This window comes from Adiantum capillus-veneris, chromosome 9 (assembly GCF_014529385.1).
Source record: "Adiantum capillus-veneris isolate H3 chromosome 9, ASM1452938v2, whole genome shotgun sequence".
Taxonomy (NCBI): Eukaryota; Viridiplantae; Streptophyta; class Polypodiopsida; order Polypodiales; family Pteridaceae; genus Adiantum; species Adiantum capillus-veneris.
The window spans coordinates 93,580,709-93,652,797 of NC_140939.1; the positions used below are offsets into that span (position 1 = coordinate 93,580,709).

General features: G+C 42.6%; 1 protein-coding gene and 1 pseudogene across 1 annotated transcript; one reads left to right on the plus strand and one right to left on the minus strand.

The window, feature by feature from the left end:
- Positions 1-4,901: 4,901 nt before the first annotated feature.
- On the plus strand, positions 4,902-5,919 carry LOC147450821 (putative carboxylesterase 13; annotated as a pseudogene).
- A 3,116-nt stretch (positions 5,920-9,035) lies between these two features.
- On the minus strand, positions 9,036-49,412 carry LOC147450822 (uncharacterized). The gene is made up of 5 exons (XM_086520815.1): positions 49,102-49,412; positions 10,212-10,267; positions 9,895-10,017; positions 9,660-9,764; positions 9,036-9,583 (listed from the first exon to the last, which is right to left on the minus strand). The coding sequence occupies exons 1-5, from the start codon at positions 49,283-49,285 to the stop codon at positions 9,563-9,565; spliced, it is 489 nt and encodes a 162-aa protein (XP_086376941.1). The 5' UTR covers positions 49,286-49,412; the 3' UTR covers positions 9,036-9,562.
- Between the last annotated feature and the right edge of the window lie 22,677 nt (positions 49,413-72,089).

Below are 72,089 nucleotides of genomic sequence, written 5' to 3' on the forward strand. Positions count from 1 at the left end.
AGAAAGAAAAACCAACAGACATTGCCTTAGCTACTACATAGCCACGAGCATGAACCGTTAGTGAAGGATTGGTCCTATCTCGCTATGGCGGAGCGTGACCACCATAACCCTATCTAAAAACTATCTATAATCAATTATACCTAAAAGTATAAATCTTAGAGTGACCAACCTGTGCGCTTTTTTGCCCATGTTTCAGAAGCACAACCGCCAAGTTTTGTCTCTTTTAAGATTTATGACTAATAAAAAAAAAATTCTAGCGTTGGAAAGTTACCCGACTCATTGGGTCCACCCGTCCATAGAATGATACCGTCGGGATATCATTCTCCCACTTTCCACACCACACTCACCCTTCTTTTGTTATCTAATTACTACCACACAGTTTAAACATACATGTTCCTTTACTTTATTTATGATACTGGTTCGTTAAAACAGCCCTTCAAACAGTATTACAAACAATTGTCAAACAAGAAGTCGTCCAATTTTAAACCAACAACCCTTGGATTAGGTTCACTCAAGAATCTCTACTGGCGCTATTATGTCCGATCGGTATATACATTATTTATAAAAACCCTTGTCCTCATGAGCGTCCCATACCGCTCGACAAGTATTCGTTGTGCTAATCTAGATGTACTCCCGTCACAGAAACAACGGTGTCAATCTGGGCGTCATCCTCACGCCACGGCAAAACAAAACTGCAGTATCCAGCTGGGCTAATCTGGGTGTACTCCCCCCACAGCATCAGTGGTGCCATCCTGGGCATCATCTCACGCCTCGGCAACTGCCACATAATACCAGCACTAATAAGTAGAGAGACTTGAGAGAAACCATACCGAAGGTTTTGGACAAACATTCTTTCTTATAGCAACCAGTTTAAACAGACAATCTTTCCTACTTGTCAAACATATGATGAGTTTCTTGGGGTTAAGCCCCGTGGTTTCGGTCCGTGTTTTCTTTTCATAAGGTAAATAATATATTCCTATGGTCTCGCATATGCAATGATGCATAACTTGAAACTGCAATACTAACATGTACCATAGCTCCGATTGGTCCGATTGGTGGAGACATAGCATGTTCCGCAGGAGTTCCCCCATTACTTGTACCGGCTTCATGGTCATTAGCGCCTTGGGTTCGAACATGCTTTGGAGCCATTTTTTTGTACGACACTTAGAACTTTAAATTGGTCAATTTCCCTAGTAATCTCTTGTTTCCAAAAAGAGTCTGTAATTTGAACCCTCGTCAACTCGAATTCACACTTAGTGTTGTTGTTCTACATCTAATTTCTATACATCAAATATTTGATAATCTTAATTAATAAAAAATTAGGTGTGTAAATTACGAGTGAAAGTGTAGGAATGCATTACTTTTATGTGTGACATTTCTAATCCAATTCTAACTTCAATTCTATACTTCAACTAAATCAATTTTTAGTATTATTCAAAATTTTATTTAACCTAATTGACAATAACATTGTTGAATGAGAATTTCATCATGTATAATAAGAATATGATGAGTTCTCTTATGTATTAACTTTCAATTAACAATATATAAGTTAATAGTGAAGATGTTCTAACTAGAGAGAGTAGATATACTTAGAGAGATTAGAGTAAGAGAAAACATACACACACATCTTTTCTAAAGTTAATTGAATCTTACTATCCATTAGAAAGATTAGAGTAAAAGAGAACACACACACATACTTTTCTAAAGCTAATTGAATCTCACCAATCTATTAGAGAGATTAGAGTAAAGGATAGCACACACACACACATATCTTTCTTAAAGCTAATTGAATCTTACTAATCTATTAGAAAGATTAGAGTAAAAGAGAACACACACACGTACTTTTCTAAAGCTAGTTGAATCTCACCAATCTATTAGAGAGATTAGAGTAAAAGATAACACACACACACATACACATATCCTTCTTAAAGCTAATTGAATCTTACTGATCTATTAGAAGATTAGAGTAATAGATAGCACACACACACACATAACTAATTGAATCTTACTAATCTATTAGAGAGATTAGAATAAGAGATAGCACACATACACACATATTCTTCTTAAAACTAATTGAATCTTACTAATCTATTAGAGAGATTAGAGTAAGAGATAGCACACACACACACACACATAACCTTTTTAAAGCTAATTGAATCATACTAATCTATTAGAGATTAGAGTAATATATAGCACACACACACACATATATCTAATTGAATCTTACTAATCTATTAGAGAGATTAGAGTAAAAGATAGCACACACACACACACACACATATCTAATTGAATCTTACTAATCTATTAGAGAGATTAGAGTAGGAGATAGCACACATACACACATATCCTTCTTAAAACTAATTGAATGCTCAATTAATACACACCTTTTTAGTTCACTAGAGTTTTTGCTCTCTTAGTGGTTTGTGGACGCCTTCTCTCTAAGAGAAGTGACAGCACTTCGTGAGCGATATAGAGGCAATCTCTATGTCTAAAGTGTGAGCATGGATGCTCTATTTATACCAGAAAAAAAAAACGTCCAACTTTTTTTTCCCAAAAAAAAATAAAATTTAATATATATATATACATATATATTCCCCCCCCCCCCCCCCCCCCCCAAAAAAATCATACCCGCGTTTTTGGTACCCTTATGGTACCCATGAGCTTGACCACTTTGTCATTATCATCAAAAGATAAGGCCACACAAGCCCCCCCTCATTAAGATTAGTCAAGGGTAGCCTCTCCTTTTTCATGTGACAGTGTGTCCCACTTTGTTCCCTCTTATGTGATCCATGTGCCTTCATTTGTCATCCTTGTGTATTCTCTTGTCTTTATAATTATTTTATTTATTTCTTTAATGATAATTTACTTTACATTTTTAAGTTAAACTTTACAGTTTTATATTAACTTTACAGTAGTAAAAGAAAATTCTACAATCAATAAATAAGTCTTGCAATAAGTTAGTTAGTGATTCATATAGCTAAACATGTCAGAATTTTGTAGCGTAAATTTTAATTTTTAGGTTTTCTCAACCTACGATTCATAATTTGAACTCGAATATCTTAAATAAAGAGTGATGGTTCAAAAAAATACAAATGCGTAATAGAACTTGTGTTCAATTTGAAAGTAGAGACCTTACACACGCAAGCAATTTGTGCTTGTAGAGCATACTTTAAATTTTAAAAAAAACTATATTTTTCCCATCTGCATGTGGCAATGTCGCTTCCTCCTAGGCTTCGTGCTCGGTCCTGGCCCACTGACTCCTGTGCATCTTGTAGTGCCTTAGCCTGCTACCTGTCTCGTCGCATGCCACTTTCTCTCCCTGCTCGTCGTCTCGTCGCCCACCACCTACGAGATTTCTTGGGCCGCTTGAGTCTGGATGCTCTAAAATAAAGGCACCTCTTCTACATTCAATGTATAAACGATTTTTTCCAAAATCGTTGAGACATATCCCACCAAAAGTATGTCAACAAGTGCTAACTAAGTTAGTAGAGCAAGAGCCCCTTGTGTCTAAGGTCTTAGGTTCAAACCCCCTTAAGAGCTTGTATGACAGGTAGCCCTCAGGGGCTGTTCCCCTAGTCCATATGATGGGTTGGCTATCCTTGCCTGCAATTTCAGTCCATATGATGGGTTGGCTATCCCCGCCAGCAATTTCAAAGTTGTAGGTAATTCTAAAAAAACAAGTGATAAAATCACAAGGCCTGCCAGGCATGATAAAAATTTCTTTTTGACATCCAATTTTTCAAGCCCCCTTTCATATGCTTTGTGTAATGCAATCAACTTATAAAATTGGCCATATATAACGTTAACTTAAAGATATAAATACAAAAAATGACAGGCAATTTTGATATTGTTTTGATAGGCAAAATAGCCCTTGACAAAAAAAAGTAGGCGTCAATTTTAGGCCTTGATCTGAGGGTAGATCCCACTTTAAAATCACTACATCTCTAAGCTTTTTTAAAAAAAAACATAAAGCGTGCACGTAGAATAGAATTAAAAAAGCACCCTTAAGCTCTACACCCTAAGCTTTAGATCCCTATGCTCTACACCCCACTTTGAAAACTCTACATTTTTAAGCTCTAGAACCTTTTTTACAAATTTAAAACTATAGATCCGTAAGTTGTAAATCCCACTTCAAAAGCTTTAAAGTTCTAAGTCCTAAAACTCTAGCGTCTTGGGGTGACCCTCCCCCTACTTGTGGATCCATGTAACATTTTCACTTTCTTTACTTCAAAGTTTTACCTTCTAATTAAAAAAAAAACTCTAGGTCCTCATTGGCTCATCCAAGACCTTACTTTAAAAGTTCTACATCTTTAAGTTCTAACTTAGCTTTAAAATCTTTAAAAATAAAAATAAAAAATCTTTAAAGGTTAAAGCCCCAAATGATAAATTCCTTCGATCAAGTTTTAACTAACAAAAATGACAACTTTAGTCTATTACCTCAAGTTTCAAAGGGTGAACCAAATTCTCAAAATGAAAAGGTGAGTAACACAAATTTCAAAATGAAAAGGTGACTCTTGGGATTTGTGGAGCCTCTAAGGCTTTATCATTTAACATATATGGTTGTCAATGTTTCATGCTTCCAAAGGCATTGGGCAACCCAAAATCTTTTCCTTGATATATTAGAGTTCATTTGATATTTCAAAACTCAAGACATGACCATCATTAGATTTACACAATTCATTTCAATGAGTACCCACTATCTTATTTCAATCAATCAACATTTTTGACATGTCAAAAAATGCTTAAAAATACAACTTAACCTTTTTCCTATTTTAGTCAGCAAAAAAAGAAGTGATCTCTATAGCCTTTGCCCTTTGGGCGGGCCAAAAAGAGCACACCATTGACACGTTGCCCAACACCTTAGACACACTGAGCTTTCAGGCGCAGGTGCTTCCCAAAGAATGGCGGTTGAGCAGGAAGAGGAGCAGAAGCAGGAAAAGGAGCTGGCTGCATCAGTCCCCCCTTTCTTCTTCCTCTACAGAGATGGGTCTGTGCAGCGGTGCCCACCAGGCCCCCTGCCTCCGCCATCTCCCGAGCCCGGCCCCGACGGTGTTGCCTCCAAGGACCTAACCCTCGACACCGGCCTTGGCCTTTGGGCTCGCCTCTTTCTCCCTGCCTCACCCCCTCCTCCCCATAAGCTTCCCCTTGTCCTCTACTTCCATGGCGGTGGCTTTCTCTTTGGCGGCCCTGCATGGAACCATGGCTTCTGCGAGCATATGGCCAAGCGCTCTTCCTCCATTTGGGTGTCCGTTAGCTACCGACTTGCCCCTGAACATCGCCTCCCTGCCGCATTCGAAGATGGGTTCTTTACTCTGCGCTGGCTACATACGCAAGCCCTCCTTCAGATTGAGGACAAGGAGAATCTCATGGATGACTGGCTGGCACGCGCAGACTTCTCAAAGTGCTTCGTTGTTGGGGAAAGTGCGGGCGGGAACATCGCACATCATGTTGTGATGCAGGGGATGAACAAGCCCTTGTCGCCTGTTGTGTGGGAGCCAGCATTGCATATTGAAGGGCTCATTCTCATACATCCGGGGTTTACGCACGAGAAGAGGACAGGAGAGAAGATGGAATGTCCGCAAGATGCAATGTTGAATTGGGGTCTTGTCGATACATGTTTGGGATTAGCGGCACCTGCCGACGAGAATAAGGATCATCCATGCATAAACCCTCTCTCTGGATTTTCTTCCATGGAAGGAGGATTTGTGCTTCCTAGGACACTAGTCGCTTTAGCCGACATGGATGCTCTTCAAGTACATACAGGCACTCAGATATGCAGGTTGTGTCGTAGAAGTGGTGATGTCTCACGGTGTTGGCCATGTGTTTTTCACCGTGCAGCCTAGAACTAGAACTGACTCAGAGCAGGCTAGAACTGTCTTTGAGAGAATTTCGGCCTTCATCACTGAAGCACCTAGCTGATCAGGTACCCCAAGTTGCAGACGGATCCATGTCTCTATCACAATGTACATCTACCAACTTGATTATGATAGATTTACGAACACAGCTGGTATTGATTTGCTAGTGTGGTGTTTCATTTAAGGGTATATTTAAAATCAACATCGATCAGCAGCACAATGCTGTTATTTGGAGTATTTGCAATCTTTTATGTGACCTATTGAAGGTTTGAGTACCTTATTTAAATGGTAATTATCTGTTGGGACTTTTAACCTCCACTACAAGAGGTAAGTACCTCATGTCACAGTTGTCATTGATTCGTCATTAAGGCGCTAAACCTTCTTTGTCTCATTATTCATTTGAATGATTAGGGCGGATCAAAGTTCGATTAGATGAATGATTCCTTCTCAATTGAATGTCAGGGCGGTAGCATCCACGCAAAGCTCCAGAGGAACAGTGGTACAATGATGCAGTGTGCAGTGTTCACTAATTGATGGCCTTCTATGGGACTCGAAACGATGTGGAAGAAAAAAATGCCCTCTGTCATCGGCTTGCTTGTAAACACTACATCAAAGTTATCGGAGGCAATAGCAAGAACTCATATGGTCTACGCACCAAATATTTCCAGAGTTATGCAAAGCCCAATTCGAGATTAGAATGGTAGGGTTTGTCAGAAACATTTTTATTGACCCAAGAAAATTAGGGCACACTTAAAACTCTTGTCTTTAGGCCAAAATTTGAATCATTTGTCAGTATGTATACTAAATCTTGTAAAATTTTGGCAGTTTTCTTCCAGGCAAGGTGGGAATCTAATCAGGAATTTACGCGGTTAAAAAGAATATTTATAAGCTGTAGCTTACTTTTGACCCTTCCTATTTTTTATAGAATCCTTGGAGCTTTACTATCCACGGGAACACTACCCGGTGGGTAGCTTTCTATAAGGAGCCTGTATTCATCCTATCAGCTTTGGATGTGCATGTTGAAACATGGTAGGTGAATTCAGATTTCTCTGATGTAATTGACAGAGGTGCGCTTCGGCCTCACACTTCCCCAAGAAGGTATCACTTGGAAAGCCTTGAAGAAACCTATGTATATAGCCTAGTCTGTCCTACAGATACATCCACACAACCTCTAGATGAACAAATAGTACAACGGTGCGGTAATCAATAGTTGATGGCCTTATATAAGACTTCATCAATTGGTTGAAGGGCAGTGCACTATATTTCATTGAAAGCATTCTTCACAAAAACAACCCTTCGAGTGGGTTGGTACCGGTAAGTTGTAGGAAAACTATCAGGAGGACTAACTTTTTGTTGTGATTAGTGAAGGATGTGTCAGTTTATGTTGCAAACATTAGCATTCTAAGTTAGGGAGAACTGCATGCTATGAGAGGCTCAAGTATTCAATATTTTATTAATTCATTATTATAGAGCCAATGTCCCTTTTTGGCAGCCCAAAGGGCAATGGCCTAAAGATGCCTTATCTTTTTCCTGGCTGAAAACAGGAGATATTTTTTGTGGACCATCTTTAAAAAAAACTTAACGCACCGTGATTGGTAAAGAGTTAGATGGATGGGCTGGTAAATCTTAAGCTTAGGTGGAAGAGCAAAGGCACTCTCTCTCTCTCTCTCTCTCTCTCTCTCTAGGCTCGCTTTCTATCTCGTTGCTCATTGCCCTTTCGAACATGGTTGAGTCGGGGGAGTAACCGTGCTTTTGCAATTAGAGGTACCGACAAGCTGATGAGATTCGTCTACATAGTCTCTCTCTCTCTCTCTCTCTCTCTCTCTCTCTCTCTCTCTCTCTGTGGATAGTTTCCTATGATGTTAAACCAATCTTCTTAATCTTCTTCTCTTCTTTCTCTCATGTTTTGCAAGTAGCTCAAGGAGAGAAATTAACTACCCTAAAGTCCTTGGCAAGGCCTTCAACTTTGTCGTGCCATCTTACAAAGTAAGGCCATTGCCTTGGAGAACCGAGTGGGGTCCAAGATGCACCTAGAGTTTCTAAGCTTTGGCCACTGTCACATTAGATGAAGTAAGCCCCAAATTGTGATTAGTTGCCTTCATAAACCTGTCAAAAAAACTAAATCAACAAAGCAAGTGCTTAGATTGAATTTGAAAAAAGGTTTCGATATGCGGTGACCAAAAGTACTCTCTCTCTCTCTCTCTCTCGGGATAGTTTCCCACGACGTTAAAAATCTCTTCTTTTTCTTCTTTTTCTTCTCTTCTCTTCGCCTCGCTCTCGAAGTCCACGTGCTAAACCAACATAAACCAACCCTCTTTTCCTTTCAGATATGGCTATTTTTGTGATAACATTTTCCCTTTTGAGCCATCAGGGTTCTAAGAATCTAGTTTTCCTTTTTTGCTTTTGATGTATGCCTTCCATGACAGAATACATGAAGTGGAATGTAAAATCAGAAGTACTTATTTTGTCATCTTCTATTTCTTTCTTTCTTGCATGCGTGAACTCCCTCCCCTTAAATGTCGTTGCGTAGGTTACATGGAACAAAACACAAGTGAAGGAGAGGGTGAGAGATTCCATGAAGAGCCAATTACAGTCACCTTTCTATGATTCTCTCTTTCAATCCTATATGTTCTGCCAATAATCCAATTTCCTCTTTGCTAATTCCTGGGCCTTGTTCATTCTCTCCTTATTCCATAAAAAGAATTATAATACCACAAGCCTGGTTTGCAAAAATACCATTTTCCTAACCGAAGAACAAGTGCACACTCTAAAACTCTTTCTGTTTCCAAGTCAAAATTTGAAACAATTGTCCGCATTTATGCTGCTACTAGTAAATTTTTGCCACTTTTCTTCCAGGCAAGGTCAAAATCTAACCAGCATTTTGCAATTTTAGCCAGTTTTTAGCCAATGCTGACCACAAGCAATCTTTTTTATCAACAATGCACCTCTATTGAGAGCTTTACTTAAAATGAAATGGTTCTCCCTTGTTGATGCCTTTTCTCATTTCCTTTCTCGTAAACCCCTACAAAATTTGCATAGCTTAGATCAAGCCTTGCATAGTATGTAGACCTGCATACAAGAATTGAAACCTGTTTCCCAATCTACGCCAGCTAAATCTCATAGTGGTTTTCTTTGTGCCCAAGTTTCTTGCACCTGTCATTGGCCGTGGCAGAACACCGATGCCCAATAGAGACCACTTTAACTTGTGATGATATGATTCTTACACTACCCTGCATATCAAAAGCAAGGTATTGAACATTGAATTTTCCCAACATTGATGACATCTCCATCCAAAACTTCCTAATTTGAAGCATGTGCAAGACACTGCATTAAGCAAAGTGCATTGTGAGCGCACAGCACACAAGATGATGCTGAGTCAAAGGTAGCATGTCTTTGACAAAAATCGAAAGGCTGAATTGGGTATTGATCTTTCCTATGGGTAACTCTCTATTTGCTTTGCAGCTTAGACACCGCTACTCTCTGAGCAGCTTGTTCAAAGGGCATTGCAGCTAGCATATTGTACTACAAAATGCCACATGCCCTCCTGTTTCGTACATATTTACGCAGACATTATCCATCTTGAACCTTGTTGAATGACAAGGAAATGCTCAGAAGGACTTGTCAGAAACGGTTTCTTGGTCGGGTTGACACATTTTTTTCTGTTGTATGTACTACTAAGTCGCTTGTAATCATTGGGAGCCACCAAGTCAGGAATGAAGCTTCTGACCCTGCATTTCATCATGCCAAAAGCATAAGAGAATCAGTTAGTAAAAGTGGCTTGCAAAGCAGGAGGGTAAAACCAACCTGCATTTCCATATCCATTGACATGTCTGCTCCCACAGAGAAATTCAAGTCCCTAACAACCTGCCTTGCAACCGCCACTGATCCTTGCTCCATTGAATTTGGACCCTGCATACAAGTGAATAGTTTTTTTTACACTTGGGCTCAAAATTTTCCACTGACAAACTTCGTATACGGTTGGTACTTCACTCCTAAACAAGATCGTCGAAATCGTACTGTTGAGATAAGAAGACCAGACCTCTGTAAGAAGTCCAGGCAAAGAATCTTGATCGACCAATTTGTCAATCGAACTCTGGATGGTTGGCTCTATGTCTTCCAAAGCCCTTTTGGCTGCATCTTTTCTTTGGAGAGCTATGGAGACCTATGGACAAAGATGTCAGCCATAGAGCCCACTCTAATATCCAAAAATTTTATGAAAGAGCTTTTCAATGAGTACGCCTAGAGAGAGGACACTACAGTGTCTACCTCATCAGATTAAAACTCTAAATAAAAATAGTTGGCTGCCGGTGAGCTTTTTGTAGATATCAACACACACACCATTGTGGATGTACCTACAGGTAAATATCGAACATTCTGAATAGCTGTTTCCTCACAGGACTCATCCCTGGCGCCTGCATCGGACAAGTGATAACAATACATTAGTATGGCTTCAAAAATTTAAGAATTCAAAGCACCCTGCATTGCTTCCTCATTACATTACTTGCAACCCTCAATGAAAGTTATTTAACAAATGAAGGGGCTGCTGTTCAGTTGTTTCCACCAAAGGCAGTAAAAGCTCCAGCCTGTGTTCTGCCTTTGTAAACCCCTGATGCCCCCACATGTTTTAAAATACTATCTATTCAATTCGTACCAAGGCAGCATAGCAACCACATTCAAAAGATTCTATCTTTTTTAGAAGCTTGTAATTACCCCATCACTATCCAAGGATGATTTACAGCAGGGGCATAGATGGCGCTATCCCCTAAGTTTGAGTTGCTGACATCTGCCCTGTTCAGTTTCAGAAGGGAGCACCATTCCAGGCATGGAACCGGAGAATGTGTTCCATAGAAAGAGCTATTTCCATATCCGCCCCAAAACAGCCCCAAAGTATCGATAGGAGATTTTGTGATCTAATTTGCGTAGAAGACATGCATGCATTATCATGGCCACTAATGGGATGGTCTCAGGTTCCTTCTTTATTATACCAAGTATATGGAGCATATAAGTATGATAGATTTGTATATTGATTCATATTCTGAATCTTCTTCCCCAGTATTCAAATTTTCCATTTCTATTCCTCCAAAGAGCTTTCCGTTTCTAATAACAATTCCATTCCATTGCGACTATGGCCTTGTTGTGTAGTTATACCTTCATCAAGACATAAAAGAGGCCCAAAGACTAATTTGATATTTATTTTTTCCTGTTTTAGAAAAAATAAAAACAAAACAACAGTCACTTAAAATTGATGTAACCAACAACGAAGGACAAAACAAATAAGAGAAGTTTACTTGAACGGAACTTTGAGTAAACATAGTTGCCTACGGCTATGATTTCAATAAAGGGGTAATGTCATGGCTTCTTGCTTGTAGTAAGCCCTAGAGCCAGCCTCTCTCCCCCATTATTTACCCCACATTGTAAGGATTACTAATCCTTAATTAAGTACTTAAATTCATGATTAAGACTTAAGAAACTTGAACTTGACTCAGAGACAAGACTCAGAAGACTCTGTGTTTGATTCATTCATTCATCGATTGAAATGTGTTACAAGGGCATTCTTATATAGAAACCGAAGAGACACGATGAAGAGACATGACCATAGGTCAAAAAACATGACTCTAAGCCAATAGTCGTGTCCCTCCGCTGTAGAGTCGTAACCCTCCGGCGTAAAGGTGAAGCCATTCACTGAAGAGGCATGGCTATTCGCCGAAGGGGTGCGACTCTTGGACGAAGAGACGCATCCTTTGGGTCTCGGAACTGGTGCATCTTTGTATTTGCAAAAGAATCAAGCAAGAAGGTAACCAACATAAAGAATATGTCACAATTGTGACATTCCCTCCCATTTAAAATAAAACCCAAGGTAGTTGTAGAAACTCCGGGAGAAGGAAATGTATTTTTGTGGTGCTTCTGCATCCAAATCTCTTTCAGTTAAGTCCCACGTCATGGCACTATTATTGAACATAACTATTTTTCCAAACTGAAAACTGACCATATCTACAACTTGTCTCAACTTTGTCGAAAGTATATGTATCACATCTACAACTTGATTAGTGCCTTTGTCAAAGTCATTTGTAACTTCGAGCTTTGTCCAAGAAAAGATTGAATCTTTATCTGCTTCAAGTGTTGAATGATGACCACTAGTTGGAAATCTGTAAGGTATTCCATTGTTTTGTATGGAGCAATAAAATCCTCTTGAAGGGATGTCGTAGACTGAAACATAGTAGTATTTGGAGGTATATCCATCTGTAAAGGTTTATCGATGGAGCAAGTTGTGTCCAAAGATTCAATTGCAACGACTGAAGTTATGCTGCAAGAGTCTGCATCTGATTTATCCTTTGCACAACTGAAGGTAAGGATTGGTATCTTCAAGTTTGCAGAATTATCATTCACCATTGCATCTGGTATCTGTTTAGAGACAAAGACTTTATTCTGCAAGGGCGGTGACAAGGCGAATTTTTCTACCTGGAACACGGCCAAAGAAGGGGTTATGTGCATGTTGGTTATAACCAGAATCTTCTGAATCTTCTACGAGTATTAAGGCTTCCAATTGAGAAGGGAAGGTCGAGGGAGCTGTTGCCCCTTAGACTGAAGGATCCTCTTGCACAAGGAGAGGATCAATAAATCTCAAACTTTACCACCATCAGACAAGAAAGACTTACATGTAGGACATGGCTTGCGCGGGGGAACTTGTCCAGCGTCGCGGCATTCATGACCGAGTACTCGACTAGGGTATGTGCCACTAAGTAAGCCCATCTTGATATCGTTGATGATCCTTTGGAAGCTTCATGTTGCTGCTTTTGTTGCTGATGATTCAAATAAGAAGTATGTTGCTTAGGACTGTAGCATTTCATGAATATTTATGTTGAGACTTTTGTTGCTCGCACGAAGACACGTTGTGTCTAGTTGTCTCTGAGAAACCATGCTTTGGGTGAGGAAATTTGAGTTCCGAAGGCTTTGTTTGAGTGGTTCTTCGTGGTCGACCACTCAAGCGTCGGAAGAAGATGGCAGAGAAGTAGCATTAGTCCTCCGAAAAGCAATAGGGTGACTTCGGAAAAGGTTTGCGTCTGTATCTGCTCCAAGCAAGTGTGAAGTGATGCGAGGCTCGTGGAAAGTGTTGCCATATGCTCCTTGATAAGAACGAGGACGTCTTCTGATTGTCCTCCTTCTTGAGAATTCGGCATGGTTACGTCTCAAAGAAACTCGAACATGTGAAGGAGCAAGTTTTGCCACGGGTAAGGCAAGAGCAGGAACGGCTTCGAGAGCGGGTTCCGGCTCTGGCAAATCAAGAATCTCAATAACTTCGCGTTCTGGAGTATCTAGAATAATTATGACTTCCGGCTCTAAGCAAGAGAATCTGGAATCACGATCACTTTCATGTGTAGCGGAATTCTCGGGCAAGATTTCATCGGGAAATTTTGTGTAGCAGGTTATTCAACTGCTCTCGTCGACGAAAGGTACTATGCGTAGTGTGTGCACACCAAGCCAGCACTCGAAGGAGAAGCTGGAGGAGAACCTTCGAAAAATGGCATCGCTGACTGCTCGTCATGTTTTTTACGTAAGATGGCTGGACGTTTTGTCGGTATTAAAAGGGTCCTTTCACATTGGCTTTAAATTTGGGGTTAATTTGGGGGAAGACTGGCCAGCCAATTTGAAGACTTTAATAATTACAAGCCCAAACCGTAAGTGGCCTGGGCTGCCAACGTAAAATGTCCAGCGCAAATGATTTCACTGTTAAATGGGTGTGACCTTTGGAAAAAAAAACACCAGCATAAGGGTATGGGGTGATGGCTGGTTGGCTGAGACCCATGCTGCTGCTTGTGTTATGTGCTGTGGGCTGGAGAGGGATTAGGGGCAACAGCCAGTGAAGGGGTGCAATTGAACGAATCAGCCCAGCATTCAGTGTTCGGCGTTTAGGCCAGCGTTTTGCCGAAGGACATGGCTCTCCGCGAAAAGGTGCGAGCACCAGCGAAGAGGCGCATGAAAATTTCAGCCAAGCAGCCCATGGATTTGCACAAAGGGTAGTCACTGGAAGGGATGCGAGCCAGGCAAAGGGTTGCCAGGTAGTGTCCTTTCACATGAATGGGTACGAGCACTGAAGCGCGAAAGGGTGCAACCCAATGAAAGGGTGCAGGGCTTCTCCGTGTACACCGCACACACACATCTGTAGTCTGTTCTGTATTTATTTAATAGGAACAAAACACAAATTTAAGTTACCTCATCGTATGTTTGTGTATACCATCGTTCTTCTGCTTCCATACAACTCCGGGGACGGGGTAGAGTGTAGCGGCGACCTTTGGGTCCCGAGAAAAAAATTTGCTCTGATACCACTGTAAGGATTCTAGTTACTAATCCTTAATTAAGTACAAAAAGGTTATGCATAAAATCTATTCATGAAAGGGTAAAGTGAAGAAAAAACGTCAAAGCAAACAATCGAATGCGCCTTCCAAGCTATCAGCACCTTTAGAAACAGGAATTATAGAGGATACGGCGGGGTCTTTTAAAGCTTCCTCTATGCCAAGGCAGGTAAGAAAAAGGCTGCCCCCTTCGTCCCTGAGATTAAGTGAGAAAAGATCAGGTACCAAGCGCTAATTGATTGCTGTAGCCAACTCTCAACGATTACTGGGGATGGGCCACGAGGTGTAGCGCAGTCTGGTAGCAGCATTTGTTTTGGGTACAGAGGGCCATAGGTTCAAATCTTGTCACCTCGATTATTGCCTAACTGAGCTTTTGTCTTCTTTTCACGATCTTTCTATGCGCTAAGGCAGCTTCTTATGGCCTAACTCTGTCCACGAATCAAACAAGCATTGTAACTTTAAATTGAAGACATGGCCTTTTGAGTCGAGTCATCTAGGCATTTTGAAACCGGAAATTTCGTATATGGAGTTGTATTGTAAAGGCTATGTCTCTCATATACGGAAATGGTTAACCCAAAGGGATTGAGAGGAGGTACTACAGACCGTAGGTCTTCAACCTTTTTCCATAAGCATTTGGCTGGGTCTAGAGTTAGTTTAAGCACGTCTGGTTTTCAGTAATCGATGATACGTCAAAGACGAACAGAATTTTGTAGAGAAAGCCCGTATATCCGAACCAAGAATTGACAGGAACTGTCACGAGGACGTGGCAGTTGTTAACTATGTCAAGAGGACGTGGCAATTGCTAACTTTAGTTGTTGGTTTCTTTCCAATGATTTTTTTATTGTTTTTGAGACCCTCTTTTTGAAGTTGCAAATGGTCGGACATTGTATGGCCAACATGAACGGTAGTTTCACCCGCAGACGGGAAGTTGGACGGCATTGGAATTTGTATAATAAGAGGATGTCTCGGCTCAGTGCAAGATCATGTAGGTCCCCCCGTCGCACTTAGCAAGTTGGTGGATACTAGGAAGTGAACTCAATAAAGGCATAAAGTCAAGGTGGGATCACCAACAGAAAGTATACAGTTGGGCCACATTGCACTTTTGGATGCGGTCCCAATGAGGATAGATGGTCAGATGACCAATGGGAGCCCAACGGAAGCATCTCCTAAAAATTAGGGAACTGCTTTTGGGCCGTGAAATGTGTTTGCGTTATTACCTTCGGAATGACATGGGGAACATTTTACAACTTTGCCGCGAAGTCAACTCGGCAACCAGTTGGGAGATTTTTAGGCGGCAACCTCGAAACGGGAAAAAGCTTGTAATCGCACCAAGTGGCACAATTCTGTGCACTTGCCTCATACAGAAAAATTGGCGCTGAATTTAGAGAGAGAAGGCTCATTTGCAAGCTTCTTGTCACACAGGTTAAGAGCTATGGAGTGCTTTCTTTCCACTCTATGTACAGTGTGGTGCTAGGAGTGATGCCCTGCACACTACACACTGCTCTCTCTCTCCCCTACGTGCAGTTATGTGATGCCCCACAAGAGGGCTCTTCATTTGACTGATGTACAGTTGTGTGGTTTCATGCTTTTGTGCTGAGGCAAGAGCCTCCTTGAGCAGGAACAGGGGTAGCTAATTGCTACTCCAAAACAGACACCGGTGAGGGACCAGGGTCATAACCTCACTGTACAAGTGCGTTTTCAGTGCTGCGTATGCGCTGTAATTTGACTGTTTTTCAGCCATACGGACGCCAGAACCATTGGGAACAGTGCCCCATTGGCAGAGGACAATTCGGGGACTGTTTAGGGCTGAAAACAGGGCAAAAACCAGTAAATACAGCGTGCTGAATTTACTGTTTTTGGGCAGGAATCAGAGGGTTTATGCCAATGGAAGTAAGTTCCAGCAAGGGAATTGGCTGTTATGCTGTCAAAATTTGGCCAAAACAGATGGTATCTAGCGGGATACAAGTAAAGGATTCCGAGGACTCTACTTTGTGTAATTTACCCTCTCAACGTATAAAGAAATACCAAAAGGGGGGCCAATTTTGGGGCCTACAGGTTGTCGGCGTCTGCTCGGAGCATTCTAGCTTCCGAGCCGTGTGTGTGCATAAGTGTTAATTCCCATCGCAGGTTCCCTTTGCAAAGTGCTCTGTGTGTGTGTCTAAAGTAAAGAATTTCAAGTGAAAGCCAAAGCCTACCGCCCTACGGGCCAGTTTCAAGAACCTTGCCCATCATCGCAAAACTATGACAAAGAAAAACTAATCTAAGAAATCCCCTAGCATGCAAGCAAGAAAGAGAGACACATGGCATGTTAAAGTTTATAGCTAATCAGCTTTATGTATGCTAAGGCCTGGTACAATTGTAAGCAGCATGGCATATTTTAAGGTATGTCGTTGTGTACAAAGGCCCTTTAGCACATACACATGCCTAGCCATGTGCGTTGCAAACAACGCTCGGTCTTTTTCGCATACACCAGCCACTGTAACCATTTAAAAATAGATTCGGTTACAGTGGAAGGGCTCTCAACTTACGCCAGGATCGGCACCCGAGATCATTTTACATGTCAAACATTGTATTATGGTCTAATCTTAAGTTTTTCTTAAGGCCAAGGATGAGATCCATTCTTATAATCCGTCCCTCCTTTCGAAAGAGGGGGTGGCGTCTTGGTCTTGCTTCTTGTTTATGCGGGGATTCTTCGGCGTTATCTGTCTTTCGACCGCCTTACAGGTAGCATAGTGAACCATACGGCTTAAATGCGTGACACCGGCCGGTACCTACCCATCTCCCTCTCCATACGATCGGTTACATAAATAGACAAATGCTCCTGCCCATTCTATTTTGTTATGGACGGCAATAATGCAATTGGTCGTAATAGGTACTATTGTAGAAGCATGAGACTAAGTCCAGTTATTTCTTCCTAGCTTTTATTGTTTTTTCTTTGCTTTTCCCTTCAGCAATAGCATGTGTTAGATTTTTCAATTGTCACCACCAGTAGCTAAAGAATACACGATATTTGTTTGTTTGTTCACCCTTGACTGGTTCTTTGATTAAAAAAAATCTACCAAGAATCAAAAGCACACAACTACAAGCACCAAATAAGTAATAGACAATAATAAAATCCCGACAGACTACACCTCCGAGTGTAGACCGACCAACTGCAAACAACCCGTCGTTAAGTGAAGACCGTTTGCAAGGCCTAAATGAAAATTAAAATGTAAACGACGTACTATATAACGAAAAGCTAGCAGCAAGCGATGTTCCTCGTTCGCAAGGCCTGGATTAAGATTAAAAGGTAAACGACGTACTATATGGGTGAAAGCGGCTGAAGCGTTATTGTCCTTTTCCCCGCTTCTATTTGTCTAGCCGTAACCTACGCAGATTCAAGGGCAGGTAAATGAAACTACGCTTTTTCTTTTTGTTTTCTCTTAAAAAAGGTCTACACCTAAGCGGTATCTATTTTACACAACACAAAATTAGGTATCTATGATTCTTCAAATTTTAGTTTAAAAGCTAAAAGAAATCAACCAGACGCTTAGTCTTATTAAAAAAAAACAGGAAGTAAAAAGAAAAACCAAATTAGCCTTGGTATCCTGGAGTAAAAGGATTGGCAGTAGGCTATGTGTTACCCACTCCCTTCGTGAGAAAGTCATGTATGAATCCCATGCTCCTCCCTATGCGGGGCATAGAGGGATTCAACCTACTCTTCGAGGAGTAGAGACGTACTTCTATTGGCCTACCATGAAAGTAAACATACAAGAGTATGTTTCAAAATGTGTAGTATGCCAAAAGACCAAGTATGATAGAGGGAAGCAACCTGGGTTACTCCAGCCCTTGTCAATCCCTAATAGTATATCAATGGATTTTATCTTTGGATTACCTAAGTCTATCCATGGGAATACGAGAATATGGACAATAGTCGACAGGTTTAGCAAGCAAGCACACTTTATTCCTGTCAAAAAGACTATTAAGGCACACCAAATGGCAACCCTCTTCATATCTCAGATTTTCAAACACCATGGATTGCCAACATCCACGTGTCAGATAGAGATCCTAGAATGACCAGTAATTTCTGGAAAGGTCTCTTTGAAAATCTAGGTACAAGATTGAATTTTTTTCGTCCTATCACCCACAAATAGATGGACAAAGTGAGATAACCAATCTTGCGATTCTCGATCTACTAAAGACTTATGTTACAGAAGTAGATCAACGCTCACCATGGGAGAATTACTTACCCTTTGTAGAATATGCATACAATAATACTATCCATAGTACTACCGGAAAAGCATCTTTGAGATCATCGAGGGAAGACCTAAAAGTCCCATGCTACTTAAAGTACATGGGAAGATCTTCGTTGCCGATGAGGATAGCCGTGACCTACAAGAATCTTTTCAAAAGATTAAGGAGGCTATATCCCTCTCTCAACAAAGGCAAAAAGTTGTTGTTGATAAGCACAGAAGGGCCTTAACATTTAAAGAAAATGATTGGGTCTTACTTAAGTTTCCCAAGGCTCAATTGAGGCAAACGATGGGTAAAAATCCTACGAGCCATCAAAAGTATTATGCTAAACTATCAAAAAGATACTATGGTCCTTTTCAAATCTTGGAGCCAATCAATGACATGGCTTATCAACTCAAGTTGCCAAACCATTGGCTCATACACAATGCTTTTCATTGGCTCATACACAATGCTTTTCATGTGAGCCTACTTAAGTCCTACAAAGGAGAGCCACCAAGAGAACCAATTATTAAAGACCCCCCAAAAATCGAAGATCAAGAAGAGGTGCTACAATCCGAAGCTATCCTTCGACATGAAGAAAGGTGCTACGGCATGGTAAGATTATTTGACGGTATACTCATGGGGAGGCGATCCCTAATTGTAGGGGCATGAGAGAGAACACACACGCCCTCACACAAGGCGGGTCTTGTCTAAAGAAGCAACAAGGACACATGTAAAGTTCCTCTCCATGTTGCCACTCATAAGGTGGCTAAAGCCTATTGGTTGGCCTCTCAAGGGGTCTAATGATAATTTAGCTAATCAAATTAATTGCTTATGAATTTATCAAGTCCTCTCTCTCAAAGGGGAAAGAGGGACAGTTGTCCTACGGTTAGCATGGTTGCTTGATATGCACTATGCATGTGATTGGCTAAGCTTGTAGGGGTCCAATCGAATTGAAGATTGAGCTACAATGAGGGGTTGACCAAGGAAACTGGGGGCTTGCTTGCAAGGTATACTCGCTCACACACACACACTCTCATTGTGTGAAGTGCAAAGTGCAAGAGCTCCATCTCCTTCTCCAAGCTTGTTGAGAAGTTGAGAGCCTACACCAACACTCTTGTGTCACGTGACACATCCAACCCTATGTGTCCGTGGACAAGCTACACCATAACAGGGTTTCCGTCAGTCCAGTCAGTCTAGATTAGAAGTGATCTGGCACTTTTTGTGAGTCTATTTGTCGACCGTGCATGCCCAATCACTTAGTGTAGATGCATATCCTCTGGTTGCACACAGCATGATCATCAGTATTCCCATCAGAATCCATCAGATTCCATCCGGAGAATTTTCCAGTGCATTTAGCCTATTTTACCTATTTTTGGCATTTTTCACTTATTAATTTAAGTGACTTTCCAACAAAAGTAGGTAGGGCAATTTGGGTAAGAAAATATATAAGCAAACCAAAGTTAGCACTAAACGGCAGAAGAGGCAACAGGAGCCAAGCTCAGCAGGCAACTTCTCAGCAAGACAAAGACTTTGGCGGTTTCCCTCCAAGCAGCAGATCCCCCATCCTGGCGTTTCTTTATCAGCATTGCATGGCGTTTTTGCACCAGCCAATCCACGCCATACCTCCCACTGCATAGCGTTTCTGCATCAACTTCATCGCCAGCAAATCCAAGCAACTAGCGTTTTTTATAAACCCAACCTCGCGTTTTTGAGTATATCAACCCTTGCGTTTTTTAATAAGCAGCCTTGCAGATCCCAGCCTTGGCGATCCCAAGCAGTAGAAGACCCGCAAGTTTCAGCCTCGAAGAGTAGCAAATTCAACCCCGGTAAGACCATCAGTTTTCAGCCTTGAAGATCCTCAGTTTTCAGCCCTAAACCTGCAGATTTTCAGCGACAAAGACCCACAGAAAACAGCCCCAAGATCAGCGTTTTTGGCTCAGTCGCAGATTTCAGCCCATAGCGTTTTTGGACAGCAGTAGAAAGATTGCAGATTTCAGCCCTTAGATCGACTTCGTCATCACCGTCGTCATCGTCGACATAGCCTAGACTTGCATCATTCTCATGCATACCGTTTGTACCAGTTTGTGCAATCATAAGTAGACCACTCTCGTCGACGAGAGTGGGGCCTTCGGAGGAGGGTTTTACAACGTCTCTGGTGTCGTATTCTCTTCTCTCTCTATCTCTCAGTCTCATACGCTTGCACGCACAGTGTCCATTCACTTTGTTTGTGATCATAGCATTCTCTCATTAAGAACGGAAGGCTCTACCTTCCATAAGAACAAAAGGAACCTTGAGCACAGTTCGGAGCACTCATCTTGAGCAAAGCGCAAACATTCATTCCGCTGCACCTAACATTGGTATCAGAGCTTTGGCAGTGTTCTGTATCACTCAAGGAAAGAACCACAAGAACCACACAAAATTGTTTTTTGCTTGGTGCGGTCGCACGAACCCAAGTTCGCTTGGGCGTGTCGATTCCTAATCGTGTTTTTGAAGAGTGACAGGAATCCCAAGAAAGAAGGGCTTGTCCAACCTCCCCTTGTCTCTTTTCACTCATTGAGAGCGGACCGTGCACTTAGCGGCCGTCCAATCGACGTGAGGTGGGAAAAAGCAACCTTGTTGTGAGCGCAAGGCTGCCAAGGGGTGCGCCCACGGAAAGGAGTAGAACTCGGGTGAAGAGAAGATCCTTCTCAAACGCAGTTTGCAAGCGAAAGAAAACCTCAAGAACCTCAAGACCCTCAAGAACCCAAGAACCCAAGACCCTAATGCATGGTCATCACCCGAAGCGGAATGGATACTTCGCATACAGGTGGTGAGCATGAGAGAGGCGACGAAGAGTTCTCCCCACCAAGAGATTTTTCTGACCCTCCCCCTTCGCCATCTACGCCACGAGTTGTACCAACTTCTATGGAGGAGATGGTCAAGTCGATGTTGGACATGATGGCACAACAACAAGAAACGAATCGAGTTGCGTTGGCACAACTAGCAAGGAAAGCAGCACAACAGGAAGCTAAGGACTGCGAGCACGACGAAAGAAACGAAAGAATCGCCGCACAATAGGCAGCTAAGGACCGCGAGCGTTGTCAGGAGTTTTTTGGATCAAGGGATTGCACATATGTACATACCCATGCATGGTGCATCAAATAAAGTATTGCCCATTTTCTAGAGCCAGGTGGTTACGTGGGGCCCACATGTGTATAGGTAGGACAGGGTGTACATAGTGCATCGATTTTCGCTATTACCAGTACTACTGTGTTTTTCTACAATAATGAGGAGTTTATAGCGTGTAAAACTTCTCAAGGAAGCTATCCGCGGGTCGACGACGTGAGGTCAACAGGTGCGTCAGATGGCATCTAGTGGCGTCAGGAGGGCGAACGAGGTCAATATTTGCACGCGGATGAGTACGGACACGACGTGGGTGTTTTCTTGTGATACTTATGCAGAAAGGTCATCATGAGGACCATCTTTTGGGGCCACTTCACGTGGTGGCGGGATGCATTATTGAAAAAAGCTGAGTGCCGGGTGTGCGTATGGATGCAGCAGGGTGACAACTATGCACTGCGAGGTCAGTTTTTGGCCTGTTCGGGGTCCGTTTGAGGTCATCTAAAAGGCCAAGGGTGCCCAAGTAATAAAGCTAAGTGTGGGAACTGAAAAAACAGAGAGAAAGACCAGAAAAAACGTGGAGAAGAGAGGAGGAACAGCCGCAGGTGTGTTTTTGCTCATTTTGGAGCCTGTTTTGGCCGTAAACTGCTCATCCGAGGTCGGATTTGAGCACTTTGACATTGTAGACTGGGGTTTTGGGCCATTCCGGACGCGATGGCGCTGTCCATTTTGCCAAATTCCTCACTCTTTTCCTGCTGTTTTTCTGTGTAAGTTTCTCCTATGAGCGAAGTTTCTTCTCTAGTTTGTGATTGTATCTGGTATCTTTTACCCATATTTTGTGAGCTGTTTGCCCCATTGGTGTTGGCCCAAGCTCATTTGTATCTAAACATCAGAAATTCTCCTCTTTTGAGCTGAGTTTTTTTGGGTGTGTGTGTGTGTGTGTGTGTGGAGTGGGCAAGTGGATAGTCTCTCTCCTCTCACTCCAGAGGTATGTTCCCTGTCTCGGCCAGGTGTGTTGTGTAAGCCGAGTGGTGCCCCATAGTGTGTGTGTATCTTCCCAAGAGTGTGTGCCGGGTCGTTATAGAGGCGCTGTGTGTGTTTTCATCCCGCCCACATTCTTTTGGTGCCCCCACTGAGGATCTTCTTCGAGTGCCTTCTACTTCGAGCTTCGAGCTTCGAGCTTCGGGATTACAGGTTGCAGGTTGCAGATTACAGGTTACAGGTTACAGGGACAGGGACAGGTACAGGTACAGGTGATTCACACAGGTACAGGTAGCTAGAGTACAGTGATATACTAGCAGTGATGTCACTTGCAGTTGTTGTGGGTATGTATCACTTGGCGCCTATTTGAGCGCATTGTCTGCTGGATTGTACGTTACTTGTGGAAAATGCCATTGTACGCATTTGTGGAGCCATACTTGGTTGTATTTGGCAGTCCCAGCCATTTCTGAGACTTGGTTTGGAAGATAGTCATTTCTGAGACTTGACTATACGCGATTTGCATTAGCCTTCGTGTGAGGGTCGATAGCGTGAGGATTTTATTGAGCTGGGGGATTCTCAAATGTAGAGATCCTTTCGGTGATACAGGTAGCTGGAGCACCCTATTTGTGACCTCGCCATAGGCTATGTACTAGTGAGTCCTACTTGATGCTCGGGTTCTATTGTTGACAGTTTATGCATACATAGACAGTCTATATTTTGGGTTCCTACTGCTCTACTTCTGGGGAAACTCTGTCGAAATTTTCCCAAGTTATGATGGCTGGTTTTTTGGTCTTTTGAGCTATTTATGCTGTTATGCTGCTGAAATTTTGGCAAAATCAGAGGTTAAGTCAGGTGTGCCTTCTTGAGAGCTTCATGGTTGGCTTTAATGGATGATCAAAATGGCCCTCAGTTCACTCCTTTTCATTTAACTCAAAGAATTCAGATTAATGTTCATGTGTCCAGGAAGATCTCTTTCCAGCAGCGCATAGTCTTTATGTTTGGGCCAAGAAGATTGAGAGAGATCCTGGAATGTCCTTTGCCTGTTGTCATTCCGATGATTAACTATGAAAACTCATTTGATGTGCATGTGTTTGTCCTTATCTAAAGCTGAGCTCCATTGAAGTTTCTGGGGATTGGGTAGTGAAAAGTTTTGGGTTCTTGCACGTGTGTTTGAAGGGGTTCTCTAGCCATGGCTTTATCTTATCCGGAGTTTCATGGAAGAAGTGATGAAGATGTGGAAGAATTTTTGGAAAAGATGGAGGTTGCCTGCATTAGCAACCAGATTCATGACCCTACGCAAATGTTACGCCTTCTCCAAATTTGTTTGAAGAGTGATGCACGAGCTTGGTCCAAAGCATTTGAAGAGGAGTTGCGTATGGCTGATCCACCTATAAGATTGAGTTGGGACAATCTAAGGCATGGATTGGAAGTGGAGTTTGTGAAGATAGAAGATCCTGACAAGGTGTGGCAAGAAGTACAGGCTTTGGTACAAAAGGAAGGTGAGCCAGTAGATGTGTACATACGAAAGTTTTCATTGGCATGGGAGCGAATGTGCAAGGCTTTAGCACCACAGGTACCCCCGCCTGACATGATGAAGAAGGACAGGTTCTTGGCTGGTCTTTGGGAGAATATACGTTGGAGAGTGGAGCTAAAGAAGCCTAGGACATATGAGGATGCACTAGAGGTAGCAAGGAACAAAGAGTGGAAGCTCAGGAAAATGAGCCAGTTAGGGGTGGAGTCTTCGCCAATGAGGTCTGAATTTCAGCCTATAGAGTCTTTACAAGGGCGCATGTCAGGGGTTCATCATGAACCAGTGGTTCTTGTTACTACTCAGGTTATGCCAGCAGTGGTCACTACAGCAGTGCAAGATGATGGCCTAAGGCAAGACATGAGGCAAATGGTAGATTTGATGAAGAATCTCAGCCTAAACATGCTAGGTCAAGTGGGAAATAATCGAGGTCGAGGGCGGTTTGCAAATCAACCAGGAGGTGAAGAAAGGCCTGGGAATGGTGTTGGACAAAGCAATGGTAGGTTTTGGAGGTAGACGCCCACATGTTATAATTGTGGAGAGTTGGGTCACATCAGCCCGCAATGTGATAAGCCACCAAGGATGGGGGGAGACATGTATCCATTGCCAAGACAGGTGTTAACTAGGTCAAATGATTATGGCATCAAAATTAAGGGAGACGAAGGAACCAGTGGACTGACCAGGAGGAAAAGGGAAAGACAAAAGTGCTAAGTGTAGTCACCTTGGAGAAGGCATCAAAGCTAGAGGATACATTAGTGATGCCTATTGGGAAGAGGACCACAGAGGATAAGGAAGGAAGAAGTGCCCCAGGTCCTAGTAAGAAGAAAGGAAAGAGCCATGAAGGCGAAGATGTCAAGGCCAAGAGGAAAAGGAAAGCTCGTCGAAAGTTTCATGTTTCAGATTTTCCACTAGGGGATGGGCAATTAAGCTATGACTTAAAGGAGGATCTGACGAGCAGGAAGGCAGATGTTACTTTTGGGCAGCTTATAGAGATGGTGCCTAAGCTAAAGCGACAGTGGAAGAGGATGGTTAACCCAATGGAGAAAGAGCCAGAGAGAGGTTCAGTAAAGGTGTTGGCAATGGATGAGCTACCAGACATTTGTCCAATAGTAGATGTGTGGCATAAAAGGAAAAATTTGGGACAAGGTTATGTGGATGGCGGAGCCCAAATATGCGTCATAACACACTCATGCGTTGAGAAGATGGGTCTCACAGTGGCTGGGGTGTCAGGTTTTCGGATCAGATTGGCAAACCATCAAAAAGTAAAATGCTTGGGTGTTGTAAAGAGCTTAGAAGTGGAGGCATATGATGCAAAGGCAGTGGTTGATTTTCATGTGATGCCAGCAGGGTTGGGAGCATATCCTATTATACTGGGTAGACCATGGTTACGTGCAGTGGGAGCTGTTCAAGATTGGCGACATGGTACGATTAGCCTCTATGGAAAGACAGGTACCAAGAAGCTTTATAATATGGACACAAGGAAACGATTAGAGGAGCTTTATGAAGATGAGGATGAGTCTAGTGATGAAGACTCTTCCACGGTGACAGATGAGGACAGTGATAGCACTACTAGCAGTGATGAGGATGCTGATGTTGCATTTCTTTTGATGGATAAAGAAATCCATGAGTGTGGTTTAGTCGCATTTGCGAATGAAGTTGAAGATGAAAGTGAAGGGCCTTATGAAGTGATTGAAGGGCTGATGCAAACCAAGGTTGAGTTGTCAAAGAAGCAGGAATTAATGACAAAAATGATCAGTGGAGACCTCTCAACTATGGAGAAGGATATATTTTTGCATATGCTGGCTAGTTTTCCTGATTTGTTCATTACTTCATATGAAGAGATCAGAGGGTTCAAGGGTGAAGAGATGCACATAGAGCTGAAAGAAGGTGCTAAGCCAGTGCGGCAAAGGCTAAGAAGGATGGGTCAAGAGCAAATGGAAGCCTTGCGAGAAGAGGTGGACAAGTTATTGAAGGCAGGGTTCATAGTCCCTGTGGAGACCACAGAATGGGTGAGTCCAGTAGTAGTCAGTCCAAAGAAGGATGGAAAGTGGAGGATTTGTGTGGATTTTAAACCCTTAAATGCAGCCACTAAGAAGAACCCATATCCTCTTCCATTCATTGATCAGATCTTGGATTCAGTGGCAGGTTATGAGAGGTACAGTGTGTGTGATGGTTTTTCAGGCTATTTTCAATTGAAGATTGCTCTTAAAGACCGCACAAAGACAACTTTTATTACGCCATGGGGCTGCTATTGCTACACAGTGTTGCCGTTTGGGTTGTCAAATGGACCTTCCTTCTATCAAGAGAGAGCAAATTGGGTGTTGGAACCATTCATTGGTAGTTGTGTTAAAGCTTTTATGGATGACTTCTGTGTCTATAGCAGTAGGGCTGATCACCATGAGAAGCTGCAGATGGTATTGGCTCGATATGATGAATGTGGAGGACAACTAAATCCAAAGAAATGTCATCTAGCACAGCCAAGGGTGAAGTTATTGGGCCATATGGTGTCAGAAAATGGCATTGAGGCTGATCCAGATAAGGTGAAGTCTATTATTCTTCTTCCATCACCTATGAGTACGAAGCAATTGGCAACATTTATACACAGTGAAGTACATGGCACGGTTTATTCCATTGTCTTCGCAGCTTCTTTATCCATTACAGCAAGTGGCAAAGCATGATCCATTGCAATGGGATGACAAGTGTGAAGAAGTGTTTCAAGAGGTGAAAGAGGTGTTAGGGGGGTTGTCAGCCATGCAGGCTCCTGATTGGGAGAAAGTTTTTTATGTAAATCCATCAGTAGGGGATGATGCCATTGGAGCCATGCTATTGCAAAAGGGGAAGGGCAGCCATTATATGAGGCCAGTGTATTGTGCAAGCCGAGTGACGTTGGTAGCGGAGAGAAAGTTATCGGAAGTAGAGCTAGTGATGGCCAATGTAATATTTGCTTGTCGACGATTTCGTCATTACTTGCTACCACGGCCTTTTGTTTTCTTGACGAGTTATGCCTTTTTGCCACAGTTAATTAATGGTACTAACATGTCAAATGTGGTGAAGAAATGGGTAATTGAGCTGCAAGAGTTTGAGTTCTCTTTTCTAGTGGAAGATAGTACAAGGGCTACCCTAGCTGATTTGTTGACCTACAAGGAGAATCCCCTTATTGTTAAGGAAGAGGTGGTGAGAAAGGTAGTTGAAGAAGTGCCACAGATCAGCAATGCACATGTGTTGTTCTTTGATGGTTCATACAGAAAGAGCCATGATGCAGCTTCAGGGGGTATAGCACTTTATGATCGAGAGGGGAAGCTAGTATGCAAGAGAGGGTTCAAATTGGATGCGCATAGTAACAATGAGGCTGAATATGCTACATTGGAAGCCGGATTACACATTTGTTTGAAGCATGGGGTTCGAAGGTTGAGCATAAAAGGTGATGCCTTGTTAGTGGTGAAGCAAGTGCTGGGTGTGTGGAAGAGCAAGAACACCTCATTGAAGGAAATGTGCTTCAGAATTAAAGGCCTGTTTAAAAAGTTCGAAGCATGGAGCATCAGACACATTGAACGTGCTCTAAATGGAGAGGCACATGAAGCAGCTCAAGGCATGATCGGGGAGCTATTCGTATTGAGGACCAATTTACCTCTTTATCATGGCCGGGAAACTTTGGCTCAAGAAGAGGAATTTTTGCTAACAGAAATCATTCCAAAGGAGATTCAGAAGTCTAAGAAGTATGGCTTTGTGCGTAGAGCATACAGGTACAAATTGATTGGTGATGTCTTATACATGAAAGGGGCTGATCTCGTGTTGAGACGTGTACCTTGGCGGGAGGAGCTTTACAGAGTGTTGGAAGAGAATCATGAAGGCGCATGTGGTGGCCATTTTGCTCTAAAGATCACCTTGCATAAGATTTTGCAAGAGGGGTATGTATGGCCTAGTTTGCACAAGGATGTTCACCATTGGTGTAGGTCTTGCAATAGATGTCAAGCATTTGGGAAGAGAGTGTTGAAGCCAGAGCTACGAAAAACCATTATGGCGTTTGATGTGTTTGAAAAGTGGGGGATTGATGCAATAGGCCCGTTACCTATCACAAGCAGGGGCAAAAGCTATATCTTGACGGCAGTGGACTATCTTTCTAGATGGGCAGAGGCTATAGCAGTAAAACAGATCACTGCAAAGGATGTGGCAAAATTTGTGTATGATGAAATATGTTGCAAGTTTGGGGTGCCATTAGAGCTACTTTCAGATAAGGGGCCAGGATTTAGAGCTAAACTGCTAGACTTCTTATGCACAAAGATGAAGATTAGGCACCAACATACCACTCCTTATTACCCGCAGTGTAATGGCTAAAATGAAAGATTCAATGGTGAGTTGGTACAAATTCTTTCTAAGGTGACAGAGCACCAAGGAAAGAATTGGGATTTGGAATTGCCTAGCGCATTATGGGCTTACCGTACTTCGGTGAAGACAGGGACAGGATTTACTCCATTTCATTTGGTGTATGGAAAGGAAGCACTATTGCCTGTGGAGGTAGAGTTGCCTGCGGTCAAGATGTTAGAGAAGTTGCTTGGGTCGCCTAGTGATGCATTCAAAGAGAGGCTCTTGCAGTTACAAGAGGTCCAGTTGGATAGGATGAGCGCATTGGAGCATTATGGGCAGATGCAAGATAAGGCTTTGGCAAAGATAAATGAAAAGGTTAAAAGTAAGGGTATCAAGAAACATGACTTGGTTTTGCGCTACAACAGTAAGCTGGACAACACCTTCCAAAAGAAGTTTCAAATTAAGTGGGAAGGCCCTTTCAAGGTAGTGGAGTGTTTTCCAAATGGCACATATCAGCTGGCTAACCTGGATGGTGTTCTACATAAGTCAAGGGTAAATGGGTTGCGTCTTAAATTGTATCATGCTAGATTGATGATGGTGAAGCAAGATGAGATGTCTGTGGATCAAGCAGTGTTGGTGAGGGATGAGGAGACCTGTGATGCGGCGAGTCTCATATCTCTCTTTGCTGCTGCTGATCATGAATGATCTAGCAGGCTAGGGGATGGGCAAATTATGTCAGGAGTTTTTTGGATCAAGGGATTGCACATATGTACATACCCATGCATGGTGCATCAAATAAAGTATTGCCTATTTTCTAGAGCCAGGTGGTTACGTGGGGCCCACATGTATACAGGTAGGACAGGGTGTACATAGTGCATCGATTTTCGCTATTACCAGTACTACTGTGTTTTTCTACAATAATGAGGAGTTTATAGCGTGTAAAACTTCTCGAGGAAGCTATCCGCGGGTCGACGACGTGAGGTCAGCAGGTGCGTCAGATGGCATCTAGTGGCGTCAGGAGGGCGAACGAGGTCAATATTTGCACGCGGATGAGTACGGACACGACGTGGGTGTTTTCTTGTGATACTTATGCAGAAAGGTCATCATGAGGACCATCTTTTGGGGCCACTTCACGTGGTGGCGGGATGCATTATTGAAAAAAGCTGAGTGCCAGGTGTGCGTATGGATGCAGCAGGGTGACAACTATGCACTGCGAGGTCAGTTTTTGGCCTGTTCGGGGTCCGTTTGAGGTCATCTAAAAGGCCAAGGGTGCCCAAGTAATAAAGCTAAGTGTGGGAACTGAAAAAACAAAGAGAAAGACCAGAAAAAACGTGGAGAAGAGAGGAGGAACAGCCGCAGGTGTGTTTTTGCTCATTTTGGAGCCTGTTTTGGCCGTAAACTGCTCATCCGAGGTCGGATTTGAGCACTTTGACATTGTAGACTGGGGTTTTGGGCCATTCCGGACGCGATGGCGCTATCCATTTTGCCAAATTCCTCACTCTTTTCCTGCTGTTTTTCTGTGTAAGTTTCTCCTATGAGCGAAGTTTCTGCTCTAGTTTGTGATTGTATCTGGTATCTTTTACCCATATTTTGTGAGCTGTTTGCCCCATTGGTGTTGGCCCAAGCTCATTTGTATCTAAACATCAGAAATTCTCCTCTTTTGAGCTGAGTTTTTTTGGGTGTGTGTGTGTGTGTGTGGAGTGGGCAAGTGGATAGTCTCTCTTCTCTCACTCCAGAGGTGTGTTCCCTGTCTCGGCCAAGTGTGTTGTGTAAGCCGAGTGGTGCCCCATAGTGTGTGTGTGTATCTTCCCAAGAGTGTGTGCCGGGTCGTTATAGAGGCGCTGTGTGTGTTTTCATCCCGCCCACAGCGTGACGAAAGAAATGAAAGAATTGCCGCACAACAAGAAGCAAATCGCATTGCTTTAGAACGCGAGCGCGACGAACGAAAAGAAAGAAAAGAACAATGAAAAGAGGAAGCGGCAACACGAAGCGCGGCCTTGGAGGCCGAGCGTGCAGCTCAAAGAGTAGCCTTGGACGCCGAGCGTGAAGCTCAAAGAGTGGCCTTGGAGATCGAGCATGAGGCTCAACGAGAACTACTCACTCAAGAATTGATTCGACAAGTACTTGCCTCGAAATCCAAACCAGCAGAAGATCATGGGAGTTCCTCAAGTGGCGCAAGTCACGATGTGGATTCCAACCATCCAGTCATAGAGAAGTTGACTTTCAGTAGTGTGATGGTAAGATGGATGCTACGGTTATTCATTCTTGGTTGCATCAATTTAATGCTTATTTTGCGACAACTAAGAAGACAGGAAATAGCAAAGTTTTGACGGCAGCCGTGTACCTGGCCGGTGATGCCATTAATTGGTACCACGCATGGCAAGAGGCACAATTAGCCGCGCACCTAGAGGAAGCCGACGAACTCACACCCCTTTCCTTCAATTGGGCTGATTTCCAAGACAAGCTCAAGGCGCGGTTTATGCCACCTCAGTACCTCGCACGATTGAAGGACGATTGGCGCGCTCTCAAGCAAAATGGTATGCCGGTTATGTCTTTTTCTAATCGTGTTTTGCAGCTAGGTACCCAATTACGCAAGTCGGATGATGAACGCAAAGAGGCATTCCTTTTTTGGGTTAGACGACTATATCAAGTTTGATGTAGAAGTCTTCGATCCAATCGATCTCAACAAGGCGGTAGCGATTGCTCTCGCACAGGAGATGAAGCACAACAAGGGAAAGCCTAAGGAGAACAAGACGTCCACAAGTACCTCACAGACTTCTGAGAACCCTCAGAACAGTAAGAACAGTAAGAATGGTAACTCTTCTAACCAATCTTCCCACAGTCTCTCAGAAAAGAATTCTTCCAATGAAATTAAGGGTAAGGATAACACAATTGCTAAACCTAAGCTTACTCCATATGAAAGGGTAGCACAAGGAATTGTAGAAGGATACATCACGTCGGAAGAGCAAAGCACTTATTTTAAGGAAGGTCGTTGTTTTCATTGTCACATTAAGGGTCACATAAAAAGAACATGTCCTAAGCTTGAATCGAATGAATCTAAAGAATCCACAAAACCCAATGCCTCTGTCAATGCAATTAATGATAACACGTGTGCCCCAAGTTTCTCATGACCCTCCCATTGATGATTCTCTCATTAAATGTTATGGTCATATGACGGGGCAACGTTTTGTCATATTGTTTAACCCAGGTAGTATGCATGATGTGATCAGTCCCTCTTTTGTTGAGAGAGCCCGCCTAGAAGTTAGTCAGAGATCTCCTATCGAGGTCTCTGGCTTTGTTCCCGGTATGGACGCTCTCATCACGGAGGAGTGCCTTGATGTATTGTTTGCAATTCAAAAAGCTGCCTTCACTAGAAGATTTGTTGTCTCTCCTCTCTCAGGATGTGATATGATTTTGGGAATTCGATGGTTTCTGATGCTAACCCTCTCATTGATTGGAAGGCTAACACTTTCACTCTCAATGCCAAAAGTGATTCTCCCATTGTCATTCATGGAGAGGACATTGTTCATTCTCCATCTCTCATTGCTAATATGCAGAACAAGATTGAACAGATTCATCAGAAGGAGACTCTCTCAGTCTCTTTTTCTCCAAAGCATGACACATAGGATTTGCATGATTGTGAGCAGCATGATGATTTGATTGACAATGGTCAGCATGATGATTTGGATGATAAAGACAAGCATGATGATTTACATAATCAAGATGTGATTTCTGACAAGCATGATGATTTGCATAATCAAGATGAGATTTCTCACAAGCATGATGAGATGCATGAAGAAGATGTGATTGTTCACAAGGATGATGTGTTAGTTGATGCTTTTTCTAGCGAAGCTAACCTCGTTGCAAATTCGATCAATCACGAAGGATCGATCGTGGCTCTCGAGCCTAGGTCCAAAGAACCCTCACAGGAAGTATTATGTGTTCGCATGATTAGTACGCACGCATTGTTCGAGTGTTTCATTCGTGACCGTTTCCTGTATTTTAGTCAGCATCTTTATGTGATCCTTTTTCCTAGGCATGACATATTGTATGTTGAGCACGTTCCTCTCATGGATGAACACGAATATATGCGGATTTCTCATAAAAAGCTGAAAAGTATGTATGTAAGAAAGTCACATTCCATGTCTCTTCCTTGGCATGACACATTCGTAGAACGAGCACATGAAAGTGTGAGCACCAAGCATGGGCATTTCCGTTGTGAATTGCCACAATTGATTGCTCTAGATCATAAGAGAGAGATTCGATCTCATTGTTTGCGTGTATGTGGTGAACGGTTTGGCATTCCGTCTATTGGTTCATTTACATTGCATGCACAGTCTTTAGAGAAGAAAAGATTTTTTCCACTCACTTTACATGGGATGGGTATGTTCATGGTGTTGTGTTGGAAATGGTTTCAGGAATTTTCAGCCATGGAGATTCTTGAAGAAGGAAGCAGCATGACTCTAGACGAAGTTGAAGCATCGAAAGAACCACAAAAGACTTTGTGTCGCTTTCGGCGTGGCCCAAAGAAACAAGCGTTGCAGACCTTTATGAAGTTCAAGTACCGCACGACCCACACATCAGAGTGGGCCAGCGAAGAGTCCCTTCCAAGATTCCGGATGCTATTGGCGATCTCCCTCGACGCCATACAGTTCGGTACCAGTACCTGACTTTGAAAAGGAGGGGATGTCACGTACACATCCAACCCTATGTGCACGTGGACAAGCTACACCATAATAGGGTTTCCGTCAATCCAGTCAGTCTAGATTAGAAGTGATCTGGCACTTTTTGTGAGTCTATTCGTAGACCGTGCATGCCCAATCACTTAGTGTAGATGCATATCCTCTGGCTGCACACAGCATGACCATCAGTATTCCCATCAGATTCCATCAGGGGAATTTTCCATTGCATTTAGCCTATTTTACCTTTTTTTGGCATTTTTCACTTATTAATTTAAGTGACTTTCCAACAAAAGTAGGTAGGGCAATTTGGGTAAGAATATATAAGCAAACCAAAGTTAGCACTAAACGGCAGAAGAGGCAACAAGAGCCAAGCTCAGCAGGCAACTTCTCAGCAAGACAAAGACTTTGGCGGTTTCCCTCCAAGCAGCAGATCCCCCATCCTAGCGTTTCTTCATCAACATTGCATGGCGTTTTTGCACCAGCCAATCCTTGCCATACCTCCCACTACATAGCGCTTCTGCATCAACTTCATCGCCAGCAAATCCAAGCAACTAGCGTTTTTTAGTACATCAGCCCTAGCGTTTTTGAATAACCAGCCTTACAGATCCCAGCCCTTGCAGATCCCAGCCTTGGCGATTCCAAGCAGTAGAAGACCCGCAAGTTTCAGCCTCGAAGAGTAGCAAATTCAACCCCGGTAAGACCATCAGTTTTCAGCCTTGAAGATCCTCAGTTTTCAGCCCTAAACCTGCAGATTTTCAGCGACAAAGACCCACAGAAAACAGCCCCAAAATCAGCGTTATTGGCTCAGTCACAGATTTCAGCCCATAGCGTTTTTGGACAGCAGTAAAAAGATTGCAGATTTCAGCCCTTAGGTCGACTTCGTCATCACCGTCGTCATCGTCGACATAGCCTAGACTTGCATCATTCTCATGCATACCGTTTGTACCAGTTTGTGCAATCATAAGTAGACCACTCTTGCCGACAAGAGCGGGGCCTTCGGAGGAGGGTTTTACAACGTCTCTGGTGTCGTATTCTCTTCTCTCTCTATCTCTCAGTCTCATACACTTGCACGCACAGTGTCCATTCACTTTATTTGTGATCATAGCATTCTCTCATTAAGAACGGAAGGCTCTACCTTCCATAAGAACAAAAGGAACCTTGAACACAGTTCGGAGCACTCATCTTGAACAAAGCGCAAACATTCATTCCGCTGCACCTAACATCTTGACTGTGGAATGCAAATCCAACCAAGAGCCATGCTGCAATGCTTAAGCTTGCCATCTTCTTCATCATCATTATTATGCTATTATGCTATGCTATGCCAGAAGAGTGATGATAAGTGAGGAACTATCTCTTTCTCGTATGTTACTTCTTCTTCCTCTTCCCTACCCTCATTCCCCGCTAGCTCTCTCCACCTTCGAAGGTATTTGAGGCCTTGGGACTAAGGCCAGGGATGGTTAATGCTTTTACCAAGTTTATGTTATGCTCGTGATGCATGAAGCTTTCCATCTTCATTGCGTCACCTAGGTCACAAGGAACACAAAGATTATATTGTACCAAGTCTCTCTTTATGGGAGAATCTATAATACAAAAGCCTATTGGAGGGAGGGACCGGCTCCACATAAATCAGGTCCTCAACTGTTGTCATGTTCTCTAAGAATTGAAAAAGTATTGTTCATGCCAAGTTAATTAAGTAATATGGTTATGTTGCTACCGCTAATTAAGTTCACCCACTATATTCTCAAAGTAGTCTCATAAAAATGCTCACTCTAGTTCTCTTAATTCCACAATCCTCTTAATTCTTAATGCCATTTCCATTACAAATGGCATTACCGGCAAGGTACATGGCTGTTGCTAAATCGGCTTTATCTGACAGAAAAATAATTCTAAATGAATTATTGGATTTATAAGTGAGAGGGTTTTCTCGCTTAGAACATCAAGGAAAAATAATTCTAAATGAATTATTGGAATTTTAAGTGAGAGGGTTTTTCTCACTGGAGACATCCGAGTACGGAGTATTCCTAGTGCGTCATTCAAAGTAATGACAGGAGCACTATGAAAGGGAATATCTGTAAGGCCACCAGGAACGGGTACTTCTGATGCGTCACATCGGATGGGTGACGGGGAGCATCGGAAAGAAGTATCCGACCATCCGGGAACGGACATCTCTGATGCGTCATAGGATGGATAACATAGAGCATCGTGAAGGAGATTGTACCGTAAGTTCGGTAGGAAAGGACTAGGTGATGGGTATTCCTGATGCGTCACAAGGTGGGTGACGGGTGCATCGGAAAGGGAATATCCATAGTCGGGAGGAAATTCCGAACTGTGTTAGAATTGTGCACAAGGAAAAAGCAAGCACTTGAATGAAGATGGGTTCAAAGGAAACTTTGAGGAAAAACAGATGCTTTCTGAGAAAGCGGGATTGCTTTTCGGGAAAGCAGATGCTTTCCCGCGAGGAAGTCTATGTCTGCATTGCAACTGTGCATGTGATTGCATCCAGGGACGCCTGGGAAGTGCTGTGAAAGCATTTTTTTTAACTTATAAGATTTTATTGAGTTTTTGGGCAAGTTCAGACTATTTTTAAAATACATCGACCGCCCACTTAACAAGTGGGCAGCCATCTGATAAATAAGGCAACAGATCAGCCAACGTTTTCTCTCTCTCTTTTTCTGGCAGAACAGCGAAAAAAAAATTGAAAAAAAATTGAAAAAAAAAAAAAAAAAACGGCCGCGATCTCTACGCGAGCAGCTATACGTGCCCGTGGCTAGGAGCTATAAAAGCATCACATGCCCTCACTCAAAGGGGAGGATCAGTTTTTGCAAGAAGGAGATGATGCTGCAGAGTTCACCCTCAAAGAAGACGTTTGCCGGTGATGCCCATGATTGTCCCAACTATACCCGATGTTGCCAAGACCCAATGCGCGAGTTCCCTCGCGAAGAAGTGCCTACGGAGCATATTTCCATCGCGACAAGCTGCTGTTTTTCTCAGTTTTCAGCCCATAAACGTCGTAGACGGGGCTGATTTACGAGAAGGAACCCAAGAACACACCTCTTTTGTGTGTAGGATTGGAAGAGAGGATTTTCTATGTAGAGATCTCTTCCGGGGAATTGCTTTTTTCGAGAACCGAGTTGCGTTACGAGCGTCGAGACTTTGAAGGTACGATTTTCATGTTATGATCTCTAGGTATTTGATTGCAGGTGTACTTCCTCTTCGTGAGGGAGTAGGAGCAGAGGAAGGCATGAGCCTCTGTAGGAGGAAAGGCGCTCTGAGGAACTAGAGCCAGATCAGCCCAAGGGTTTCATACCCAAGTTTGGGAAGCAGATCCACGGATCGAAGAGAGGTAGACTCTCGAGATGTGATCCGGAAGTTGAAATTCCCAAGGGAAGGACTTCGTGTCCAGGAAAGCGGAGTCAATCTGCAGGAAGAGGACTCTGGAAACAGAGTTAGAAAAGAGTTGCAGGGATGTCATGCCCTAAGTCTGGAAGGTGAGATCCAGAGGCGAGAACCTTGGTTCTCAAGGATTTGGAATAAGGAACGGAAGTTCCGTTCCTTTGGAATAGGGTTTTGCCCTAGGAATCGAAAGCTAAGGCTTCCGGGAACCATCAAGTCTTATTCTAGAACGAACGTGGTAATACATTCGGTTCAAGTGCTTGTATAGACTTCTCCTCAATAATAAAGATACTATTACGGGGGGGGGACCAGCCCATCTTCTGGTCCCCAGTACTGTGTCGATCTTCTCACTCTCTATCTCTCTCTCTATCCATTTCTCTCTATATCTTTTGGCTTCAGTAATAAGTGATAATTCTATTTATCCGAATGTATTTTATATTGTTATGCGCTCCCGTTTGAGACAGTGGTATCAGAGCATGGTCTCCTCTCTTTCTCTGTAAAGGAGGACGACTCTGGGAAGATACGGGAAGAAGCCATGACAAGCCAAGAGAGAATTAAGCAGGCGGAAACCTAAGTCTTGCAGGAAAAAGCTCGCAGAGTTGAAATTTGTATTTCTCTCTGCAAGAAGTCGACACAAGACTTGGGATTCTCTGAGAAGGCGACAAGAGCATGATGCTCAAGAACCTAGAGAATCCAAGGAGCGGAATGCTCGAGATCCTTCAGAATCCAGAAAAGATCCATGAACGTCAATCCAGAACTATAGCCATGAAATCTCGTCATTCCGGGAAGGATATGAAGAAGGTCTCTAGACCTAGGAACACTTCTAGTCAAGTTTGATACTTTTGACGGAAGGGAAGATGCCGCGAAAGCTACCGCTTCGATTCGAAAAGTTTGAAGTTGCCTTTGCAAACGGCAATTTCTGAAAAAGCGTCGAAGATGAGGCATGTGACCAAACACCTCAAGGGGATTGCAAGTACTTGGTGGTATACCAAAGCTCTGCAAGGAACCTACAACAAGACTTGGATTCAATTCAAGGCTGAATTATCCGACAAATTTTTTTCCTCTACGCTTTGAGGAAGGCATCCAAGAAGATTGGGATCGGTTTGCCCAATAGGAACACAAGCAAGTAGTGGTTTACTCCTGCCAAGGTAGCTCCACTCTTGATCCTCTTTGAGGAAGGAAAGATGAAAGAATTCAACGAAGGACTTTTGTCCGAATTTGTAAACGCATTTGCAAGATACTTTGCAATGGTGGAGACAGCAATACAAGCGGAAAGTGTACACCTCAGTGTACATAGAATCTAATCCCCACATTGGGAAGGGAACCATTGAACACAGAAATAATGAATTTTTGTTACCTCTCCTCGAAGGATACATTGCTATCCGGAGAAAGTTTGGAGTAGGGGAATTCAATCTAACTCCTGAGTTTTTGAATAGAAGACCCTCAAACTTCAAGTGAGAGGGCATGTCTAATCAAAGTTACATCTTTGAGGAAGTTACAAAGCACGTTTTCTTTTTCGCACGAGGAATGCATAAGTCTAGCCACGACTGATCACTCTTGAGTGCTTATGAGAGTAGGGTTGAGTTAGAACATTGTTTTATACGATGAACTACTTTGCTTAACCATACGGAAGGTCCATAATTGATCTGGTATCCAGTAATTCTCGAATAGATTACCTGCTACTGCGGGTAGGAAATCATGAAGGAACCATTGTGAGCTTTCAAGCAAAGAAAAGCTTTCATGAAGCTTGAGTACTCTTTAAGCCCACACCCCCTACCCGGTAAGGGAAATTATGGTAGTGCTTTTCGCACAAGTAAATAAACACTCTCTTTACGAGAGAAGGAATCAGCGACGACTACGGCTTGTGGTCGAGGAATCCAAGAATTATTTGATGAGCAGGTTTTGCTCTAAGATCGAGCCAAGGGATCATCAAGTTGAGCGTCTTCGCTCTAAGGATCTTACGAAGGGAAGGAAATTTCCCAGGTTCACCGAAACTCTAACACAGCTTAAGAATTATGTACACTTTTGAGTACATGGATAACACACAAAGATACAGACCTATGCCAGGAACTGGACGAGAGTTTGTTATACTCTCTTGAGCGCCTTTTTGCTCGCAAGGATATTCCGACACGAGAATCTCTATTTGAGATGTGTTCGGTAGAAGGAATTTGAGTTTCTCTACGGAGAAGAGGTTTTCTGACGATCGTTGATCATTGAGTACGCTATGTGCTTTTACCATTACAGTAGCAACTTTTGGTTGCGGTATATGTTTCTCCATGAGCAGGTCAAGTAGCATTTACACGCTGCTGGAATAAATTCGAACTATTATGTTCGTAAGAATATAAGTCGCCAACCGTTTTTAAATGGTAAGAATTACCTTAACCACATATGGGAGAACATCCCTGAGAATCAAAGAGGGTTCGCTCTATTGTGAACCGGGTTTGAACGTACGTTCAAAAAATGCTATGGCTAGAATCCTATCTGCCTGAGATTTTGCAAGTCGTCATTGATGCTCGCAAGGTGCATCATTTTTTATGATTTTGTAAGGAAGAGACGCTAATGGACGTCAGGAAAACACTGCTGGTGCTACCGTGCACAAAGAATCTTCGGATTGGAACCGTCCACCTACGTTGAGCGACGGCCTGGAACAAGAACCTTCTCTAAGGTGATCGCAAACTTTGTTTGTGAAGAAAGACATCGAGCTTAATGCTCTATGACTTGGGCATTCCCTATGTGGGAGGACACAAGAGGTTTAATACCCTCTGGACTAACAGCGCAGGATTATGCACAAGGACAGATACCTAGATTGATTTCTAGGAAGATTATTCTTCTCGAATTTGAGAAGAAGGAATCAAGTTAACAGAGTCTCGGATAAGGAAACTTTGGATCAGAACAAGTGGCTTACCCAAAGCAAAGGCTCCGGAATAAGAACTTACTTAGGTAAGATAGCACACTTTGTTTGCCACAGGAAGATTCACCTGAGCTTAATGCTCTCGACATGCCCTATGTGAGAGGACACAAGAGGTTAATATCCTCAGGACTAATAGCGCAAGGTTATGTGCAAGGGCAAAGACCTAGATTGATTTCTAGGAGGATTATTCTTCTCGGGATTGAGAAGGTGGAATTGAGTTAACAGATTCTCGGATGAGGAAACTTCCAATCTGTTCAAAAGACGCGAATGACGAGTTCTTACCTGACTCGTAAGTTTAATGAAAGGTGAAGGATATCCTCGAGGTACTAGAGGAAAGACATGATCCGGTAAGATAAGTATTGAATTATTGAATTTTTGTTTAATTTCATTTTTAAGCTCTCTACTGAGAAAGGACCAACTCAACTCACCATTGAGCAAGATTTGGAATTTTTCCGATTTCCTCCCGGCAGTTCAGTTCGATCTCTACAGTTGAGGACAACTGTTTATAAGTGAGAGGGATGTTGCTAAATTGGCTTTATCTGACAGAAAAATAATTCTAAATGAATTATTGGATTTATAAGTGAGAGGGTTTTCTCGCTTAGAACATCAAGGAAAAATAATTCTAAATGAATTATTGGAATTTTAAGTGAGAGGGTTTTTCTCACTGGAGACATCCGAGTACGGAGTATCCCTAGTGCGTCATTCAAAGTAATAACAGGAGCACTGTGAAAGGGAATATCTGTAAGGCCACCAGAAACGGGTACTTCTGATGCGTAACATCGGATGGGTGACAGGGAGCATCGGAAAGAAGTATCCGACCATCCGGGAACGGACATCTCTAATGTGTCATAGGATGGGTGACATAGAGCATCGTGAAGGAGATTGTACCGTAAGTTCGGTAGGAAAGGACTAGGTGATGGGTATTCCTTATGCGTCACAAGGTGGGTGACGGGTGCATCGGAAAGGGAATATCCATAGTCGGAGGAAATTCCGAACTGTGTTAGAATTGTGCTCAAGGAAAAGCAAGCACTTGAATGAAGATGGGTTCAAAGGAAACTTTGAGGAAAAACAGATGCTTTCTGAGAAAGCGGGATTGCTTTTTGGGAAAGCAGATGCTTTCCCGCGAGGAAGTCTATGTCTGCATTGCAACTGTGCATGTGATTGCATCCAGGGACGCCTGGGAAGTGTTGTGAAAGCATTGTTTTTAACTTATAAGGTTTTATTGAGTTTTTGGGCAGGTTCAGACTATTTGTAAAATACGTCGACCGCCCACTTAACAAGTGGGCAGCCATCTGATAAATAAGGCAACAAATCAGCCAGCGTTTTCTCTCTCTCTTTTTCTGGCAGAACAGCGAAAAAAAAAATGAAAAAAAATTGGAAAAAAAAACAAAAAAGCGGCAGCGATCTCTACGCGAGCAGCTATACGTGCCCGTGGCTAGGAGCTATAAAAGCATCACATGCCCTCACTCAGAGGGGAGGATCAGTTTTTGCAAAAAGGAGATGATGCTGCAGAGTTCACCCTCAAAGAAGACGTTTGCCGGTGATGCCCATGATTGTCCCAACTGTACCCGATGTCGCCAAGACCCAATGTGCGAGTTCCCTCGCGAAGAAGTGCCTACGGAGCATATTTCCATCGCGACAAGCTGCTGTTTTTCTCAGTTTTCAGCCCATAAACCTCGTAGACGGGGCTGATTTACGAGAAAGAACCCAAGAACACACCTCTTTTGTATGTAGGATTGGAAGAGAGGATTTTCTATGTAGAGATCTCTTCCGGGGAATTGCTTTTTTCGAGAACCGAGTTGCGTTACGAGCGTTGAGACTTTGAAGGTACGATTTTCATGTTATGATCTCTAAGTATTTGATTGCAGGTGTACTTCCTCTTCGTGAGGGAGTAGGAGCAGAGGAAGGCATGAGCCTCTGCAGGAGGAAAGGCGCTCTGAGGAACTAGAGCCAGATCAGCCCAAGGGTTTCATACCGAAGTTTGGGAAGCAGATCCACGGATCGAAGAGAGGTAAACTCTCGAGATGTGATCCGGAAGTTGAAATTCCCAAGGGAAGGACTTCGTGTCCAAGAAAGCGGAGTTAATCTGCAGGAAGAGGACTCTGGAAACAGAGTTAGAAAAGAGTTGCAGGGATGTCATGCCTTGAGTCTGGAAGGTGAGATCCAGAGGCGAGAACCTTGGTTCTCAAGGATTTGGAATAAGTTCCTTGGAATAGGGTTTTGCCCTAGGAATCGAAAGCTGAGGCTTCCGGGAACCATCAAGTCTTATTCTAGAACGAACGTGGTAATACGTTCGGTTCAAGTGCTTGTATAGACTTCTCCTCAGTAATAAAGATACTATTACGGGGGGGGGACCAGCCCATCTTCTGGTCCTCAGTACTGTGTCGATCTTCTCACTCTCTATCTCTCTCTATCCATTTCTCTCTATATCCTTTGGCTTCAGTAATAAGTGATAAATTCTATTTATCCGAATGTATTTTATATTGTTATGCACTCCCGTTTGTGACAGATGGCCGCCGTCAAAACTTTGCTATTCCCTGTTTTCTTAGTTGTCGCAAAGTAAGCATTAAATTGATGCAACCAAGAATGAATAACATTAGCATCCATCTTACCATCAAACTTACTGAACGTCAACTTCTCAGTGACTGGATTGTTGGAGTCCGCAGCTCTACTTGTGCTACCTGATGAACTGCCCACCACCTTGACTGGCTCGGATTTCGAGGTGAGTACCTGTAGGACCAACTCTTGCATGTGTTGGTCTCTCTGCGTCTCACGCTCTAACTCCATAGCCGCTCGCCTTTCTTCAGCCGCTATGCGTTAAGCTTCACGTGCTTGCTCCGCCTCTTATTGTAGCATCATGTCCATCATCGACTTGACCGAAGCCTCCATAGGATTTGGTGCAAGCCGTGACGTAGATGGGGATGGGGGAGGATAGGGAAATAATCCTCCTAGTGTAGAAACTTCTCCTTCACCAACTCCACTCTCATCATCTTTACACAAAGTATCCATTCCGCTTTGGGTGATGACCATACACTGAGATCTTGGGTACTTAAATTCTTGAGGAACTTGGGTTCTTGAGGTTCTTGAGTTCTTTAGCTTGCAATCGGTGTTTGAGAAGGCTTTTCTCTTACCCCAGCTTGACTCTTCCCTGCAGGCGCACCCCTTGCTGGCCTTGCGCTCACACCAAAGTAGCTTTTTCCCACCTCATGTCGATTGGTCGGCCGCTAAGTGCACGGTCCACTCTCAATGAGTGAAAAAGAGGAACAAGGGGAGGCTGGACAAGCCCTTCTTTATTGAGTTACCTGTCACTCTTCAAAAACACGATTAAGAATCGCCATGCCCAAGTGGACTTGGGTTACGTGAGACCACAACAAGCAAAAAATTTCTTGCGGTTCTGTCCTTGAGTAATACAGAACAATGTCAAAAAGCTTTGATACCAATGTAAGGTGCAGCAGAGGTGAAAGTTGATATTGCTCAAGATAGTGCTCCGAACTGTGCTCGAGGGTTCCTTTTACTTACGGCAAGGAGAGCCTTCCGTTCCATTAGAGAGAGAGTGCAATGATCACAAACAAAGTGAATGCTACTGTGAATGAAAGTGCCGAGACTCAGAGAAAGAAAAAGAGAATAATACAACACCATACGGTTCTCAAACCCTCCTCCAAGGGCCCCTCTCTCGATGGCGAGAGAGGTCTATGCTATAGATTGCACAAATATGGTACAATGGTGTTGATAACTTGATGCTATGGACTTGATGCTATGACGCTAGGAAAGGCTAAGCGATAAGGACGGCGACGACGAAGGCGACGACTGCGGTGACAATTAATGGCTGAAATCTGAGGATTTTGTTGTAGTGCTAAGCTTGACCAAAAACATTACCTGCTCTGCAATAGAGGGCTGGAACCTGGCTGAATTCTGAGGCAAAAAACGCTAGTGCTCCTTGGCTGAAAACGCTGACTAAGACTCGCTGAAAACGCTGGGGAAGTCTTGCTGAAAACGTTGGGAAAGTCTTGCTGAGGAAGGAATGCTAGAGGGCCTGCTGCAAGAATGCATGTGCTCTCTTCGATTCTCCTCCTATTGCTGAGTAATCACTGGGTTTCTTTTATATTTCTTTAGCAATTTGCCCTACTACTTACTTTTCCAACAAGTCACTTATTGATAAATAAGTGAAAAATGTGTATTTTGGGAAAAAAGGTTCTATGCTCTGTAAAATGCTCATGATGGGTACTGAATGCCATGCTAATGACTATGCTATGTGCAATCAAAGGATATGCAACTAATCTAAGTGCCTGGACATGCACAGCCTGCGCACAAGCTCACAAAGGTGCCAGAACACTTCCTAGGTTAACCTGAACCCTAGACCTGAGATAGCTTGTCCACATGCACATAGGGTTAGATGTGCACGTGACAGTACAGTGCCGCGTCAATATGTCAACCCGAATTGTAGGTTGTCCGTACAAGCCTGCCATGTCATTAGATTTATACGTAATTTACTTTTTGTGTGCGTGTATGTCCAATTTTAATATTTTGGGCCCCTTCGAATGGGGTCCCATAAGTATATGCAACTTACTCTTTGTGTGCATGTATATCCAGCTTTAAAATTTTGGGACCCTTCGAATGGGGTCCCGTAAGTTAGGAATTCTTTTTAAAATTGGGCCACTCAGCAAGACTTTGCAAGGTTGGTAATACTTCTTCTGCTACTTCTTCTCTTGGGGTTTAGGCCCCTCAGCCACGATCTGCAAGCCGACTAGGGTTATGTCTAGGAGATCCTAACCCGTCGGGTCTTCAGTGCCTTGACACATCAGCAGTTTGTGACATCCCCCTTCTTGAAAGAAGAGTAATCGTCCGTGATTACAGTATATCTGCAAAACAACCCAAGTTCCCTCAAAAATATACGAGGATCATTCCGAGGGACATTCAATTTCTCATTCCAGATCAGAGCTCTTGATATTCCAACATAGCAAAATTAGCCATCACATCCAGACCGCGCTGATCTTGAACGGGTGTCTCGATGCACTAAAATTACGTACGCAAGCAATCTCACCATTTAGGAATATTCAATGGTTGGCATATCACAATGCAACACAAATGCTCACATCTGCAATGTTACAAGACACAACGAACACCGTTGAGCACTCCTCCAAAACAAACGGTCTGCAACATGGAGCTACTCAATGACTACCTCATCACTCTCTCCGCAAATAACCTAAAAAGGTCTGAGCCATGAGCTTAAAGGACTGATACAACCAAACGCTCCCCAGACCGCAACCTGCATTGCCCTAGTCGACTTGCAGATTGCGGCCAAGGGACCTAAACCCTAACCCGTCAGCTCTTTCGTGGCGTGACACGTCAGCAGTTTGTAACATTCCCCTTCTTGAAATAAGAGTAATCGTCCGCAATTCTAGCATATCTACAAAACAAGTCAAGTTTGCTCAAAAATATCCGAGGGTCATTCGGAGGGACATTCAATTTCTCATTCCAAATCGAAGCTCTTGATATTCCAACGTAGCAAAATTAGCCATCACATCCAAACCGCGTTGATATTGAACCGGTGTCTCGATGCACTAATATTACGTACCCAGGCAATCTCACCCAATTAGGAATATTCAGTGGTCACAATGCAATATAAATGCTCACATAAGCACTCCTCCAAGACAAACAATATGTTGCCTGAATCTACTCAACGACTACCTCGTCACTCCCTCCGCAAATAACCTAAAAAGGCCTGAGCCATGAGCTCAAAGGACCGATACAACCAAACGCTCCCCAGACCGCAATCTGCGTTGCTTGGAGGTTTCAAGCATACAACTAAGCTCCCCAGACATCCCGTCTGCATCGTTCAAAATTTTCTCCTGTAGAATGAAACACTCCCCAAACACCCGGTCTGCGTAACTCTGAGGTTCGGACATTATCAAACAGCATTTCTCACTACTCCACCCGGGAGTAAATCACCAACCATTGAAACCAGTATTAAAACAAGAGTCAAACAATTTAAATCAGCACCAAGACAGGTATAAAACAAATATAATCCATTTCAAACATTACTTTCTCAAATAAAGTTTAAAAAGTATCTAAATACAAAGCAACTAAAAAATTCATTCGAGTTTTTGTTCGAACAACCGAACTTTGAGGACGACTGGCTTGTCCTTCTACATTACGATAATTGTGCAGTTTCAGATCTCAAGTGTCGCATTGTTCTTGTCATGCAAAGGCATGTCCAAAAAAACGTCGCAATTGCCCAACTTCATAATGTGGAAATCGACTTTTCTTGATATCCCTGGATGGTCACCGGAAGAGCCCCAATGAGCAACACCACCTTCTGAGTTTGACTCGTGGCTAGCTAGGCCTCAAGTTCGCTACCTTGGGAATCATAGTCAAAATCCATTTGCTCGAGAAATTCAGGATGGAGTCCGATGGACGAAGTTCTCAGTAGGTAGATAACATCAATCTAAGAGCACCTGTTTTAAAAGAATCTCGTTTGAAATCTGCATGTGCAAAATCTCGGAATTCCATACAGCCCTGCCACATCAATAGTTGTTAGCGCAAATTGCGGCAGTTCGTACAGAGCCACATCAATATGTCAGTGCAAATTGGAGTTAGGAACTCTTTTTAAAGTTGGGCCACTTAGCAAGGATTTGGTAATACTTCTTCTGCTACTGCTACTTGCTCTACCTCTTTTTCTCTTAGGATTAAGGTCCCTCGGCCAGGAGGATTAGATCTAGTATGTCACGTGACACATCCAATCCTATGTGTCCGTGGACAAGCTACAACATGATCAGGGTTCAGTCAGTCCAGTCAGTCTAGATTAGGAGTGATTTGGCACTTTTGTGAGTCTATTCGTAGACCGTGCATGCCCAATCACTTACTATAGATGCATATCCTCTGGTTGCACACAGCATGATCATAAGCATTCCCATCAGAATCCTTCAAGGTAATTTTCTAGTGCATTTAACCTATTTTATCTATTTCTGACATTTTTCACTTATTATTTTTAAGTGACTTTTGTTGGAAAGTAGACAGGGCAAATTGAGTAAGTTTGTATATAAGCAAACCTAGACTAGCACTAAATGGCAGAAGAGGCAACAGGAGCCAAGCTCAGCAGGCAACTTCTCAACAAGAACTTGGTGGTCTCCCCTCCAAGCAAAGGACTCAGCACCTTGGCGTCTCCATCAACGTGGTCATTGCCATATCTCCCAGCACTTGGCGTTTTGAATCAGGTAGCCATCGCCAGCAAGCCCAGTGCATAGCATTTTGCATCAGCAGCTATTGCCAAAATCAGCCAGCAAACTAGCGTTTTGGAAACCCGGCAACCTCGCGTTTTTGACCTGCATCAGCCCAGCGTTTTCAGCCTTTATAATCTCAGCCTGAGCGTTTTTTAGCATTGAAGCACCTGTAAGTTCAGCCCTAGCAGAGTAGCAGATTCAGCCCGGAAAGACCAGCAGATTCAGCTGGATAGACCGTCAGTTTTCAGCCTTAAGAACATCAGTTTTCAACCCTAAACCTGCAGATTTTCAACGACAAAGACCCACAGAAACAGCCGCCCCAAATCAGCATTTTGGACTAGTCGCAGATTTCAACCCATAGCGTTTTTGGACAGCAGATAAAAGATTGCAGATTTCAACCCTGGTGTCAGCCTTGTCATCCCCGTCGTCATCGTCGACATAGCCTAGACTTGCATCAGTCACATGCATTTCCATTGTACCAGATTGTGCAATCATAGTAGACCACTCTCGCCGACGAGAGTGGGGCCTTCAAAGGAGGGTTTTACGTCTCTCGTGTCGTATCTCTCTTCTCTCTCTATCTCTCAGTTCTCATACACTTGCACGCACAGTGTCCATTCACTTTGTTTGTGATCATAGCATTCTCTCATTAAGAACAGAAGGCTCCACCTTCCATAAGAACAAAAGGAACCTTGAGCACAGTTCGGAGCACTCATCTTGAGCAAAGCGCAAACAATCATTCCGCTGCACCTAACATTGGTATCAGAGCTTTGGCAGTGTTCTGTATCACTCAAGGAAAGAAACACAAGAATCACAAGAATTTTTTTTTGCTTGTTGCGGTCGCACGAACCCAAGTTCGCTTGGGCATATCGATTACTAATCATATTTTTGAAGAGTGACAGGAATCCCAGGAAAGAAGGGCTTATCCAGCCTCCCCTTATGCTTCTTTTCACTCATTGAGAGCGGACCATGCACTTAGCGGCCGGCCAATCGATGTGAGGTGGGAAAAAGCAACCTTGGTGTGAGCGCAAGGCCGCCAAGGGGTGCGTCCGCGGAAAAGAGCAGAACTCAGGTGAAGAGAAGATCCTTCTCAAACACAGATTGCAAGTGAAAAAAAACCTCAAGACCCTCAAGGACCCAAGAACTCAAGACCCTCAAGAACCCAAGTTCCTCGTGAACTTAAGAACCCAAGACCTCGCAAGAACCCAAGTTCCTCGTGAACTTAAGAACCCAAGACCACAAGAACCCCCAAGAACCCACGACTTCAGTGGATGGTCATCACTCGAAGCGGAATGGATACTTCGCTTGGAGGTGATGAGCATGAGAGAGACGAAGAAGAATTTTCCCCACCAGGAGGTTTTTCCGACCCTTCCCCATCTACGTCAAGGATTGCACTAACTCCTATGGAGGAGTTGGAACAGATGTTTATGAAAAGGAAGTTAGAACGCGAAGCAAGATATGCAGAAAGAATGACAGAAATGGAACGCAGACACGCAGAAAGAAGAGCAGAAAGAGAAGAAGCAAGAAAGGAAGCCAAAGCAAGACAAGAACAGAGCAACCGACAAAACAAAGAGTTCTGGCGACTCTTTTCTCAAGTTCAGGCACAGATGCAAGAGATTTGGGGAACGGAGACTCTCTCAGTCTCTTCTTCTCCCAAGCATGATACACAGGATTTGCAAGATTCTAAGAAACATGATGATTTAAATGACAAGCATGATGAATTGAATGATAATGATAAACATGATGATTTAGATGACAATGACAAGCATGATGATTTGCATGATCAAGATGTGATTTCTCACGAGCATGATGATTTGCATGATCAAGATGTGATTTCTCACAAGCATGATGAATTGCATGAAGATGATGTGATTGTTCACAAGGATGATGTGTTAGTGGATGCTTTTTCTAGCGAAGCTAACCTCGTTGTAGATCCGATCAATTATGAAGAATCAATCTTGGCTTTCGAGTCAAGATCCAAAGAACCCCCACATGACGATTTGATCATTCAGAAAGAACCGATCTTGGCTGATCCTTGCAAAATACCTTTCGCATAATTGATTGTACGAGGCACAATCTCATGTTGAATCACAAATGAGGGTGGCATGCAACTAGAAGCGCTTTCTAGTGGCCAGAATCCCCGACTCAACAAGGCTTAACATTGATGCTTATCTAAATTGTAAACAAAAACTTTTGTAATGCATAATCCATCATGATTTTGTCAAAGGACAAACACATGTGAAGCTAGCAAAATGGAAAGATGTGAATTTGGGACAATGTTGGATGTATTTTTCACATTGACGAGGGCCTCTATTCAATCTTTGCCGGAGGATACTCTCACCCTGACAAAAAGTTCTCCCAAAACAATTCATGTAGATGGCGACTTGAAGCAGCCAGCAATAAAAGTTGGTTTTCTTTTGCAACTGATGGTAGCAGTGTAGTACCTTCCATGGTGAAAACATAGTCATAAACTCAACTTTTGCCTCAGAGTAGCCACAAGTCATACACTTTAGAGAAGCAATTGTGGAAAGATCTAGATATCTTCAGTAAGAGAGCAAGGGTACCAGGTGAAAGAGGAATCCATTTGTAAAGAAAGATCTTGGAAGAGGAGGAGGAGGAGCAGGCCGGAGGGGAGGATATGGGAGCCCAAGCTTTCTTCCAGCGCCTGACTGGCCCGGTGAAGAGAGCTGATGATGAAGGCCCATGCCTGCTCGAAGACCGACTCCCCATAGACCGCGTACCATCCATGGGTACTTCGTAGTGTGTGCCCACAGTCGGGGATTCTTGGGTTTTACTTTCTTGATGGGTTTAGTCACTGAGAGTGGCCACTGGCTCGCGCGCGTTCCGTTTCAATGGCGTGTCTACCGTGGGCGTCGTCTAGACTCTAGACTCTCCGTCATTTGGCCAATAAAAGCATGACAATTGGATCTCTCTCTCACACATATTTATGTGCGTGTGTGCGTGTGTGCGCACCACGTATGAACTCTAGTACTTGGAATCACTTTAGGAAGATAATAATGCATAGATATGTCTTCTCTCGTTCATAGAGATCAAGAATGATCGAGTAGATCTTTTCTATCTCTTTTTTTTCCTTTTTTTGATTCTTTTGAGTTGAAGATTTGTTGGCGCGCTCTCTCTCTCTCTCTCTCTCTCTCTTAATGAGTACATGGGAGTACTTTCAGCCGATCGATTGCGATCGACTCATCCTTCACACGACTTCTAATCAATTCAAATTGTCCATGTCTCCCTTCTCGTCAATCAATGACAATGTATCAGATTTCTACTACTGTTGCGCCATGTTATCAAAACCATGACTTGTCAATAGACGGGTTTCTCATGACCCTCACTTGGTTGGAGCAAGACATATTTTGGTTGGTGCTACACTCTGGGATCATTTTTAGAGGGTTACCAAGTTGCCAAGGAAAGGTGCTCTCTCTCTCTCTCTCTCTCTCTCTCTCTCTCTCTCTCTCTCTCTCATTTCTAGATTGACTTGTTATTCAATATATTTTGTATGCCTTAAAATCAAGCCATAATCATGCTCTACTCTCTCTCTCTCTCTCTCTCTCTCTCTCTCTCTCTCAATCTCATACCAAGCCTTGAGTTCAACACTTTCCCGCTAGATTTTCAATATCCCTTTGGATTGTTCCTATGCTATTAAAAATTATGTTCTCTCACTCACTCACTCTCTCTCTCTCTCTCTCTCTCTCTCTCTCTCTCTCTCACACACACACACACACACACACATGCCTTGGGATAGATGTAAAACATTACAGCTTCTCCAAATATGTGCAGTTGAAGTAGTCGGAGGCAGTGGCTCCTAGAAGATAAAACAACATTGCTAGCCACAAAAGAAGCTCAAATGCATCCAATGTTTTGTTTTAGGAGTCGGGGCTCTACATCTACGTACCCCCCATTAAGTTCTTTTTGTATTCACCATTGCAAGAAAAGGACCCATTTTTTACTTTTTAATTCAATTGTTGCATCACTGCCATAACATGTAGATAAATATCTCTCATTACGTTGGCCCCCACAACGCTTTAGTGTACAGGGAAGTGTCATCGTTGATGATGGGAGGTTAGGAGAGTGCATGGAGAAGAATGAGTCCCTCAGGTTTGGACAGGCGAATGGGCTCTCGCATCTCTCTCTCTCTCTCTCTCTCTCTCTCTCTCTCTCTCTCTCGCTCTCTCGCACACACACATAGAATGTCGAGTCACAGTTGGAGTTGCCCTTACCTAAGCCATTAGCTCTTTACCCTCTTGCTACCAGCCCCAACACTCAGTGGCTCAAGGAAACCATGTATACCCATTGCCTTGAGCACCCATCTACTACTACCAAGCGCTCCCCACCAGCTGGTGGTGCTTGTCCCCTGTTTGCCTCCGTTTCACAACGGTGTTACTATTGTTAGCGTTGTGGCACCATTGCTTAGTCTACCCTACCAATATGTGATCACCAGTAGCTACCCTAGTCAAGGTCTTTGTCATGGTCCTAGTGACCCACCTCACTCTTTCTCTTTCTCTATCTAAATCTAATTGCTGGTGGTAGAGCTCTCTCTCTCTCTCTCTCTCTCTCTCTCTCTCTCTCTCTCTCTCTCTCTCTCTCTCAGACACACACGATGATGGTCACACACACACAAAGTGCACACGTGCATGCATACAAACACTGTGCAATATGTCAGGCGCACAATTTCAGCTACCACAGTCTACACTTTGTTGGAAAAGGCTAGATTTATGGAGTCCACAGGGTCTCTCTCTCTCTCTCTCTCTCTCTCTCTCTATTTGTGTGTGTGTGTGTGTGTGTGTGTGTCTCACACACACACACACACACATACAGTTTGACAACAAGTTGTCACGCGTACGATTTTGACTATTGTAGGTCATTGGAAAAGTATGGATTTGCATAGAATCTGGACTACTTTCGTGCAATTTTCGAAAGCTCTTTAATGTGTCCACGAGAAGGAGGATGACCTTGCAAGCCATCAAATCAACCAGAAGGCGATGCGTAAGGCCCTCTCCGTCCTCTAATTTTTCAAGCTCCATTATAAAGAGTATAGATAATGGACTATTGAATAATAGCAAAAAACTATTGTGTACTCAAGTGCTCGAGAAATACCTAGGTTTAGTGTAGTCCCACCTACAAATTTTCTCAACTATCTAATGCAGCTTGGAGGCCCTTCCATGTGACATAAGGAAAGGGCTTGGAGGCGCGGGGGGCAAAGAAAGAAAGAGAGTTGATTGGGTGCCAAGAAAAGGGTCTCTCTCTCTCTCTCTCTCTCTCTCTCTCTCTCTCTCTCTCTATCTATCTATCTATCTATCTCTCTTTGTTTGTACCCAGACTTGGTACTAGACTCATCATTGTAATCAGTTGGTCTCATAGGTCATTTTGGCCTTTTGTAGACGTTAATATATCATTTCATTTCTCTCTCTCTCTCTCTCTCTCTCTCTCTCTCTCTCTCTCTCTCTCTCTCTCTCTCTCTCTCTCTCTCTCTCTCTCTCTCCGATGGACCACACACTCGTAAGATTTAATTTGAAGGTTAGGATACCCACAAAAATTGGAGAAAAAAACTAGGTTTAGTATAATCCAACCTACAAATTTCAAGATTTACCTCTAATTTTTCAAAACTTTTGTTTTTGCCAGCACTTATTTATCAGAGTGAGTTATAATAAATTAGAAACATAAAGAATACAACATTCCCATGGTACAGAAGAGCCACTTACCGTCACAACCTTTTTTTTTTTTCAAAACTCACAATGGTGAGTATAATATATTATTCATAACCAAAAAATTACAAAGCCAAGCCATGCTCCAGATTGAGCCATGGTATCCCACATAGATCTCAAGACAAAATTCGTATCGAGACGCATCCATCCGACCATACATTGGTAGAGCAGGGTGCCACCCTCGACATAGACAAAGCATCATACTGTCGAAAAAGGGGAAGGGTGCCACCCTCGACATAGACAAAGCATCATACCGTCGAAGAAGGGGCAGAGCCCATAGTCCCCATCACCCGCATGGAACTCCGAGGTGCCACCATAGAGGAGTTTCTACCAGCAGCCACCGCCATGCCTCACGAGGACCAAGAGTATAAAAGAAAAGTATACATGTATCATGCAACCACTGACCACCACGAATCAGCTGACAACTCCCGCACGCACCATCCAAGCTATTATGGGTGAGCCAACAAATTAAGGCCTTGATTGCCACAAGAAGAAAAGGCAATACCACCACCACCCCTTCTCTTCAAGGACTCCACCGCTGCACGAGGAAACTGAACGTAGAGCACCAACCATCAGTGTAGCCCATAGGGGCCTTGGAGGGGCAGACTCCATCGGGGCCAAAAATAGAGGGGGAAGGCTTGAGTGAGATTGCGAAGATCCTGGTTGAAACTACCGGGCCTTGCACCACCAGGGACACCCAGCTTCATTGTGGGAATCAACCCACCAAGCCTAGCGTTTGCACTAGCTCTCGAATCAAGTCTCCACCCTCTTCCACGTTGATAGGGACCTCCCCACCCATTCGATCCTTATAGGTTGCAGAGAACCTCAATTAGACTATCTTCGGAGCGATTTGCACATTGCATAGAGATTATGGGAGTAGGGTGAAGCTATGGTCATGCTTTACACTTGTAAAATTGTACATACTAACCCCTACACTTATAGCCACTTGGGCCAATGTCCTTCAAATGGGACATTGTTAGGGTTCATACCAATTGATCGAACGCCCATCACTAACGATTAACTTATTCTTTGGATATAATGAAAGAATAAGGAGTGGTGAGTAACTTCTCATAGTGAGCTCCACCAAACTAGAGTCTCTGCTGCACTGCACCGCATTGCACACTCACAGGCATGCGCTCCTGTAGCACCTCATAGATGGTAATGCAATTGTATGAATCCGTCAATATGCAGCTAGAAGCCTAGATGGAAACCTAGTATGTCATACCAAAATACTCCCTAGATTCATGGGTTGTTCTCACATTTGGGGTGCCTCTTGGTGTCCTCTAGAGCTAGATTCATTGGTATTACACCCTTGTACTACACTAGCTGCTTCTACTTAAGTCGCCCATACACTAAACAACCCACCCCAATCCTAACATAGTCTAATGTGTAGAAGCAAGTTAAAGGAATGAAATGGTTCAATAGCACGATGGATGAGACTCGAGCAAAAAAAAAATCAGTTGCCAACTCAAGGTGCGCAAAAATTTACAAAAATGACTTAACAATAAGAGGATTTTGATTTGAGAGGGGTAGACTAAAGCAAAGAATTATTAGGCAAGATGAAACAATGCAAGTGTTGGAAGATGTTGCCAACGAGAATTATATTTTCAAATTGTTGTTGTTGACATCCTTGATGAAGATGGTGAAAACGGACAAGGCTAACTTACAAAAATTCATCAATCAAAGCAAAGGTTAGAGCAAGAAAATAGAGGTTCGTGCAATTAGACCATGGCCAACGTGCTCATTTTTTAATACATTCAAGGAGAAAAGGTAGCCAAATGTGAAGATGCCAGATGAAGACTATGATGACAAGACACAAGATATTTAGAACAAGGATTAGCATAAGAAAGATGATAACTTTGACAGTTATGACGTTGAAGATGGTAAATGGGGGGTAGTAAGCACCAAAACATTGGAGATAGTTTCCAAGGTGGGTTTGGTAGCTTTTAGTCCCGAACGGTTACTTACTAACCTTCAGACCCTAGAGACTAGACTAGGCAAGGTCGCAACACGATAAGACTACTCAGAGGCAGCAAAGGTTTGATGTTGATCAGTTTGATCTTGACAAATAGAATGTTTGGAAATTAAGTCAACTAGATTAGAATCCAACTTAGAAATGGTGATCCCTATAGATATGTTGGCAAATGAGCTTAAGCTTGAGCGGAAAGTTGAGAGCTTAGCAAAGCCTCATTTGAAAGTTTTAAATTTCTTTATTAAAAAGTACATACTAGTAGACTTTTTAAAAAATCAATTCGTCTAAAGATCCTCCCCTTTTCGTCGAAGCCTCGAAGGTGCTCTCTCCCCTGAGTCCCCTCCCTCTGACCATCTCCTTCGCCATACCCAACTCTACTCTACCTCCCGATCTTCCAGCCCGCCCTGCCGCCCTGCAGTTCTCTCGAGGATGTATGAAGAGCGCTCTCTCTTCTTCTTCTTCTTCTCTCTCTCTCTCTCTCTCTCTCTCTCTCTCTCTCTCTCTCTCTCTCTCTCTCTCTCTCTCTCTCTCTCTCTCTCTCTCTCTCGCAAGATAGTTCCCACGATGGTAAAATACTCCTGCTTCTCTCCCCCCCCTTCCTCCTCAATTTGCATGTCATCTCCAGCAAACTGTACCTAGCCTAATATCACTGACTGTCAATACGAGGACGCAAAGGAGGGGTGGGAGGGGGCTCGACGCCATGCAATTAAATGAGTCAGCATGCATTTATCTGAGTGTGAGAGAGAGAGAGAGAGAGAGAGAGAGAGAGAGAGAGAGAGGAAAGGGGATTTCCTGAGATTCCAGCTACTTAAAGATTTTTTGAAATTGAGCAGACATACTGTATGCAAAGAGAATTCAAGGTGCCAAAATGAAAGAGGACTTGATAAAACTCAACAAGTTGTCAAAATTGTGCAAAAGTTGTGTGTTTGTGTGCATGATCCAAACACATACACTGATCTTGATCAATTCCACATGATGTTCAACATATCAGATAGACTTGCGGACGTTTTAATAATTGTAATTTTCATATTGATAGGGGATCAAGATTAAGAAACATCCCAATTGTATTCAAGTGTTAGGTCATGTGCCTAAGGATGTGCCTACCTTCACTATCATGGAAGTACATACCTAAGTAGATACAAACTTCATCATAGTTGTTGTAACGCTTAGTACCGCTAATGTTGAAAGCTTGATTACTGGTTAAAGTCGATTTTGGGAATTAGACCTCATCATAAATGTTATAGGATTGTATTGAAAGAACTAATGGCTTCAATTAGACACATCAATAAATACAGGTTGATATAGTGATACCCCATAGATGGACCCCAAGGGATTCACTTTATATAGGGAATGCCACCTACGAGCTGACACTCTGGGAAAACCCCCTATTTACAACTTGTATAAGGTAAATATGACCCCTTTTTTTACACTTACACAATTTTCAATTTAAAAAATATTGTACCCTTGACTTATTATATAAATTTTTGACTCAAGTGACCTTACATATCAAAATGAATCAAAGAGAGAATTATCTTGTACTAAACTAATTTTGACTATTTTTTCACAATAGTGTAGTTTCCAAATAGAAACAAGATAATTATGTTGAAAATCATGTACTATATAGGAATTCCTTTTGGAAAAACAACTTGGACCTAATACAGAGAGGTGTTGTATCTACACAACTATTGTCTCACAAGCTGAAGGATAGGAATGTTGCTCACTTGGGAAGCCATTCTTATGAGACACAATAGTTCCCTTCCTTTGCCCCCCCCCGGGGGCCTCCAAAGTTTGACTACCCCCTTCTCGTATTTTTAGCATTAGAGAGCTAATTATTGGGGGCATAGCCCTAACTTATATGCTTATGTTTCTTTTGAAAAAAAACCCTCCACTGTACTTACGTTGTATGGTAAGTTCCCATGGTTGATCCAATAGGACCTATAGATATCACTAACAAAGATAAATCCATGACAATGATATATAAAGTTGGAGCACTTTGAAAAAAAACCCTCCCCTGTACTTACATGGTACGGTAACTTCCCCATGGTCGATCCCCTAAGACCTATAAATATTACTAGCAAAGTTAAATCCATGACAATGATAGACATACTTGGAGCACTTAAAGAAACTTTGCTCAAAGTGCTCAAATAGGGAGCCAGAAACACTAGTAGAATTTATGGAAAGGATGCGTGAGCTTGATATGCTATTGCATTGGGAGTGGACGAACTACCTATGTTCCATCCGCACCCGAACTACCTATCTTTCATCTGCACCCATTGAATTTATGGGATAACTATCTCTTCTTTGCTATGGTTTTAAAATGGTTGGAAGAGTTTTCTCATGGAAAATTGCACAATTTGACATGGGGAATTTCATTACACGTTACAATTGAATTCTAGACCAATAACAATCGGCTCTATATAGACTATTAGTGGCAGGTTATAAAGAAAGCTCTAGAGGGAGTATTGCTATTGTGTACTGAGCCACAAGAGCAAAAATTCTTACTTAGAAAAGCTCATACGATTGTAGTTGGTCTACATTTTGCTCAAAACCAAGTGTTGAAGAGATTAAAGAGACTTGGAGTTTGCTGGCCAACAATGAGATTATATGTTTGTGAAATGGCTTGGGGACAAGAAACCCTACATGAGCACTTGATTAGGGTGTGAGGCTGACAATGAGAGGCCGTAGGTTCGAGACCTAGGTTGGAAGGAGCGGTAGTCAACCCCATCGACATTTTTCCACTCTACATTCGCCTCAAGCTCTACGAAAGGCATGCATTCCATTGACGATACCAAGAAACCCTACGCAAGGACCTGGTTATGAAGTGAGGCTAACAATGGGGAGGTCATAGATTGAAGACCCAAGTCGAGAGGGGCATTGGTCGACCTCATTGGCATTTTGCTACTCTATATTTGCCTCAAGATCCGTGCAAGGCGCACCTGCCGTCGTCGATCCCATGGCTTCATTGTCCATGCTAAGGTATGTTTCACGTTTCTTGGAAGAAGAGCATGTGTTGGGCCATGCTGTAGCTATGGCATAGAGCTATTGGCTCAAAAGTAATGTTCCATTCTTGAGAAACAAGCACACTCTTCGGCATTAGGGATATACAAACACCTATTAGCAACAATCACGTGTAACCCATGATCTCTCGTGCTATTCATTGCATACAATGCTGAACTATTCGCTCCTCTTTCACTTAATTCACGAGGAATATCCTTGATATTCCTTCTTCTTTGAAGGCTTCCACTATCTTGTAGCCTTAACTCCCACCTTCATCGTGTAAAAGGGGTATATAGGGCTCGAACTTAGGCATTGCTCCTATGAGAATTTTGAGTGTCTTTTCTAAATGGTCCAACAAATCCGTGGCTTGTTAGCTTGAGCACATTATTAATATCGACTCCTTCATCGCGCCTTCTACGCCACATATGCCACCTATTTTAGTTCTACCTATTCACTTCCGCTCCAGCTTCAATAGCTTACCATCCTTTGCCCTTGCGCTTTCGGCCACTCTTGACAAAGATTTCCCGTGATTTACAAATAAAAAACAAGGGGGGGTCCTATTACTACTGCTGAACTATATTATTTTGATATGCCAATGTGAAAGATTGTACAAAGGTTTAGCAACACCCTCCTCATCACTCATCACTATATCACATGGGCAACTTCAATTGGGATTAATGGTGGAGGGAAAAAATGGGGGGCGCATCAATTATGGCCATTGGATTTGGCTACTTGAAGGACACTCGAATTTACAAATTTTCCCAGAATTTACAAATCTATCCACATATACAATATGACACACCAAATATGCGAGCGTAGTGGTTAGAGCACATGGCTCGTTGCGAGGATGTGGGTTCAAGATGTGTGGTGTGAACCAGCCCAAATCTAGGAGCTAACCTTCTATCTATACTATATACGATGCAGCTTAAAATTTTCAAGGCCAAAGAAGCTATATATGTGTCGCTCATTGGCTCACTTTAAGGAAAAGATTTTAAAACATCTCAAATGTAAAATGTAAAAGTAAAGGGTAAAATTATAGAAAATGAAAAGCTTTATGACGATGGAAAGCCAAAGGACTATCCACTCAACATAGTGTCATAAAAAGTCAAAAGACTTTGTGCTCAACACAGGTTGAAACTTGATACTATATATAATGCAGCTTAAAATTTTCAAGGCCAAAGAAACTATCCATGTGTCACTCATTGGCTCACTTTAAGGAAAATGTTTTAAAACATCTCCAATGTAAAATGTAAAAGTAAAGATTTTCAAGGCCAAAGAAACTATCCATGTGTCACTCATTGGCTCACTTTAAGGAAAATGTTTTAAAACATTTCCAATGTAAAATGTAAAAGTAAAGGGTAAAGTTATAGAAAATGAAAAGCTTTATGACAATGGAAAGCCAAAGAACTATCTACTCAACATAGTGTCATAAAAAGTCAAAAGACTTTGTACTCAACATAGGTTAAATATATGGATTTAAACGTGTGTACATATGCACGTGTATTTTTAAAAATTTGGGCCAGTTTATGTTTCAAAAGTTTGAAACCTTTCATACTTCTTGGCTAGAAAAAAAGAGAGAGGGAGGGAGGGAGGGTGGAAGGGATCTCACACCGGCACTAGAGAGAAAGGGGAGGGAGAATAAGCATTGGTGTTACAATCAACAAATGCAGAGGAACGATCGATTGAACCACAATTGAGAATCAAGAAACGATAGATCGACATCGACAACTCTAAAATCAAGAATTGACATAATTCAAAAAGTTTGATCCAAGAGCATCCGTTGGGTTCTCATCTGTGTGGACTTTGGCTAGCTCAATCCATTTTCTAGCCAAAATATCTTATATCACAAGATACTTTACCTCAATATATTTTGATTTGGAATGAAACATGGGGTTTTTTGCTAATGCAATCACACCCTGGCTGTCACAATGTAACACTGAAGCCTGGTGTATACCAAGCCTCCCACTAGAGGCGATAACCACACAACTTCCTTGTTGCTTGCACTGAAAACTGCAATATACTTAGTCTCAATGGTGAAAGACAAAGTGCAAGTTTGGAGACACAATTTCTAAGAGAATGTTGTTCTAGAAAATAAGAAAATATAGCCAGATGTGGATCTCCTAGTGTCCACCCAACTGCTCCTAACTAACAATATCATCATTAATTATTTTTCCCATATCAGTGTCTTGGGTATAGTACCACATGCCTTCATAATGAAATCCTAGGTAATTGCATCTGAAGAGATGCCCTCACTTTGCATCCTCCAAAAACAGCCCATAGCTTCCTAGTTGGCCCCTGTTGGACATATCCCACAATCAAAAATCTCTAAGAGAGGGCATCTCGGATAGATAGCTCTTCAAGAACTTTTTAGGCTCTCTGAAGTAGACGACCCGTGGCATACATCTCAACCAAGGTATTGCCAAGTACGATGTTTTCTTTCAACACCCCCTGACTAACAACATCATTGTGAATTCTTTTGCCCATATCACTATCTTGCGTAGTGCCACACACCTTCAAAATGAAAGCATAGATAATTGCATTTGGAGAGATTCCATCACTTTGCATCCTTTGAGAATAGCCTAGAGATTCTTGGTTGTGCCTGCTTGGGCACATTCGACATCAAAACACTCCAACAATAGGCATCCTTTTTGTGCTTTTTGAAGTAGACTACATTTGGCATACATGTTGATAGGGCATTGCCAAGCACGATGTTTTCTTTCAAGAGTCCTAGACTAGCAATATGATCATGAATTATTTTTCCCATATCAATGTATTGTGTGGTGCCACATCCCTTCAAGACAAAGAGCGTAGGTGATCTCATTTACGTTTTCTTTCAGCAGCCCTTGACTAATAATATCATTGTGAATTCTTTTGCCCGGATCATCATCTTGAGTGGTGCCACATGCCTTCAAGTTGCAAGCGTAAGTGATTGCATGTGGAGAGATACCCTCACTTTGCATCCATTGAAAACAGCCCACAGCTTCCTGACCTTGCCCCCATTTGGCCCATTCTGCAATTGATGAATTCCAAGAGACAATATTTAGGACAGGTAGCTCCTCAAGCACTTTCCATGCTTTCTAAAGTGAACCACATTTGGCATACAACGCATTGCCAAGCACAATGTTTTCTTCCAATCGCCTGTGACTAGCAATATCATCGTGAATTCTTTTGCCCATATCAGTGTCTTTCATACTTCCACATGCCTTCAAAATGCAAATGTATGTAATTGCATCTAGAGAGATGCCCTCACTTTGCATGCCCAAGGCTTCCTGGCTAGCCCCTGTTGGGCATATCTTGCAAGAAGAAATATCCAAGAGAGGGAATCGTGGGTAGGCAGCTCTTCAAGAAATTTTTAGGCTTTCTGAAGTAAACAACATTTGGCATACATCTCAACAAAGGCATTACCAAGAAAGATGTTTTCTTTCAACAACCCCTGATTAACAATATGATCATGAACTCTTTTGGGCATATCAATGTCTTGCATAGTCACATGCCTTTAAGACAAAATTGTAGGTAATTTCATCGACACTTTCTTTCAGTAGTCCTTGACTAACGATATCATCGTGAACTCTTTTGTCCGGATCAACATCTTGAGTGGTGCCACATGCCTTCAAGATGCAAGCGTAAGTGAATGCATGTGTAGAGATGCCCTCGCTTTGCATCCATTGAAAACAGCCTAGAGCTTCCTTGCCTTGCCTCCGTTCGGCATATCCTACAATCAATGAATTCCAAGAGACAACATTAGGGACAAGTAGTTCCTCAAGCACTTCCCGTGCTTTTTGAAGTGCACAACATTTGGCATACATGTCGAACAAGGCATTACCAAGCATAACATTTTCTCTCAATTGTCCCTAATAACAATATCATCGTGAATTCTTTTGCCCATGTATCCAATTTTTTTCCTGCATTTGTGGCACCAAAGCATAAGCTAAACAACCAAAAATGCACATGTGATCCATAGATGGATTCCTATCATGCCATGCTTCATTATGATTCATAGATTGCAAAGCTTTTGTTAGACACCTGTTAAGTACATAAATAGCACACGTGATGGCCTCAAGCCTCAAGCCAAAACGAACATGGCAGAGCTTGACTCTTGACCATACATCATGCCATCTCCGTAAGCGACATGTTTGTCCTTTCAGCAACACCATTTTGCTAAGGTGTATATGGCATTGTACATTGGTGTCTGTTGAGCCAGCAGAGGATCACACCCGCATTTTTGCTCACACCCATCATTTTGTAACCATTGATTGTAATAAATGTCTTTTCGACATTAATTTTGATTTGAGCCATTCATTAAGTAACGGGACTCAATTGAGTTTCCAGCTTGTAATCCCGAAGTAATTTCACCTGTTGATGTAAATAATTAGAGATGTTCTCACCTCCAAGGCTGAGGTATATAAGCCAAAGTTTTGTAACCTAAGGGAGATTCAACTATTAATCAAAGTGAGTTTTTGAGCGCCGTGACTGTGTCTGAGAGAGGGAGAGAGAGAGAGAGTCTTATCTCCTTGCTACGCGAGCTACGGGGCCGCCATTGGAGAAGCGACACCGCCATTGTGTTAGCAACGGTGAGAGCTACGCACAGATACCAAGAGTGCGCGCTATCGGCTTCTACGTGTGGTAAGTTCCTACGAGCTTCGGTGTGAGTTTTCTTCCAACTCGTGTGTCGGAATAGAGCGTGCAGCATATCTATAGAACCACAACGAGTAGAGCTACACATTAGTACCATCGGGGTCAAGTTTCGGTCACCTGTATTTTTCGGCCTGTCTTCATACGCGTTTACTGCACGGAGTGGTTATAGGTTGATTTAGCAGTTCAAGTCTTTAGGGTGTTGTTCTTACCTAGTGTATAGACTTCCCCTTGAGTTTGAGATCGATTCGATGATTCTAGATCCTGTTTCGTATAGCATTCGTTCGTAGTACGGATTTTAGTCACTTGCGTATTTTAGAACTTAGATTTGATTTCCTTAGTAGTGATTGTCATTAGAAGGTCGAGTAGGTGATTTGACACCCACCTAGTTGTTTCCATGCGCCTGCGGGTCAAGCTCCGTCCTCGTCTGACAAATTCTGTTGTTGGTTGAGTTCTCGCTATTTACCTTCCGCTAGCGGCGTAACCGCCTTAACATTTGGCGCCGTTGCCGGGGACGAGAGCCCTAAGTAGGTGACCTTAGACTAATCCTACGAGGTGAGTCGTATAAACTACTTTGTATACTTTAGTTAGAAAAGATCTAGGAGTGGTGGACTCCGAAGGTCTCGAGAGATACTAGGAAGTGGGGTATTCCTGGGTCTTCCGTGTTGACAGTATTTTTAGTTTAGCTTAGATTAGATTGTTTTTTATGGTGTTTAAGTGGTTGTTGACATAAAAAGCATTTGCTACTCCTTGTGTGGTAGTAAATCTCTTTATATTTTCAATTGCAAAAAATCCATTTTATGATTAGAAGTAGCTTAGGTAGGGCCTGATTTGATCCTGATCTAGAGCTATCAATTGGTGTTCTATTTGCTTGATGTGTTTGATTGCATGTTAGATCACTTAAAAAGTCGCTTTGGTAGTGAAATATGCAATAAACAAAGTTCAGAAAAATTTTCTGTGTAACTGATTGTTGCTGAGCACTTAAAAGAGCTATTGGAAGAGTTCTGTGCTGAAAAAGTGGAAATCTGCAACTTTAGACATCATACGCGTATGATGTCTCAGGACCTAAACAGAGACTAAAATTGAAAATTTGACATTGCCAGAGTGTTTAGAAGGGGGGTTTTACCCTAAGATCAACTTAAAACAAGAGCATTAACACTCAAAGAAACCCAAAAAGACAAGTCGGAGTCCAAGAAATGCAAAGAATAGGAAATTTTGGATTCAAATCTTGTTTTTACATTCAAACCTGACAAAAACACTTGAAACTCAATTATAAACATTGGAGAAGGCTTAAAACCAAAAATAGTCAAAATTTGGGACAAAAGACATTATACGCGTATAATGTCTTTTGACACTTCCACTGCTTATTTTTGAAATCTGACCTGACAAGATTGTTACAAACACTGTAGGAAGCATAAATATCAAGTTTGGACCCAAATTGATGAAAAAGACATCATACGCGTATGATGTCTTTGACCTAATTTTGGACATATTTTGATACTTTGCTAACACAGATCCATTGTAATAGCTGTCTAGAGGTTATATTTCAAGTTTCATCCCATTTGGATAACAATTGACCCAAAAAAAAATAAGTCAAAAGCGGAAAATTGCCAAGAAAAGCCTGAACTAGCCATAACTTGCTCAAACAGAGTTCAAACTGAATTTTGTGAGTGAACAGAGCATAAAGGGGCCACTGAGAGTGAGCATAACCAAAATTGTCCAAATCTGTGAAAAAAAGACATCATACGCGTATAATGTCTTTTTCAGCATAACAGTAACAAAATTCTCACTTGATGAAACAGAAGTTGTCCAACTGACAAGATTAAACAGTTGACCAAGTATCAATCAGTTTGGATCAATTCTGACCATAAAAACTTGGGGAAAACAAATTGCCGAGACGGAAAAGTTACAGTCCTTTAGGGGAATTGATGAATTTGAGATCGGGCAGAAATCTCCGGAATAATCAACCAAAACAAGGGGAACCAGCAAGTGTCATATCAACCGAGGGAAGTGTAAACCGAAGTTGGGTGCAACCATTAGAGCCGATCTTTGAAGGAAGTGTCTCTGATACTTCTTCGGAGAGATCTTACGAGATTTTCACCGAAAACTTGGAACACTTGAACCTGAACAACAGAGAAAATATGGCAGCAGGATCATCAAACCCTTCCGCCACCATGAAGCTATTGTTCATAAAATACCAGTACGACAATGAGCAAGGTGCAAAGATCTACAAAGATGGAATGGACCGCTATTGTGTAAAGATAGAAGAGAGACCTAGTGAGTTCAAGGACTTAGTGCCTGTGAGCTATAGCGGAGATAGATATCTAGATGACGAGGGTACCATGTACTTGGTAGTCCTAAACCCTAACATTGTGGACAAGTGGGGATTGATGGGCACCAAAGCCAAAATAGATGAAGAACTCGAGGAGAAAGCACCAATAATGAACTTCCCTAATGCGAAGTTAAAAAGAGAGAATGAAACTACAAGGATCAACACTGATAACATCTATGTGGGGCTATACAAATATAATAATGGGGAGCAAGATCTCTATTATAGATGTGAAGAACCCTACACCGGAGAGTTGACAGACAAAAAAAGACTCTATGTCTTTACCTACACAGAGGGATCGGAAGTGAAAATTGTTGCTTACGATAAGTATGGCAGGCAATACTCAACAATGGGCAAGAAAGAATTAGAAGGATATACATACTTTGGGGGACCACTACATCAGTATTATGTTACTTCTAGCTCACATAGACCAGCACCAACAACTAGAGTGCAAAACTCAATGACAACAGGAGGACAAAGAACGCAGGTTGCTGACTCTTTCAACCAACCTCAGTACTCGAAGCCCGGACCAATGGGATCATTACATTCCAGAGAGTCAATGGAGACGAATCGAGGTAGTGCAGTTCCAATCCCCACCTATACCACTCCAGGTCCAAGGTTTGAAGTGGAACCATCACATTTACCTCCCAGTAGTAGATTCAGGGCAGAGGAACCGACAAGGGTAACCCATGAAGTCCATGATGCTAGAGAAAGCTTTAGCCGAGACACAGGAGCAATGAGATTGGTAGCAGATCATAGACGTATGAGACCATCTCAAGTAGCCAAGTGTATGCCAAAGAAGTATGGTGGTTCAGGAGATCCGTATGCACATGTGTCACTCTTTAAGCAAGTCTTAAGAGCTGAGCAGATAACATATTTCCATACACAATACGAGGGATTTGGTCTTACTCTAGAAGGTACTGCATTGACATGGTTTCAACCAATGGACATAGGGGGATTCCATGACATTGACCATTTGCTAAGAGAGTTTGCTGAGGAATTCTCAAAACGAGGGATTAAGCACAATACGGACTCACAAATATATGCTTTTAAACAGAGAGAACACGAAAAGGTGAAGGAAGCTTCACTTCGCTTCAAACAATACATTGAGAGATGTCCAGTACGTGAACGACCACAAGATGACAGACTATCTGTTCTCTTTATTGAGGGACTGAGGAACGACACTCTCAAGAAGGACTTGCACTTGAAAGCTTGTACAAGTTTCGAGCAAGTAACGAGAGAGGCATTGTACTTAGTGGATAACTGTACGGTTTATGGAGAGGTGTCAGCGGATACAGATTTTGCATCCAGTAGCTCCTCCTCCGTAGCGAGCGAGACTACCACTAAAAAGAATGTTCAAACAACAACCATGCCAAATGTAGAGCAAATGATAGAAGATGCTCTAAAAAGGATGGCACCATATCAAAAACCATTGCCAAAAACACTGAAATGGTGTGCTATTGAACAAAAATGGACAAATCATCCAACAGAGGAGTGCTATTACAATAAAGGGTATGTAAGGGAGCGCCAGTATGCACCTCCTGCTCAATTAGCACCACCTCAGATACATCCAGTACCTCGATACCCAACGAGAAATGTACCTGGACCTATGGGGATAGAAAGACCGCAACCGGTATTGGGACAACAACCACCTTTACCAGGAGCAAGACCAGTGGGCGTTAGATATGCACCAACCTTAGAGAATCAGGAAGAACAAGCCTTAGTGCCTGTTCAAGCCTATTATGAAGAATCGGGTGCACACATGTCTCCGACAATGTATTACCCACCAGAAGAACCAAAACAACCAGAACCATGGGGCATGATGGGGAATGTTGGAATACCAACAATTACAAGTGCTTCTGATGAAGAGAGATACAATTTGGATGCAAGAACCTTGATGTTCATAGCTCATGGAGGGTTAACAGGACAAAGACCATCCTATCCACAAAGGACGAATCAAATGGGACCAAGACCAGCACTAGGACCCGGTTACAAGTGTGGAGGTGACCATCTGATGAATGTTTGCCCACATACGGAAATCATTAGAATTAACGCTTATTGCACTGAGTGTGGGGTTACTCACTTCATTGAGGATTGTTCAAAGAATCCAAACAAAGTGCAAAAGACGACATTGAATATGTTAGAAACTATTCCTACCAGCAGTGGGTCTGAAAATGAAACTCTGATACCAACGCAAGTTGTTACTAGAGCTCAAGCTAAGAAAACCACTAGAGAACCTGAGAATGGAAAGTTAGCGACTGAAGTGGTTAGTCAAGGACCGCGGAGTCAGAAAAACACATGGAAAGCTAGAAAAGCACGCATGAAGTTGAGAAAAGAACGTGAAGACGCTATTCTAGCTGAGGAACTAAAGCAAACTAAAGCTAGATTAGAAAAACTTGAGAGTCAAAACGGGAAACGAGAGATGAGCCCGGAAAACACAAAAGGATGACCGCATAGTATTGAACACAACCGATCAGGAGATAGAGAGTTTTCATCCAATCATACAGGGGATTTACGGAAAAGATGAGGATTACAATGAATTTTGGAAACAAGTGAGAGAGGCAAACTTTGCAAACGAGCTAAGTTGCCAAGCTAATCAGACAAATTGGGAAAAGGACATCAGGAATCCTCCCATAGTGGAATTTGAGGCAGGATCTCAAGTAGACTTGGATCTGCAATCTTACTGGGGAGATGGGGGCTCTGTTAGAACAATGGAGAGCAAACCTCATTCACTGAAAACCTTACCTTCATACTTAGGAGAGTATGAAGCAAAATCCGAGATTAGAGCACTTCCCTCACGAAAAATCTCATCAGAAAAAGTCATGGACTCGCAAGGATTGATAGAGATTTTGTCAACACCAGTGACATGCACTATCACTGTAGCTGAGCTTTTGAGGCTAAGACCACATATGTGGACCACTGTAGGAAAATGCTTGGAGAAATTCGGGATAAAAGATCCAACATCGAGATTGCAAGAGAGCATGGAGGAGCTGAGCAAGCCACAAAAGAACGCTAAGCCTGTACCCTTAAACAAGGTCGGAGAGTATTGCGAAGGTGAAGAGGGGAATACAACCTTACTAGTTGAATTCCAAGGAGTGAAGACGATGGCAGTACTAGACAGCGGAGCAGGGGTAGCCATTGCTACAAAAGAAATCTGGAAAAAATGGGGGAAACCAGCAATAAGGAAGACTAGGTTGAAACTCCAATTAGCAGATGGACACATGGAGAAACCTATGGGTTTATTAGAGAAAGTCGTAGTGACTTCTTGCGGCATTGAATACGAACATACTTTTGCTATTGTCGATTTTGCCAAGGAGAATAACTATGATATCATACTGGGAAGACCATTCATGAGACAGTTGAAAATGGTCCAGGATTGGGGCTACGATCACATATATCTGAGAAATATGGAAACCACTACACGTGTGAACCTGAAAGACCATAGCTACAAAGATGTGAACCGAACACCAGTAGAGGAGTTTGATTCGGCTACTTTAGCGGGATCCGAATTTCCAGCTTGGTTAGGTAAACCCAAGGAGTTATGGATGTGTGGAGCTTCGAAATGTGGAAGTCTGAAACGAGAAGAATGTGTTTTAGAAAGGGCTATCGAAGACGAAACTTATGTAGGAGAACCCTTTTCTAGAGGACACGTTTGAACCATTAGAATGGACACACATTCTAGCAACCCTAGATGTTTGTGCAGTTCCTGATGGTCCTACAACGAAATTTTGCGACAAGGACGGGTACGACGTGGTTCCGTATTTCATGTTGAGAACTATACTCAAAAAAGAAACTGAAAAGAACAATACACTGGAAAAGGAAGATGAAGAAGAGGTGTTTCACGACATTCCCAATCATCTAGAGTGGGGAAATGAAGCAGACAACGAGTCAACGGACAATTCAAGCGGAAACGAAGAAACTATAATGGATGTCCGATTTTATGATTTTCCGAACCAAACAAAACAACGCCAGAAACACTGTAGAGCAAAGAAAAAAACAAAAGGGGTTAGAACCAATCCGATGCCTAGAATAAGAGGAAAAAATCAATTCCTAATGCTAGTAAAGGCTGAAGATTGTGTTAAGGATAAGATTTCTGGAAGAATGAGAAGCAGTGATCAAAAGAGCTTACGAAAAGACAAAAGAGGCTCAAGAAATCAAGTTCAAAAGAATGGAACGAAAACTGAAACAGAAAAATCAGAAAAGAACAAGCGCAACAGAGAATACACGGAGTCCAAGTTAGAACGTAGAAACAAGTACAGAGAGCTCAAGAAAACTCTGAAGGAAGTTTGGACGACAGAAATTGAGAGTGGAGAGGACGAAAACGTCAAAATCAAGGAAAACATGGATGTTCCCTCTCACTATAGGAAATTCACAATAGAGGATAGGAAGGTGATATTAACCCCACCTATTCGAGAGAGGAAGGAGAACGAATCTTATGACGGACCGGAGGATGCAAAAAAAGTTGATTTAGCAGCTCCAGGTGAGACGCCTAGACCGGTGTACATAGCCACAGATTTGTCTCCAAGCGAGGAAGAGAGACTTTTGAGTCTTCTCAGAGAGTACAGGGATGTGTTTGCATGGTCTTATAAGGACTTAAAGGGAGTTGACCCATCGATATGCCAACACTCAATCCCACTGAAACAAGACGCAAAGCCTAGCAGAGAGAGACCATACACATATAATGATACTTTTGCTAAGCGAATCAAGGAAGAGATAGATAAGCTAATGGAAGCTGAATTCATATACGAGATTGAACACACTGATTGGGTATCTCCGATTGTGGTAGTACCTAAGAAGAACGGAAAACTCCGAGTGTGTGTCAACCTAAAGAAAGTGAATGCTGCAACAATCAGGGACAATTATCCCCTGCCGATAACTGATCATGTTCTAGAGCGTGTATCAGGGAAAACAGCATACTCCTTTCTTGATAGTTTTTCAGGATATAACCAGCTAGCCATAGCACTGGAAGATCAACATAAAACAGCTTTTGCAACGGAGTGGGGAATTTATGCTTATTGGGTTATGCCTTTTGGTCTAACCAATGCTCCCGCAACCTTCCAGAGGCTGATGACGCATGCTTTCAAAGAATACTTACGGTTGTTTCTCGAAATATACATGGATGACTTATGTGTACATTCTCTACTGAGAGATGAGCATCTAGAACACCTAAGAAAAGTATTTGAGAAATGTAGGACATATCGCATTTGTCTCAATCCTGAGAAATGTGTGTTTATGGTCCGACAGGGCAGAATTCTGGGACATATTGTCTTACAAAACGGAATATCCACGGATTTAGAGAAGATAAAGGCTATAGTGGATATGCCTAGATCAACCAATGCGAAACAAGTACAGAGCTTTATGGGACATTGCGGATATTATAGACGATTCATTTACATGTACGCTATAATAGGCCAACCACTTTACAAGCTAATAGTGAACTTTGAATGGACAAAGGAGTGTGAGGAATCGTTCAAGAAATTGAAAGAGGCACTCATTACTGCTCCAGTCTTGAAATCACCAGATTGGGAGAAGATATTCCATGTGCATATAGATGCTTCGGCATATGCAATAGGATGTATTCTGGCTCAGCCAGAAGAAGGAAACATGGATTTTCCTATCTGTTACGCCAGTCGACAGCTCAACCATGCAGAGAAGAATTACACCACAACAGAGCGAGAAGGATTAGGAATGATCTATGCTGTGAAGAAATTTCGGCATTATCTTCTAGCCAACAAGTTTGTGTTTTTTACGGATCACCAAGCCTTGCTCTACCTAGTGAATAAACCATGCAATACCGGGAGAATAGTGAGATGGTTCATTATCTTACTGGAATTCGACTTCACGGTAGTAGTAAAGAAGGGAAAAACACATCTTAGAGCTGATCATCTTTCGCGATTGACGAATGGAGAAGACCCTATAGGAGTAGATGACGACATGCCAGACGCGTACTTGTTCAACATAGAAATGATACTGAGGTGGTCTCAAAATGTCGTTAACCTATTAACCTATGGAGGAGAGTTCGATAGAAGAGAATACAACCTGAAACATATTGCTATTCAGCAATCCAAGAATCTTCAATTGGTTGCAGGAAGGTTGTATCAATTGGGAAATGATCATGTTTTACGACTATGCATCAATCCTGAGGAATATAGTATATATCTGCGCGAAGCACATGTTCAGGAATGTGCATTTCATTGTTCAAGAAGGAACACATATAGGAATTTGTTACAATTGGGAGTCTATTGGCCAGGAATGAAAGAAAGCGTACATGAATATGTCACTGTATGTATTGTATGTTCATCAAAACCTCTAGCCGAGTATTCAACATTATATCAGATAATGATCGCTCCAGAATGGAGTCAGTATATTGTTGAATATCTCACAAATAGAACTTTCCCAGAAGGAACGTCAAAAGCTCGTCAGAAATCTGTAGAGACAGAGGCTAGAGAGTACGCTTTAATAGGAGATCAACTCTATAAGAGAGGTAAAGACAACCAGCTTAGGATTTGCGCATCAGAGTCTGAGTATGTGATAATCCTGGAGCAAGCTCATGGAGGAGTGGGTGGAGGCCATTTCTCAGGTGATAAGACAGCAAAACTTGTCTTAGCCGCAGGAATATGGTGGCCAACATTACATATGGACGCTGAGGAATACGTTAAACGGTGTGATGACTGTCAGTGGACCAAAGTACCACTTAAAAGAGATGATATGCCGCTTAGACCAATGATGGGGGCAAGAGATTTTGCAAAATGGGGGATTGATTATGTTGGACCCATTTCACCTCCTGCATATAAGACTCATGCACAATACATCATTGTGGCTACAGACTATCTAACAAAGTGGGTCGAAGCAAAGGCAACTCAAAAAGAAGATGCCAGGACCACGGCACAATTTCTATATGAATACGTCTTTGTACTATATGGATTGCCAATAGAAATTGTGAGTGATCGAGGCACACATTTCATAAATGAAGTGATAGAGATCCTTCTAGATGAATTCATGGTAATCCATAGGAAATCAGCCCCGTATCATCCACAAGCAAACGGACAAGCTGAAGCAACAAACAAAACCATATGCACGGTCCTTACGAAGATTGTATCTGAGTCGAGAACTGATTGGGACCAGAAGTTGCATTCAACATTATGGGCATATAGGGTAGCATATAAAACATCAATAGGAACAACCCCATATAACATGGTTTTTGGGCTAAATGCTATCTTACCAATAGAATTCTTGATTTCAACCTTAAGGGTGGCTAAGGATCTAGAGTGGACAGGGCACGAGCTCTCTGATAGAATAGATGACCTAGAAAAGCTAGATGAGCTTCGCCTAAAAGCAGTAGCTTTCATCTACGCTCAAAAAAGGCGACAAAAGGAATTTTTTGATAAGCATGTGTGGACTAAAGAGTTTAAAGTTGGGGACTATGTCCTAGTTTACACTCTGAAACAGCATGCTAAGAAGCTTAAAAAGCGAGGGATGGGACCTCTGGTGATTAAAGATCTATCACCAAGTGGAGCCGTCAAGCTTGCTACATTAGACGGAGAAGAAATGCCCAATTGGATTAGTAGATGCAGAGTGAAAAAGTATCTTTTGCTGCTAACCCAAGACATGCTTCTCAAAATACATCAAGAAAAGCTGCGTGTCCAAAAAAAGAAAAAGATTGTAGAGGAAGCGCAAGCCGAGGCGAAGGAAAGAATGGAGAAAAGAAGACTACTGCATCAGAAACAGCGCAATGAAGGAGCAATACGGATAAACGCAGTTAGTATAACAGAAATGGGGAATGACAAAGAAGAACCCATCATTGAATGCAAAGTAGGGACCAACCAAATCAAAGCCAGAGCACTATTGGATTCAGGAGCTCAAGCTAACCTACTTTCACTTAGTTTGTATAGACAATTGACAAAT

Excerpts from the sequence above, each read along its gene's own strand:
- LOC147450822 (XM_086520815.1), bottom strand. The coding sequence starts at position 49,285 with ATGGATGGTACGCGGTCTATGGGGAGTCGGTCTTCGAGCAGGCATGGG. Across the intron at positions 10,268-49,101 it reads ATGGATTCCTCTTTCACCTG|GCGCCAGGGATGAGTCCTGT; the intron begins GTACCCTTGCTC and ends TGTCCGATGCAG. Across the intron at positions 9,765-9,894 it reads TGCCTGGACTTCTTACAGAG|GGTCCAAATTCAATGGAGCA; the intron begins GTCTGGTCTTCT and ends ACTTGTATGCAG.